The sequence below is a fragment of the Phodopus roborovskii genome, unplaced genomic scaffold, assembly GCF_943737965.1.
Source record: "Phodopus roborovskii unplaced genomic scaffold, PHOROB, whole genome shotgun sequence".
NCBI classification, from domain to species: Eukaryota; Metazoa; Chordata; class Mammalia; order Rodentia; family Cricetidae; genus Phodopus; species Phodopus roborovskii.
Window position 1 is genome coordinate 13,892,908 of NW_026126636.1, and position 70,891 is coordinate 13,963,798.

General features: G+C 45.5%; 4 protein-coding genes and 1 long non-coding RNA gene across 6 annotated transcripts in view; 1 reads left to right on the forward strand and 4 right to left on the reverse strand.

Annotated features, from left to right (window-relative positions):
- Positions 1-11,002: 11,002 nt before the first annotated feature.
- On the reverse strand, positions 11,003-23,083 carry Zfp28 (ZFP28 zinc finger protein). Its single transcript, XM_051207102.1, has 8 exons — positions 23,075-23,083; positions 22,359-22,899; positions 21,715-21,806; positions 17,246-17,372; positions 16,988-17,080; positions 16,228-16,379; positions 14,788-14,902; positions 11,003-13,204 (listed from the first exon to the last, which is right to left on the reverse strand). The coding sequence occupies exons 1-8, from the start codon at positions 23,081-23,083 to the stop codon at positions 11,508-11,510; spliced, it is 2,826 nt and encodes a 941-aa protein (XP_051063059.1). The 3' UTR covers positions 11,003-11,507.
- Positions 23,084-25,444: 2,361 nt separating this feature from the next.
- Positions 25,445-32,072, reverse strand: LOC127239009 (zinc finger protein 471). The gene is made up of 4 exons (XM_051207805.1): positions 31,790-32,072; positions 30,600-30,726; positions 28,960-29,055; positions 25,445-27,123 (listed from the first exon to the last, which is right to left on the reverse strand). Exons 1-4 carry the CDS (start codon positions 31,820-31,822, stop codon positions 25,496-25,498), a joined length of 1,884 nt encoding a protein of 627 aa, XP_051063762.1. The 5' UTR covers positions 31,823-32,072; the 3' UTR covers positions 25,445-25,495.
- Positions 32,073-36,863: 4,791 nt separating this feature from the next.
- On the reverse strand, positions 36,864-44,013 carry Znf582 (zinc finger protein 582). The gene is made up of 3 exons (XM_051207103.1): positions 42,928-44,013; positions 37,303-37,444; positions 36,864-37,108 (listed from the first exon to the last, which is right to left on the reverse strand). Exons 1-3 carry the CDS (start codon positions 43,888-43,890, stop codon positions 36,864-36,866), a joined length of 1,350 nt encoding a protein of 449 aa, XP_051063060.1. The 5' UTR covers positions 43,891-44,013.
- A 2,913-nt stretch (positions 44,014-46,926) lies between these two features.
- Positions 46,927-49,255, reverse strand: LOC127239018 (uncharacterized). Its single transcript, XR_007835948.1, has 3 exons — positions 49,179-49,255; positions 48,661-48,745; positions 46,927-47,059 (listed from the first exon to the last, which is right to left on the reverse strand). It is a non-coding gene; the product is annotated as an uncharacterized LOC127239018 (long non-coding RNA).
- Positions 49,256-63,817: 14,562 nt separating this feature from the next.
- Positions 63,818-70,891, forward strand: part of Znf583 (zinc finger protein 583) — an 8,084-nt gene continuing 1,010 nt past the window's right edge. Inside the window, exons 1-3 of one of the 2 annotated variants that reach the window (XM_051207809.1) lie at positions 63,818-63,956; positions 64,587-64,682; positions 70,130-70,891. The exon at positions 70,130-70,891 is cut by the window's right edge and continues 1,010 nt beyond it. In XM_051207809.1, coding sequence (XP_051063766.1) covers positions 63,818-63,956; positions 64,587-64,682; positions 70,130-70,891 — 997 coding nt within the window. Of the gene's footprint in view, positions 63,957-64,583; positions 64,683-70,129 lie in introns of those variants that run through there. The other variant, XR_007835945.1, reaches the window with a different exon arrangement.

Consider the following 70,891-nt stretch of genomic DNA (forward strand, 5'->3'; position numbering starts at 1 on the left):
TTGTTCTGAAGGTTAAATGAGTTAGTACTCATTTCTCAGGCAGAGTGAGTGCTAACTTAGTAAAGCACTTCCAGGGACCAGCGAGATGGCTCAGTGGGAAAAGGAAATTGCTGCTAAACCCCAACTTCAATCCCCAGGACACACGGGAAAGATCCTTGACCTCCATACATGCACCATGGCACACGAACACACACGTGTGCGTGAACACACACACGTGCACGCACACACACACACACTCCCCCCTCTCTAAAGTAATTAACAAGTAAACAAGTTTCCATCAAATTATCACTATTTTAATTTGTTTCTTTGGGTATACGGTGTATGTATACCTGTGCAGGTGTGTAGGGAGGAGCCATGTAACATCACAATACTATTTATTTCGCTTATTTTACATTCTGGTTTCTCCTGAGACAAGGCCTCATCTAGCCTAAGTTGGCCTCGAAGGTGCTATAAAATAAAGGTGACCTTGAACCACCTTCCTGCCTTTACCTCCCAAGAGCTGGGAATTACTGCTGGGTGCCGCCATTTCTAACTTACCTAGCATTTTTATTTTAAATTAATTCATTTTCCTAAAAACCTTTTCAGAAGTGTGGTGACTTGTATAAGATTGGCCCCTATAGGCTTACATATTTGAATGCTTAGGGAGGGGCACTGGGAGGTGTGGCCTTGTCGGAGGAAGTGTGCCACTGGGGAGGGCTTTGAAGATTCAAATGCTCAAACCAGGCCCAGTCTCTCTGTCTGTCTCTCTGTCTCTGTGTGTGTGTGTGTATGTCTCTCTCTCTCTCTTTGCTGCCTTACAATCCAGATGCAGAACTCTTGGCTCCTTCTCTATCACCATATCTGCCTGTTCACCACCATGCTTCTTGCCATGTCCATAATGGACTAAACCTCTCAATCGGCAAGCCAGCCCCTCTTGAATGCTTACTTTATAACAGATGCTGAGTCATGGTATCTCTTCACAGCAATCGAAACTCTAGAATAAGAAGTTTATTTACTTGTTTATTTATATGCTTGCTCGCTTGCAGCTCTGGAAGCCTGAGATACAGACAGATGTGATGTGTTCAGGATACACAATACCAGTGGAGCAGAGAGGGCTGACAGGCAGGTGGGTTTTGATGTATACACACAAGGGATGAATCTAGGAAGGTCTGGGCTATGAGCTGGGTAGTGCATTCATGACATCAGGGTGTTCATTTTGTTTGCAGGGAAAACTCAAGAGTTTCCTTTGTGGCATGCATAAACATTGGATACCTGAACTTCTGTGGGTATGGCCCAGTCGACCTGGGAGGATACAAATATCCCCAACCAGAAACTCTAGGACTGGGTGGTTGGGAGAGTAGGCTCTGGATGGTGCTCAAAAGAAAGCTGTAAAAATGACCTCTGATGGTGGCAGTCCCCTTGGATCAGCCTGCAGTGCTAATCCAATGGAATATGCGCTGTCTGTTCTGCTGAACTATATGCAGGTGTCCCTGGTTCTAACACGTTGGGAAGGTGGGAGGGAAAAGCCAGCCTCCCACTGAACCATTACAGCAAAAGCTGGCCTCTGGTGTCTAACAAACTAAAATCCTTTGGAGGAGCTGTCCGCGGTTCTGTTCGCGAGCAGCCTCGTGGTCGCGGGGGGGGGGGGCTGCTGTCCGTGGTTCTGAACTACATACAGCGCCAGCTCAAATGGCTGCTGCTGGGATTTGTGCGCTGTCCGTGGTGCTGAACCACGGGACAGTGAGCGAGGAATTGAGCCTCTTGTTGCCTGCGCTGTCCGCGGTGCTGACTCATGGCGCCAGGAACTTTTAATCTCAATGGCATAGCCTGACTTTGGTGCTGATTTTATACAGTATTATAGAATGGTTTCCTTATCCGTCCATACAGAAACCTTAACTACTACCTGTACAGGAGAAACCCCTTCTGTTGCTTGGAAACACAGCTCACTGGCCACTGTGGAGAGTGTGGGGAGAAAGCTTTAAGCTTTACAGCTTTAAGAAGTGCCTTTAGTTCCTAGGACAGTAGGGCATTGCTACACCCTCCGTAATTTATTAACAGATTTCCCAAAATATTCTTAGAGAGGATTCAGAAAAGGAAATACCTAACCCATGTTGACACTGTTGATTGTCTTAATTGCAATGGTTTTGTTGTTGCTGCTGCTGTTTTTTGCTTTGTTTTGGGTTTTTTATTGTTTGTTTGTTTGTTGTGGGGTGGGATGAGGTCACAAGAAAGGTATGGTTTCTGGGAGCTAAGGCGGCAGCTCAATATGTAAAGAATTCACCATTCCCAGCACCCATGTGAATGCCCAGTGAGCATGGAAGCCTGCCTGAATTCCCAGTGGTGAGGGAAGACAAGACAGAGATCCCCTGCCAGACTGAAAAATGGTGAGCTCTGGGTTCTGCCAGAGACGCTGCCTTAATATACAAAGATGAAGAGTGCTTGAGAGAGACATCTGACATCATCTCTGGTCCTTCACACATTGTGCACCTTTACACATATATGCACCCATGCAGTCAAATATGCATACACACAAAACAGATCTATGTGTTCAAAAAAGAGACAAATGTGATGGTAAATTTATAGAGGTATATCATGACTACATATTACTATGAACATTTGAAATAATGAGCTTGAGTGGTATGTTTTAATGATAAGAAGGTTGGCAATTTAAAAATGTTTTAGGTAGCTATACTTTAAAATGTAACCAAAACTAATGTGTGTACCTTTGTTATCTTTTGTACTGCCGCTGATGAAGGACAGATCCACTATTTTCTGTCAGAACTAGTTTTGAGTTATGTGCATTTTGAATTGTGCAGGCTTTTTAAGAACAAGTAACTGCAATAAAATCCACCCACTCACTGAAAGCTGATGAATGAAGGAATGCATTCCTGAATGAACAAGGACTTGATCACCAGGAATGTCCTTGAGAAGTGGTTCATCAGCAAAGATATGAGGAATCTGTGTCCTAAATGCCCCCGAGACAGCAGAACCCACTTGTAATGCAGCACGGATGCTTTTAAATTAGTTTTCACTTATATTGTGGAGGTCAGAGTGCAGCCTGAGAGTTGGTTCTCTTCTTCCATTATGTGGGTCCCAGGAATTTAACTCAAGTCATCAAGATTGGCAGCAAGTGTCTTTACCTGCTGTGCCATCTCACCATCCCTTGAAGCATTTTCTTCTCCTGACTAACCCGTCAATCAAATGGCTGAGTGTCACTATCTTCTCATTTACAGAATAAGGAACTGGACAGACAGAAGGGTCAACCAGAACTTGCTCAGAGCTACTCAACTGGGCTCAGTATCTTCTTCCTCTTACTTCTTCTCCAACCAAATCTCTAATTTGCATGGCTTGTCATAACACCTTTGGCATGGCAATGGGGGCTCTGGTCATGAGTTTGTAAGTCCTCCTGCACCCCATACCGCCACACAGCTCACCTTGGTAGCTCTGTGCTCTGTAGAAGGAATGTGTGTCTTCCTCTTGCAAACTTTTAACAATTGCAGAAATTCTCCAAGTACTAACATGGTTAGGGGCACTTAATTAAGTCACAGATTCTCTGGGTCACACCACCAGGAACCACAGAATAATAGCAAGACCCTCAAGATGATAGGAGCTTCAGATAGCTGGACACATCACATTCACAGTCAAAAGCAGACAGGAATGACGGCCAGCATCCCTACTATCCAGCTCAATTTCTCCAAACTTAAGCAGGCTAGGACCCAAGCTCAGAAAGTGGTGTTGCCCACACACAGTGGCTAGGAATTTCCACACCAAGTAATGCAATCAAGCCCCCAGATACATACATTGGGTTGGCCTGTGTATGACAGCTCCTCATGGATAATGTCTTTCTAGGAGATTCAAGATTTTATCAAGTTGATAAAAGCTATCCCACCTACCTTTGTACACTTTGTGAAGACTTCTGATTTAAATGGATTATAACATAGTGGTAGATATAGCAAACATTTTTGAGATTCTTATTTTCCATAAGGTCACTAATGTTGCTGGAGATTGTCATACACCTACAATCCAACTTTAATTCCTTTGGGGGTATATACATCATCACTTTAAAGTACATTTCCTTGGTTACCGATGAATTATCATTTCCAGAAAATGATCCTGGAAAATTTCCACTAATTGGTTTTATTTCATACGCATTTCCGTACTTCCGTTTGCCAGTGTTGCTGCTAAGGCTAAGCTCGGAACCTTGCCCATCCTACACAAGTGCCCCTGCCTTTGAGCCTCATCCCCAGCCCTGAAATGTTACTTTGAATATCAAGGACTACACCCCTTTGTTGCATGTGTTGTCTTCAGACTCATCTTTGTTTATCAGATATTTTTTGGTGATCATATCAATTTCAAAGAACCAATGTTGTCTTCTGGATTACCTGTAACGATTCTTTAACTCAAGTCACAGTTGTAGTACTGACAATTTTCCTTGTACTTCAACATTTAAGTCTTCAATAACTTAGACTTTTATTAGTGTGAAAACACAAATCTGTTTTCCTAGAGAGGGAAGTGTCCCAGTGATGTCTGGTCAGCCCATCTCTTCCCTACCACAATGGTAAAATCTGACACTAAGCACAGGAAAACTGGAAGCTCCTCCCACACCAAGTAACACTGCCCATACCACAGATGATTTGGGCTGGAGAGATGGCTCAACAGATAAAGATGTTTTAAGGCCTGACAAGCCTGAGGTAGATCCCTAGATCTCACAATGTGGCAGCAGACAAACAACCCATGAGAATTATCCTCTCACTCTCCAGACTGCTGTGTCTCACACACACACACACACACACACACACACACACACACATCTTCATGCATGCACATTCATTCATACATACACATATCACACACACACTCACACACTGAAAATGAAACTTACCCATCCTTGGATAACTGCCAGGACATGGTACTATTTAGATGAAAACATTCTTAAATTGACTGTAAAAATGGTTGCACGACTAAGAGCCATTGAATTGCATACATTTTTTAAAAAATGTTTTAAGATTTATTTAATGCATGAGTGCCCTATCTGTATGTACTCCTTTATGACAGAAGAGGGCATCGGATCCCATTACAGACGGCTGGGAGCCTCCATGTGGGTGCTGGGAATTGAACTCAGGACCTCTGGAAGAGCAGCCAGTGCTTTTAATCACTGGGCCATCTCCAGCCCCAAATTGCATACTTTTTTAAATGGAGCCCTGTACTCCCTTTTACATTTGATAGCAGCACAGAGTATATGATGAGAAGGGGCTTATATAAAATTGCATGGTATGTGAATCATACCTTAACAAAACATACACATAAAACAAAATCCAAAATCCCACCTTCAAGTTTTTTTTTTTTTTTTTTTTTTTTTGTTTTTTTGTTTTTCCAGACATGGTTTTCTCTGTGTAGCCCTGGCTCTCCTGAAACTTGCTCTGTAGATCAGGCTGGCCTCAAACAACTCACATAGATCCCCCTCCCTCTGCCTCCCAAGTGCTGGGATTAAAGGTGTGCACCACCACCGCCTAGCTTTCATATGATTCTTTTAAGTCCTTTGTGTTTGTGGCTTTACATATTTTCTCTTATTTGTCCTATTTGTATGTTTAACTCCTTTTCTTAAAGGCATGCATATTGAATTTCATTAGATCTACAAATTTCTAATCCATTTACTCCGACTTTGATCTCTGGAAATGCCAATGACTACTTAAACAACTTATTTTGGCTTGGATTAGATGCTTACTTACCCTGTTTTCCTATTGCTGTGATAAAAGACTCCAACCAAAAGCGACTGAGGAGAGAAAAGGATTTATTTCCACTTACACGTCCAGGTCACAGTCTATCACTGAGGGAAATCAGAACAAGAACCCAAGCAGGAACTGAAATAGGAGCTGTAGACTAACAGTGCCTCCTGACTCGCTCTCTGGCTCATGCTCAGCTAGCTTCCTCATACAGCTCGAACCCACCTGGTCAGAACCATGTAAACATCGGTGGGACAGAAGTTAACAAAACTTCATAAAGGTAAATGTGGTAGGTTACACCAGTGGAGAAGAAACTTCTACGACGGCCGACATCAATCCGGGACAGTCTGAGAGGAATTTCCCCACAAATAGCAAACAGAAGAAACTCTTGAGTGTTAACTTCTTCCCGCTCTAATTATTGTGCACTCACCTGGGCAAGGACCTTTGGACACCTCTCCTTTTATATCACCCATGGCGCCTTCTCTTGCTACAGTAACAGGACCACGTCTGGTTCAAAAATGCAAAGATCTGGATGACAGAGAGATTTGGGAAAGGGATATACTCCTGCAGAGTGATAGCCCCTTGGCAGTAGAGCTGTGTACTTTTTCTCCCCAACCCAAATCTCACTCTGGCAGGTGAAAATCTAAGTGCTGATGTCTTTGAACAGCAGGTAGAGCACGCAGCTGGTATTCACCCCGCTGGGAAACACGAAGACCTAGATGGCAAAGTCTGGGTTAAGTGAGTCTGGCACTCCTGAATTCAGCACCACACTATAAACCAAAGTGGCCCTCCAAATCTTTAGACTGGAATTTACCAGCACTACAGACCACCGGCAACCACATCACCCTCAAATCTCAACTCTCACTTTTTTGCCACACCAAAACCATTTTTCATTCTTACCTAAGTGGCGTCTTGTTTCAAGAAGAGTCCTGAGTTCTTCTGTCTCCTCCAGAAAAGTCAAGCAAGAAATGCTTGCACTGCTGGACACTGTGTCTGTCACCTGAGACCACGTATTTGATGGTGAGAAGGCATCCCCTTAACCACAAGTGTCCCACTCATCGCAGGACACACAGCCGCCACACGCGCGCGCGCACACACACACACACACTCACACACTCACACACACTCTCACACACTCTCACACACACAGAGACACACACAGAGACACAGGCACTCACACACACTCACTCACACACACAGACACAAACACAGAGACACAGACACACTCACACACACACAGACACACACACACACAGAGACACAGACACTCACACACACTCACTCACACACACAGACACACACACAGAGACACAGACACTCACACACACAGACACACACACTCACACACACTCTCACACACACAGACACACACACAGAGACACAGACACTCACACACACTCACACACACTCACTCACACACACAGACACACACACACAGACACAAACACAGAGACACAGACACTCACACACTCTCACACACACACAGACACACACACACAGAGACACACACACACTCACACACTCTCACACACACACAGACACACACACAGAGAGACACACACACTCACACACTCACACACACTCACTCACACACACAGACACACACACGCACAGAGACACAGACACACACACTCACTCACACACACAGACACACACACACAGAGACACACACACTCACACACACTCACTCACACACACAGACACACACACAGAGACACAGACACTCACACGCACTCACACACACACAGACACACAAACACAGAGACACAGACACTCACACAGACACATTCACACACACACACAGACACACACACACAGAGACACAGACACTCACACACACTCACACACTCACACACACTCTCACACACACACAGACACACACACGCACAGAGACACAGACACTCACACACACTCACACACACTCACACACACCGCTGGGACCAGCGAGCAAACGCGTGCCCCGCCCACCTCGCACCCGTTTCACATTTCCCCGGAGTCTCCTTCCGGCAGTCCCACCTTCCCACGCTCACACGCTGCGCTTGTGCCGGGCCCACGGATGTCAGGCCACCCTCCCACCGACCTGGACAACACCCCGGCAGCCTTCCCAGGTCAGGTCTAGCACTCACGCCAGGCTCACCAAGAATTCCACCGGAGAACCCGAGTTCTCAGGGTTAAAGCGTCACTGACTTCCGGTTTCTCCGCAATGGCACCTGGGATATGTAGTCCTCGCCCAGCCAGCGTAGGACGGGATGGTCCAGGAGGCTGACGGTGAGCCTCTGCAGACCAATGGGTCCCTGCTTTCTGCTCCCTAATGGTGTCCCCCCCGCCCCGATTCAGACTAGAGTCATCAGACGCCTCTCAGCATTGTATCCAGGTCCAGAAGTACAGGCGGGCTACACAGCACCCGCTCGAGCGAGACTACCAATTTGGGAAGATGTGGAGTGGACGGGGCCAGGATGGCTGGTCAGGCTTAAAGCCAAGGAGGCCACTGTGGCTTCTACAGTAGAAGATAGCTGTGGACACACAATGAATGAGATTTAGAAGGCATCGAGGACACAGACTAGAAGACAGGAGAAAAATACTTGGTTTTGTGACGTGTACTTGAGATGTCTGAGTCTGTGCAACCTATTCACGCTTTAGATGTTGCTCCCTGACATAACTCACCTTCATTCCCAGATTTACCTTCCCCTACAAGGCTGAATATTCCAGGACTACACGTCTGCACCCTGTTCAGGGCTTAATATTCAGTGGCAAAAAAAGAGTGACACATACCATCAGTGGCACAAATAACTGAGACAGATCTATATGTCCCTACACCCCACATATATGTGTTCAGCATAATGAAAGCATACTCTTAAAAAGTCACTAGCTGGGGCTGGAGAGATGGCTCAGTGGTTGAGCTCCCTCACTGGCTGCTCTTCCAGAGGTCCTGAATTCAATTCCCAGCAACTACACCATCTGTAGTGAGATCTGATGCCCTCTTCTGGCATAAAGGCAGAACAGTGAAGGCAAGGTAGTGGCACACGCCTTTATCCCAGGCAGATCTCTGCGAGTCTAAGGCCAGCCTGGTCTAGAGTGAATTCCAGGACAGCCAGGGCAATGTAAAGAGGCCCTGTCTCAAAAAAAGTCACTACTACTATCAATGCAAAATTGTTTAAATCCTTAAAAGCACTCCTGGTATTGCTCCTTTTCTTAACAGGCAGAGATGCTGGATGAGGCCATTTGAGCCTCTAAACGGTATTTATTTGACTCTCTCTCTTGCTGCCTGGCTACTTTAAGCAATAGGACTGTCATCCAAAACAGCCAAATAGACCACTTTTACATCAACACAGCCACCTTGAATACTTGTGGCATGCCTTGAGTGTGCAACGATGACAACTGATTCCTCCAGACCCTAAAGGTACAGACACAGCCATGGGTTCTTCCCAGCAGTCCATACCATAAGCCTCAGTGAACTCTGGATTCCAGATCCTTATGTTTTGGTTGTTTTTGGTTGTGAGCCTAGACTTTAACAGCTGAGCCATCTCTCCAGCCCTGGATCCCAGACTCTTGAACTGCATAACTGAATTACACACGTGAAAAGGCTGCAAACAACAAAAGGCTCCTGAATGCACAACAACCAAATGCTCAGAATCCAACATGCACCAAACATGAGGCCCTTTTTGGCAGCAATCTCTCATGCTGCATTATACGGCCCCACTGAAGCCTGAGCACTGAGCACTTGTGTACTTTGCTCTAGGATGTTTTCTTAACATGCAGTGCCAACAAAGGCTGTCTGAAGCACCTCGACTGAGATTTGCAACCAAGAAATCTGTTCATAAAGTAACAATATAAAGTAAGCCTTTCAATATTTCCCTCTGGTTGTTCCTCAGCATGCATCAAATTAGTGTGTCTTTGGACTGGGTTAGTATATTTGAATTTTTAAAATTCCTGTTTTGAGTTGCTCACTTGATGATCCAGAGCTCTCTTCTGGCCTCTGGGTACACGAACACATGTGGCACACACATACACACAAATAAAAAAGCCAAGTGTGGTGGTACTTGCCCTTAACCCCAGTACTTGGGAGGCACAGAGGCAGACAGATGTCTGTGAATTCGAAGACAGCCTGGTCTTGAACTCACAGAGATCCTCCTGCCTCTGCCTCCGGAGTACTGAGACTAAAGGTGTGAGCCATCACTGCCTGTCTAATAATAAACAATTTTTTTTAAAAAAATCCTTTATATTCTTGCCTAATTGTCCCTTGAAGTTGTCAACATATCCTCATGGGACTTGTTTTGGAAAGATAATTCATAAACATTTTAATAACATTTCCTGTAAATATATTTCTTTTATTCAGTTTTATATCATTTAATAATTTCATCTCTTCATAAATTGCTGTATATGCTGTTATCTTCAGCTATCCACTGTTCGTGTTTGGAGTGTACAGGAGATGGCACTAGTGTGGCGGTGTGACAGTCAGGGGGACAACTCTCATGAGCAAGTTCTCTCCTTCTACCACGAGTTCCAAGGATCAAACTCAGGTCATCGGCATTGGCAACAAGTACCTTTACCACCTGCTGAGTCCAATATTCTTGGGTTTGTTTTTGGTTCTTTGGTCAGGGTTTATTATTGCCATGATGTTAGAAACTTTTGTACATTCTCTACTCTTCAGCTGTAAATACTGTGACTTACTGTGGCCATACAGTCTCCAGGGCAGGCAGCTAATAACTCTGCCACTGAGGTAGGGGTGGGGGTGGGGGAAGACAGCCAAAGATCGTTGGTAAACCAGTGACCCTGGCTGTGGCTCAATAAAACTCTATTTTGGCTCTCTGAACCCTCTGTAGATGAAAGCACCACGAAATACCTAAGTGAACGTGTGGCTGTGTTGCCAATATGTCACCTACAGACACGAAAACGTAGGTCTCACATAATCACCAGGTTGAAAAGATTCCACTAATGCTTAAAACCACTCAACACGTTTTTAGAATTTAGATTATGACTGTGAGCCAGCTTGCTGCCCCGTATCAGTTTGCCCCACAGTTAATACTTCCTTGCTGTTTACCGAGAATACATTCTCAAATGGCAACTTTGCATAGATCAGAGCCTTCAGAGTTCTCCCGTTCTTATGCAAGTTTGTGCTTTTAACTACGAGCATATGAAACCTTGCATTTTCCCAATTGTTTTGGTTCATTTGTTTAGGGTGGCCTACACGCACTGTCTACCCTTTTACTGTCAAGTGTATGGTAGAGTTTCCTCACCAAAAGTTCTATTACTACCTTAATTGATTCAAATTCAAAGCCACAATGCAGTTCGCCAGTACTGGAGCAACTGTTTTGTTTTTATTTAGAGATAGGGTCTCATTAAGTTGCCCCAGCCGGCCTTGAATTCATGAATACTAGGATTACGGGTGAGCGCACCATACCCCTGGCTTAGAACCAAGTTTTCAAGGAAAAGAAGCAAGTCTCAGCAACAACTCAAGAGAACTCCCTTCCTGTTCTGAAATCTGGTTCCTCCTAGCCTCATTCTATTGCATCATTTTTATCAGGGCTGACTACAATAAAATTTCCATTTTCAAAAATAAACTTTTTAAATAAGAGCCAAGTTTGCTGAGTACTTGGTATGGATCAGGCACTGTGCTAAGCACATCGCAGGCATTAACCGGTGAGTATAAGTTTTCAATGAGCAAACTAATGACATTTTTCACTCCAAAAATAACCCAACCTGACTGCAACATGAAGAACAAACTTGTAAGGGACAAAAGTGGACAGAGGGACAGAGAGGTGGGTTGGTAAAAATACTGTAGTGGAAATGGCAGCGTGTTTGAGGTTATGATGATGAAAGTGAGGGTGGGTTCCAGACGAATTTGGGGAAGAGATCCACAGGACTGGCTGTGGCAGGCAAAGGGTGAGCGGGTGACTCTCCAGAATGGATCCGCTGATGGTGACCCAAGTGTGCAGCCTGCCTGAAGGCCTTTCTGCCCTTCTTGCAGTTATGCGTTCTCTCTCCAGTATGGACTCTCTTATGTTGGTTAAGGTGTCCAATTTGGATGAAGGTTTTCCTACATTCCTTACATTCATACGGTTTCTTCCCGGAATGAATTCTCTGATGGACACTAAGGGACTGACGGTGGCTAAAGGCTTTGCCACATGCACTACACTCGTAAGGTTTCTCTCCAGTGTGACATCGTCGATGGCAAATAAGCGATGACTTGGTCTTGAATGCCTTCCCACATTCCACGCACTCATAAGGCCTTTGGCCCGTGTGCAGTCTCTGATGTTGAGTACAGGATGAGTTATCACCAAAGGCTTTCCCACACTCCAGACATTTATAAGGCTTCTCTCCAGTATGAACCCTCTGATGCTGGATGAGGTGAGTGGTCTGGCTGAAGGCCTTGCCACATTCCTTACACTCATACGGTTTCTCTCCTGTATGAGTTTTCTGATGCTGTGCAAGATGAGCCTTCTGCGTAAACGCTTTATTACACACCTTACATTCATAAGGCTTCTCTCCTGTGTGAATTCTCTGGTGAGTGGCAAGCTGTGAGCTGATGCTGAAGGATTTCCCACACTCCCCACACTCAAAAGGCTTCTCCCCGGTGTGGATCCTCAGATGGCTAGCAAGGTGAATATTCTGCCTAAAAGCTTTCCCGCATTCTTTACATTTAAAGGGCTTTTCTCCAGAATGTACTCTTTGATGCTGAGTGAGTGAGGCATGGTGGCTGAAGGCTTTTCTGCAAATATCACACTCATACGGTTTTTCTCCAGTATGAATCCTTTGGTGCACAGTGAGGGATGAGCCGTACCTAAAGCATTTGTGACACACGTCACATTTGTAAGGTTTCTCTCCAGTGTGAATTCTCCTGTGCTGATTAAGCCCTATGTGGTCACTGAAGGCTTTCCCGCAATCGATGCAATCGAAGGGTTTCTCCCCGGTGTGATAGTATCTCCAGTGACGAACAAGGGAGGTGTTCTGTATGAAAGCTTTCCCACACTCGATGCACTCATACGGCTTCTTGCCGGTGTGGCACCTCTGGTGTCGTGAGAAAGAGGAGCCATCACTGAAGGCCTTCCCACACTCATCACATTTATAGGGTTTCTCTCCGGTATGAATTCTCTGGTGAACCGTGAGGGAGGAGCTCTGGGTGAAAGTTTTCTTACATTCATCACACTTGAAAAGTTTTTTTCCTGCATAGATTCCTGTTTCTTTTACGACCACTGGATCTGGGGAGAAACTTTTACCTGAGTCACAATTGTGACTTCTCTCTTCTGAATTGTTCAAATGAAACCATCTTCCAGGTTTGATATACACACACTCTCTCCTCTCTGAGAACGCTTTGTTCTGAGCAACTGTCTCTTGCTCGAACGGTGCATCTTGACCATCTCTTTCAAACACACTCTCAGAATCCCAATCTTCCCTGAAGGTAGAGCACTCAAGTTTGGTGCTCGAAGCTCTGCCTGTTAACCTTTCAGAATTTGAGTCTTGCTTTGGAAACAAATCCTGGGCCCCATGTACAGAACGCTGGCCTGAAATAGATGAAGAAAACATTATCTCCTTGCACTATGGCCTCTGCCTACCCTGTCCTGTGGGCACAAAGGAACCACTAGGAATAAATAACATTTTTGTTTCTCTGCAATACCTGAGTCAAGAATTTCAAGTTTTACTTCATACAAGTTATCCACATCAGGTCTTGGTCCTATCTTCTCCATTAGAGATGGATTAGAGGGATTCTTCAATGATTCACATGCATTTGCACGCGCGCCCACACACACACAACACACACACACAAACTTTCCCTTTCTCCAGTAATCTCCTGATGTCCAGCTGCTATGCAAAATGGAACAAATGGGCCGTTTAACCTTTAAAGACACCCAAGAAACTGAGAGGCTGACAAGCACCCAAGTGGGTAAGAATATAAAGTAAACTACAGGGAAATGAGTCACTAAAAGAAGGTGCAAAGGAAATCTACGAGTGTGATTTTTCTCTCCAGACTTGCGAGACTTGGCAGTTTCCAGTGTGTGGTGGTGAGATTTGCATCCTGATCAAAGCTACAGTGCCGTCACCATCTCCACACCCACCTGAGGACAAGCTGGTGCCAGCTCTCTCTGCACCACAGAGGGCTTCTTCCCTTGCCCCAGTAACGAGAAAAAAAAAAACAACTCTGCTTTAGAAACAGTGTCCTGAAAGTGCTTGCTTATACTTTTGTCTCTCTGAAACTGAGTAAGCTATTTCCTGACTCTGACAGAAAAAATTATTACTGCAGTGTAAATGGAGGCAGAGGTTTCCTGTCCCGACTGCCCAGTCCGAAACAAACACACAGAAGCTTGTATTAATTACAGAATGCTCAGTCAATAGCTCAGGCTTATTACTAACTAGCCCTTACATTTAAATTAACCCATTTCTATTAACCTATGTATTGCCATGGGGCTCATGGTTTTACCTGTCCTCTAACTCTTGCTTCTTGAGGGGCTCACTGGCGTCTACCCCCCTCTCCCCTTCTTCCTCCCAGTCCTCACCTTTATCCTGCCTTGCTATGGGCTAATCAGTTTTATTATTAATCAATGAGTAATACATATTCATAGCATACAGAAGGATCATCCCACAGCACCACAGGAAGAGCTAGAAAATCTGGGCATGCTTGCATGCGCACGTGTGTACGTGTGCGTGTGTGTGTACGTGTGCGTGTGTGTGTACGTGTGTGATCTATCAAGGACGGGACATCTCTTGCAGAGGAGTTTGGTTCCTAGCACTCATATCAGACACTACACAATCACCTCTAACTCCAGCTCCAGGGGATCTAATGGTCCCTTCTGACCTCCATAGGCAGCTTCTCTCTCTCTCTCTCTCTCTCACACACACACACACACACACACACACACACACACACACACACTTTAAAATAAACATTAAACAAACAGAGAGCAGGGCAGTAGCGACACAGGCCTTTAATCCCAGCACTCAGAAGGCAGAGGCAGGCCTGTGAGTCCGAAGGCTAGCCAGTACAAAGCAAGTTCTAGGACAGACAGGATTGTTACACAGAGAAATCCTGACTTGAAAAACAACAAACAAAAACCACGAAAAGCAAGTTCTCCTGAAGACAGATTCTCACCTACGGACAGCAGGCCACTACAGTTCTCCCACGCCACACTCGCACAGAGACGCTGCGGGGCTGACGCAAGCTGTGCAGAGCTGTCCCTAGCTGTTTCTGTGATGATCTTCAAGCCCTGGAAAGGCACAAACACATTCATGAACCTGGGGGGCCAGAGTAGGGTGAAACGTGTCCACACGCTGTAAACAGCACACTCTGGACCATATGTGTCACCTCAGTGCTGAGCTATAGAGGTTAGACAGTGAATCGCCTTCGTGTGGTGTGTGTGTGTGTGTGTGTGTGTGTGTGAGAGAGAGAGAGAGAGAGAGAGAGAGAGAGAGAGAGAGAGAGAGAGAGAGACTGACAAAAGGTGTTGTAGAGCAAGGTCCCCTGAGAAAAACAGCTGCCACCTTCATCAACCATGCCTCCCTGCAAGAGACCATCAAGAGCATGCTGTGGGGTGATGACACTCTCTCAGAGGATGAGAGTCACGGGACCCTCACTGCGGTTCCAGCCACGGCTCGCAGCACCTGATTGCAGTTCTGCCCTAGCACACAGGCCGGGGAGGCTGGATGAGAGGAGAGCCCATCTGTCTGCTCTGGAGAAGCCACTGCTCAGGACGGGTGAAGAGTTTCTAGTGTGGCCACTTTGGGGTCACCCACACGCCTCCTCCCAGCATCTCCTGACCCATACTCTGGAAGTAACTCCGGGACACACTAGTTCTCTGGAATGAATTTTGGTGAAACTGTACTTTGGTGCTGGCTAATTTTATGTCAAGTTTACACAGAAGAGAGAACTTCAATTAAGGAAATATTCCCACCAGACTGGCCTACGGGCAATCCTACAGGGTATTTTCTTAATTAGTGTTCGCTGTGGCAAAGCCCGCCCATTGTGAGTGGTGCCAACTCTGGACCCGGTCAAAGATTCAAAAAGACAGGCTGAACAAGCCATGGGCAGCAAGCCAGTAAGCAGCACCCTCCACGTCCTCGGCATCAGTTCCTGCCTCCGGGTTCCCTGCCCTGCTCGAGTGTCTGCCCTGACGTCCCCGATGATGGACTAAAAGCTGTTATATGACATAGCCCCCCCCCCCCAAGCTCCTTTTGATCATGGTGTTTTATCTCAGCACTAGGAACCTAACTGAGACATTTGGTCATTAGCACCTTATGAGGAGGGTGGATGTTCTCATCTTCTCAGGGAGGGTTCTCCCAGCCGAGGGGGACAGGAGGGACTACTGAGATTCTTCTCTAAATCAAACTTCAGTCACCTGAGGAGCTTGTTTGTGATTGCACCCACATCGTCACACACACACACACACACACACACTTTTACTGTGTGTTTCAAGATGATACAATTCTTTCCCACTGGGTCACAATCTGTCCCCAAGAAATAGTGTATGCCGATGGAAATTTCCACTGTCCAAGGGTTCCTACAGGGCTGGCTGCCTGAGGTAACCCCACTCACCCTCGGTGTTTGGAACACAGCGCCACCGCCACCTAACACGGAGCACGTGGGTCTACGGTGCAGGGGCTGCTTTCTTAGCAGTGCCTGGGACGGCTGTTCCTCACTAAAGTCCTCTGGAGGGAACTCCTTGGTCTCCAGCAAAGCCTTTACGTCTTAAAGAAATTAACAAAGCAAACAGCTCTTATTAAATGTTGCATGCTGGGTGGGGGGAGGCACACATGGTGCACAAGATGCAGGCAAAATACCACACACACAAACTAATTTTTAAAGCCAAAGTCAATGAGGCTGGAGAGACGGCTCAGTGGTTATGAGCACTGGCTGCTCTTCCAGAGGACCCAGGTTCAATTCCCAGCACGTGAATGGTGGTTCTCAACTGTAACTCCAGTTCCAGGAGAGCTACTGTCCTCTCTGCAGGCACCAGGCATGCATGGACACATGCACAGGCGAAACACCCACATATATAGATTACTTTTTAAAAAGACAGTTATGGAGGAAGACCTCTGACCTACAAATAAACACGCACACACACGTGTTCACCTAAACAGACATGTGCACACGCATAAACATATATTTAAAAAAAGATGCGTTCAGAAGACGAGAGAAAAGTAAATTGTCTGTACGGGGATGCCGCCATGCTGGAGAGCAGAGAGGGGCATGAAGACGCAAAGCCCGTGCTTACGGGGTCTGCTGAGGAGATTGTGGGTGGAGGGAATGAGCCGGAAGCAGCAGCAGCCACACCTGCCCTCCTCCTCGTGCTCACCTGGGCACCGGCCTGTCACCTTTCTTTTCGTCACCCAGGGATCTTGCCCTTCTTCCAATAAGGCCATCATATCTGGCTCAGAAGCACAAAGTCCTAGCGCCATAAGAAAAACAGGAAGGAGAGAGAAAAACAGGGTGTGGTCATGCTGGGCTCCACCTTGACTTGAAGCACAGCAGGGGTCAGGGAGAATGAATGAGAGACTGCAGGACCACAGGCTTGGGCGGGAAGAGTCAGGGGCAGGGGTGGGGATTCCCTCACCCAGGGATGCCAGGGTCCTGTAGTTGTCCAGCATCACCTTCCAGTACAGACTCCTCTGCTCAGAGTTGAGCCATTCCCACTCTTCCTGGGAGAAAACAACAGCTACATCCCCAAATGTCACCACGCCCTGAAATGACAAAAATGCACTGTTGCTCAGCCAGCGCCGATGGTTACCGGGGAGTTCTTAAATGAACCGTGTCCTCCCATCCCGTGTTCCAGTCCTCACCCTCATCCTTTAGGATAGAAAAGCACTTGGAGACTGACTTAGTCAGGGTTACTACTGCTGTGATAAAACACCATGACCAAAGCACCTCGGGGAGGAAAGGGTTTATTTGGCTTAAGTAGATACCTCCATTGTAGTGATGGAAGGAAGTCAGGCAGGGCAGGAACTCAGCGGCAGAAGCTGATGCAGACCATGGAAGGGGGGCTGCTTCCTGGCTTGTCCCTCATGGCTTGCTCAGTTTGTTTCCTTATAGAACACAGGACCACCAGCCCAGGGCTGTCCCCACCCACAATGAACTGGGCCCTCTGCCTGCCTACAGCCCATTCCTATAGTGACATTTATTGTGGCTCCCACCTCTCAGAAGATATAGCTTGTGCCAAGTTGACATAAAACTAGCCAGCACAGGCATATACTCACATAAAATATTTGTCACCAATTTCTAGCAATACCTAATGAAAGCCAAGTTGGTCTGAGTACCATAGGTTCTTAGAGCCTGTCTCAACCTTGTGACACATTCGTGGCCTGGAACAGCAGATGGACCAGGAAAGAAACCAGGAGAGGATTCTCAAAGATCCAGGCAATCCCCCAGCTGTGGCCTAACGGTTGCTATTGTCTATCATTTTCATTGAAAGTTCATTAAACACTAAAACATGATCTACATTTTTTTTCTAAAAAAAAAAAAAATGAAAGAAAGAAAGAAAAAAAAGAAAGTGAGTGTGTAAAAATGAAAACTACTATCAAGTCTTAAAATTAACTATCATGCCTTCAGGCACAGACATGGTACAGACCTGTAATTCCAGCAGTTGGGAGGCAGAAACTGAAGGACTCCAAGTTGAGAGGCTAATGTGGAATAAACACACATACACTCACACACACAGAGACACACACAGAGAGACACACACACACTCACACACACACACAGAGAGACACACACAGAGAGAGACACAGACATACAGAGAGACACAGACATACAGAGAGAGAGAGATGCAGCCTATTGGCTATGGTAGCGCATGCGGTTTATCTACCACTAGGGAGATGGAGGCAGGATTATCAGGGATTCAAGGCCGTCTCCAACTACATAGTTCATGGCCAGCCTGGACTGTGTGAGACTATGTCTCACAATATAAAATTTGGAATGGGATATGACAGAAGAGGAAGGAAAGAGATGGGAGAGAAAGGGGGAGGAGAGAGGAGGGGAGGGAAGGGAGAGGAGGGGAGGGGAGGGGAGGGGAGAGGAGGGGAGGGGAGCGGAGGGGAGGGAGAGGAGGGGAGGGGAGGGTTACCACAGTACAAGCTGTGGGATAAGAACAGGAAGGTTTGGTCACTATTGCTGTGATGAAATCCATGACCAAAGCACCTTAGGGAGGAAAGTGTTCATTTGGCTTAAGTGTCTACATTGTAGTCATGGAAGGAAGTCAGGACAGGAACTCAAACAGAGCCAGGATCCTGGAGGCAGGAGCTAATGCAGAGAGAGGCCATGGAGGCTTGCTCCTCATGGCTTGCTCAGCCTGCTGTGTTAGTTAGTTAGTTAGTTAGTTGGTTAGTTAGTTAGTTTGTTTGAGCCGTCCAGCCTAAAAGGAATGCTGCTCGGCCCTCAACTTTCTGCCTACTGCAGCATCCTTCCACATGGAGAGGGACTGACTGCCTTTTGGTAGGAGTCTTCATCTCAATAGGAAGGACCAGCACTGGTTTCCTGAGGTGACCAAAAGCTAAATACCTTTAATTCTCAAAACTCAGTAAGATTCGGCGGTAGAAACCTTCCAGTATACTAATGTCTGAACCTTTCAGTGCAAACACAGTACTTCAAAAAGACAGACTTAGTGGGCAGCAGTTAATACAAAGACATGAGTCTAAGTACTGAGAGTAAATGAATGTCGAGTGCTCAGCCCAGAATGGGACATCTGGATTAGTCCCATGCCCCTAAGGCTCGGGGGCATCACAGAAAGTGGGGGTGGAAATAATGTAAAGCTATAGGACAAGGAGCAGTGCTATGGCATGCTGTGCCGTGGACAATCGTTTTCTTCAGTGTGAACACGTATTACCGTCAGTGGTTAACAAAGAGTTGAAGTCGATAGCTAGGCAGCGTTTTCAGGGCGGAGGAAAGCCGGAAAGAAGATGCAGAAGAGAAGCCAGAAGCAGGCTAATAGAGGTGCTGCCATGTGCCAGAGCGTAGGGAAGAAATGCAAATACGGGTTAATCTAAAATGTAAGAGATAGCTAGTAACAGTCGAAGCTACCAGTCGAGCACTCGTAATTAATAATAAGTCTCTGTGCGGTTATTTGGGAACTGGCAGATGGGGACAGAAGAGCCCACCTACAACGCTGCCTTCTGGTATGGGAAGGCTGTTAGGCTCATGACCATTCAGTGTGGTCATCTGCACAAGATCAAACCAACAAGAGCAGGCAGCACCCTGGCAGCCTGCACTGGTTCACTGCGCATTCACAGAAAAAGGAAAAGACGGGGGTGGGGGGGGGTGGGGGGGTTCTGGTGCCCATGGTCGAGATATATATGCAAGATAAACAAAGAGTAAGTAAAAGATACTCTCTTTGGAAACAGTGAAAGCAAGCAAGACAAGGACTACATTCTCACACAGTCTCCCACAGGCTTTTATGGAGCCCAAGAGTTCCAACCTCAAGATTCCGGATGTTCAGTGTCACACTCATTTTTATTTTTCAGATTTTCAAATGTTTTTTATATACGCTTAACTAAATAAACCATTATCTCCCTATATTTTTTAAATATGTATGTAGACACTTTTGAATTTAAAAAATTATGCCTGTTTTTTTTTTTAAATATGAAAAACCACACTGTGTTTAGAGCAATGCAGTTTACATTAAGTGACACTACAATAGAATAGTTTTATAGAGATTTTTCATTTCGGTTTGGTTTTGGTTTTTCCAGATATGGTTTCTCTGATTAGCCCTGCCTGTCCTGGAACTCACTCTGTAGGCAAGACTGGCCTCAAACTCATAAATCTACCTACCTCTGCCTCCCGAGTGATGGGACTAAAGGTGCACACCACCACAATTTTATAGTTTTTAAACAGAAATTTAAAAAGGGAAAAATCTTCATATTACAAAACTCCTCCCCCTAAAACAATTTTAAAAAACAAAAAAAAAAAAAACAAACAAAAACACATTTTCTAAGTGCCCCAATGTAACAAAAAATATGTTGTGTCTAGTCACAGCTGCGTCCTACCTCACTCATGTCTATTCCCCAAGCATTTGTGACTACCTTGTCGCCACAAGGAGACTAGAATTCAGTGACTCAAAGGAAAAAGAGCACTCAACTGGCAATAAATAAATAAAAAATGGTCAAAATCTTGCCCTGATACCTTGGCTTATCTCAAATTTCTGGGCTCAAAATGCTGGCAGGGTTACAGCATCCTGAGTACCTAAGATAACAGAAGATGCCACCACCAGCAGCTCCTTCCATTTAGTCTCCTACATCGTCTCTTTCCTTCTTCCCTTCCTCCCTCCTTCCCTCCCTCTGTGTGTGTGTGTGTGTGTGTGTGTGTGTGTGTGTGTGTGTGTGTGGCACATGCCCAAGAGTGTCCAGCCCCTGCCATGACCAGCTTGCTGCACAGTTCCCTTTATTGCTTTGAGACAGGGTTTCTCACTAAATTACCAGTTCACCTTTTTTTGGCTAGGCTGACGGGCCAGAGAGCTCTGCCTGGAAATGATGAGGTCTGCCGGAACACACTTGCCTTTTTACACAGGTACTGCGGATTCAAAAATCAGGTCCTCATACTTACGAGAAATCTCGCTCTTACCCACTGAGCCCTTGCCTCGGCCCCCTAGGTGGGGGCTGAGTCATAATATGTTTCTCCCACGCTGTGGGCATCAAAGAAACCAGGTAGAAAGATGGCTACATTTCTGATCGTAAGAACCCTTCTGGAGCAGGGTTTGGCAGCACACACCTTTGATATCAGCACTCAGGAAAGAGAGGCAGGCGGAGCTCTGTGAGTTCAGGTTCTACGACAGTCTGGACTATGTAGATAGACCTTGTCTAAATAAATAAAGTCCTTCTGAGACGAGTTGAACGACAAAGAGGGTAGGTACATCACCTCTTCAACCAAGAAAGAGCAGTTGTAATAACTATCCCTGCAACCCATCACTCACCAGAGTATGAGGAAACGGCACCCTGGGCAGGCCTCCTAAACTGAAAACTTTTCAGAGAAAATAAACAGCATTAAGTGGTGAAGAAGCAAGACTATTTCAGGAAGCGGAGAGAAAATGCGACTCACCTGAGACTTGGCTTTAAGTTTAGTTCCTGTAGGGGCACCTTCCTGTTTGCGGCTAATCTCCTGGAGGAAGTTGGTATCTCTGGAAAGCAGCGCTGGGGAAAAGGAAGGACTAGACACCAAGTCCACACAAGACTACACCCTACAGGAGCAGGGTGGGACCATTTTGAAAAGATGAGACGAGATCGCATTTATTACCCTGTGCTGGGATAGGAAAAGGGTAGGATGGCGAGAAGGGGTTATCTCTTTAAGTTCGTTTCACGTGCATGTGTGTTGCTTGCGTGTTTACACGTGCACCACGTGCATGCCTTGTGCCCTTTTAGTTCAGAAAAGATTATATTATATCCCCTGCAACTGGAGTTAGGGATGGTTGTGAGCCACCATGCGCCACCTCTCCAGTCCCCGCTCCCCGGGAGTTTCATCGCCTTTAAGCATGGACAAGAGACGAGTTTAAACTAAGGTGACCCTGGAGACGTCCACGTCCCCGCTCAGTTCTGCTTGACTGCTCAAAGTTGAGCTTTCAAGGACTGATCCCCGTTTGACATCATCTCCATGACGAAGGCCTCCGGAACCCTCGGACCTCACCCTCCCTTCACACACAGAATAGATCCATGTCTGTCCCCTCAGCCTGGACACACGCCGCTCACCTCTGTGCGCAGGCCCTGAGGTCACCGCTCCACGCCCGCTCTGGGAGGCCAGGCCATTCCTGGAGCGCGGCCTTCCGCGGGAGGGGCGCCCACGAGCGGCTGGAGTCCGCACCGCAGGGTCTCCACCAGCCCTGGGCTTCGTGCAGAGGGCGCCGCGCCCCGCACTCGCCACCCCCCGCATGTCACCAGAGAGGGGCGCGCTCTCCTGGCCAGGCCGCAGACGCCCTCCAAGGCCCCGGCTCACGGACACACCCCCCGCCACACCCGCACCCTTCCAGGCCACGCCCGCCACGCCACGCCCAGGCCCGCCCTCTCCCTGCCTAACCCGGCCCTGAAGGTTCCGACCCTCAGGCAGTTCAGCCCGAACGCGCCGGAAGTGGACTTTGATTTGTGCACGAGGCCTGCTGGGAAGTGTAGTCCCCAGCCGGGAAACCAACCGGTGGCTGCGGGCGGGACTCGGTCTGCCCTCCCCAGAGGTTTCTGGGAGTCGAGGTGGCAGTCCCAGCACACGTGCGAGGTGGCAGGGCCACCAGCGCGTTGTCTGTGGGGAGTTGGGGGAATGTCGTGAATTAGGCTGGGGTGATGCGGGCCTTGACAAGTCCACTGTGTTCTGATTGGAGGCGCTGGTGGGTTTGGGATTTAGTTGCTGCGATCACCTCCTTCCATTCTCCCCAGACCACCTCAACTCTAATGCATGCTGTTCGAAAGCCCCTCACCCCCTGCATGCACTACCAGGCCCTAGGTCTGCAGTCTTCCCGGGATTTGCTTCTTGGATGCTCCAATAAAATGTCTAATCCTTGTCAGTTCCATATGTGTGTATACACCACGTCTTGATCCTGTCCAACGCGTCTGCTCTCCCAGATACACCCAATACTCACACATTCATGTCCTTCATATATAATACATATGAATATATAATATACATTCAACTGAATCTAGTTAGTGCTGCATGCACACGAGGGGGAAACCATGCACTTTATCATGGGCAAGCAAAATATTCATTACCCAAAATGTTTCAAACCAAAAGTGTTACGTTATTTTTCTTTCTAATTTAGGAATATGTGCATACCATAATGAAATATTCCATTTATGCTTCACAAACATATAACCTAGAGGTAACTTTATACCAAACTTCTTTTAACAATCTTGTAGCATTGGGAATCACCTGAAAGACTTATTTTTATGTGTATGGCTGTGACCTTTTGTTTCACTGTGTGATGATGGGAGATGTCATTCTGTATATATGTTTCTCATACTGGTTAATGAATAAAGCACTATTGGCCAATAGGGAAGGAAGACAGGAGGGACTAGGAGACAAGGAGAATGGGGGAAGTAGGAGGGAGGAGTCAACATGAAGAGTCTGGAGAGAGCAGGACGCAGGCTCTTGGTAAGATGAGACCACATGGAAATACATAGATTAATAGGAATGGGTTAATAATTAAGACAGAGCTAGCCGATAAGAAACTAGTAACGGGCCAACAGCATTGTATCAAATACAGAGTCTCTGTGTGTTAATTGGGGCTGGCGGCAGCAGGACAAGACCAGCTTGGGGGGGGGGGGGGAGCTTACTCCTTACAGTGTGACCCTGGCTGCCCTAGAACTCACTCTGTACACCAGGCTAGTCTTGAACTTAGAGATCCACCCACTTCTATGGTCAGAATGCTAGAATTAGATGTGTGTGCCAACAAACCCAGCCACAAGCCCCCTTTTAAACCTTTTGTTTACTTGTTTGTAAATGTATTCATATGTGCACGTTTGTGGATGTGACTGCCCATGTGTGCACTGTGGAGGGCTGAAGTCCACATGGGAGTCTATCACCTTCCACCTTATATTTTGAGATAGGTTCTCATGGTGAACCTGGAGCTCACTGTTTCAGCTAGAATGATATGCCAGAGGCTTGATAGCAAACATTAGAAACCCTTCCTTTTTTTTCCCTTGATTATACATTTGCACATATTTTCCCAAACAAATTCTAATCCTTTCATTCCAGTTATATTTAAAGTTCTATGCCCTTCCCAAAACAGGTTCTACATAGCAGACCATATTTAATTCCTTTGCACATAAGGAAAAATAGCCTTAGACTCATTAGAAAGCTTCTATATTATTAAACTTTAAACATAATACACTTGCTAATTGTCATCCACCTGAAGACACTTCCAGTTTCTAAATTGTTATGATCACCTGGGTCATATTCAAAATTCCAGAGTCTACAGTTTAGAAATAGTATTTCTGATCTAACACATTTTCTAAGCACTCACCATGGGTCCTATAACTATATGTTTTCTAGGTATCAATCTAATTAACGTTTTAACTTTCCCATGCTGGGCGCATCGGTCGGTCACCCTTGACACTTTCTAGCAGCACAAGGTCCACAGATGGCTCAAGCTGGTGCCAAGAGTAAGAACATGGAAGCATGTCTCCTGTCCAACTGGGCCCCCGCCCCTAAATGAACTGCTGCGGATGGCCTGGGCACACAAGCCACAATGATCATACATGGCATGATCTCCCGGAGGTCACGCCTCTTGTTTCAGGCAGGACCCTTGGTCCTAATAGAGGCATTGGCTCACAGATCCCCTCATGTTCCTCATGTGTGGCCTCTGGGGTCTGTGCTTATGCGTCTCCTAGTCATTGGAAGGATGTTACGCATCCAAATTTTATGTAGCCAAATAAGTAAGCATCTCATATTCACTAAATAGACATTTTTACAATGAGTTTTTAGAAGTTACATAAATAACATTTATATTTTTTAAAGATTCTGATTGTAAAATGAGTAATAAACTTGAAGGAAACAATACCAATTACAGACATTTGGAAAAGTCCAAGTGAAACAATTGTGTTTTGGAGCAGGGTAATAGGAACAGAAAAAAATGGAAATACTTAGCAAGTGTATACACAGGACTTGGTGACACAAAGGAATGCCTGAAATGACTCCGAATCAAGAACTCACCAATGATGGACATTTTAAGAACACTGCCTGACGATTTCTCCATGGTCCTTGCAATCCTAAGAGCTCTCTTACCTGTGTGAATTCCTTCACATAGAATAAACAATCCGGTTGAAAGTTAAATTCTCTGATAAACAGTAACTGCAGTAACTGTTTATCAGTGGCTAAAGGATTTGCCGAAGGGGATACAGTTTTAAGGTTTCTTTCCAGTATGACATCTTTGGTGACAATTAAGAGATGACTTTGTTCTGAATGTCTTTCCACACTGATCACATACATAGGGCCTCTGACCTGTGTGGAGTCTCTGATGCTGAGCACGGGATGAGCCATCACCAAACGCCTTTCCACATTCGGTACATTTGTAAGGTTTCTCTCCAGTATGGACTCTCTTATGTCTAATAAGGTAGGCAGTGTGAGTGAAGGTTTTCCCACATTCATTACACTCATGAGGTTTTTCTCCTGAATGGATTTTCTGATGTCTGGCAAGATAGGTACTTCTTTTGAAAAACTTACCACACTGCTTACATTCAAAAGGTTTTTCTCCTGTGTGATTTCTCTGATGAGTGGTCAGCTGTGAACTTTCTCTAAAAGCTCTCCCACATTCCTTACATTCATAGGGTTTTTCTCCAGTATGAATTCTCGAATGAACAACAAGATGTATACTCTGCCGAAAAGCTTTCCCACACTCTTTACATTTATAAGGTTTCTCTCCAGAATGAACTCTTTGATGGCCAGTGAGTGACATGCTATGGCTGAAGGCTTTCCCACAAACATTACATTTATAAGGCTTCTCACCAGTGTGAGTTCTGTGGTGTACAGTCAGGGATGACCCACTGCGGAAGGCTTTTCCACACACGTTACATTTGTAAGGTTTCTCTCCAGTGTGAATTCTCCTGTGCAAAGTCAGTCCTATGTGAACACTGAAGACTTTCCCACAATCAGTGCAATCAAATGGCTTCTCTCCAGTGTGATAATGCCTAAAGTGACGAGTAAGGGACATATTATACCTGAAGGCTTGACCACACTCAACACACTGAAAGGGCCGTTTGCCACTGTGACACCTCTGATGCTGTGCAAAGGTAGAACTATCCCTGAAGGCCTTCCCACATTCCGTACACTTGTAGGGTTTCTCCCCTGTGTGAATCCTCTGATGCTGGGCGAGATGTGCAGGCTGCCTGAAGGATTTTGTACACTCCTTACACTTATATGGTTTTTCTCCAGTATGAATTCTTTGATGCACAATGAGGTATGAGTTCTGGCTGAAGGCTTTCTTACATTCCTTACATTCAAAGAGTTTCTCATGGGTGTGAGTTGTATGATGCTGAGCAAGGTGATGGCCCTGCTTGAAGGCTTTTCCACACACTGTGCATTTATATGGTTTTTCACCCGTATGAATTCTCTGATGAACAGTAACAGATGAGCTATGGGTAAAGGTTTTCTCACATTCGTTACATTTGAAAATGTTCTTTCCTGCCCAGATTTTCTTGTATTTTCGTACCTTGGGATTTCTGGAGAAGCTTTTCTTATTTAACTTGTGACTGTAAATAGTCTCTTCTACGTTGTCCGAATGGAGAGCCTTTGAAGATTTGGAGTATTTGAAGCCTATTTCTTTAGTGTGAGTTTCTTTATGAGTGACTGTTTCTTTCATGTGAAATAATATGTCTTGATTCATCATTTGTCTTTCAAAAAGGTCTTGACATTTCCACCTTTTTCCAGTCGTGGGACCCTCAGGACAAAAACTTGTAATTTTCTCCACTGACACATTATCAAACACAAACTGCTTCAGAGACACTTCTTGTATCTTGTGTACAAATTCCCCATCTGAAAAGTGTAAAAAATAATGTGTTCTTTATCATATCATGTGCTATTAACAAAAGAATCATCTGAAGTGAAGTAATACAAAACTATTTAGTAATGTCCATACAATTACATACAAGTATATCAACTGGAAAATGTGCAAGGTTGTCCCTAAGAATAAGAGCTTGTCATGACTAATTTTGAGTGTCAACTCTACAGGATGAAAAACTGCATTGAGACCAGTAAAGCACGCCTCTGGGTATACGTGAGAGGCTGTCTCCAAAGCGGATTAACTAGGGAGTTAGTGCCTTCACTGAAGGTGATGCCACTAGTTGATACCTGGAAGCCTGGCATAAAGGAAACTCGGAAGGGAAGTCAGTGGCACGGGCAGGCTTCTTTCTGTCTGCCTTCTGGCTTTCCTGCACCACGCCCTTTCTCCATGCCTCTGCCAGCAGTCCCAAAGCCATGGAGCCAGCTCATCAAAGTTGGAAACCTCTGAAACCATAGGCCCAAGCCAAATCCTTCCTCTCTTAGGCTGACTACAGCAGGTATTTTGTCAGAATGACACACAGACAAATATGGCAGCAGGGAAGAGCCAGAAAGGAATGGGAACATGGGAAAATGAGCAGAAAACTAAGTATAAGATGAGGGCCAGGGAGAAGCAGTCCACAATGACAATGGTATTTGGGGACAGGCTACAAATTGAACTCACTTCTGTATTGTCTTCTACCTTTAAAGACACATATATATTTATTTACTTACTGATTCAATATGTGTGGATGTTCTGTCTGTGTGCATGTCTACGCACCATGTGCATGCCTGGTGCCTGCGGAGGTCGGAGAGGCCGTCAGATCCCCTGAAGTGGAGCTACAGGCACTTGTGAATTACCGTGTGGGTGCTGGGAATGGAACTCGGGTCTTAGCAACTGAGCCACTGTTCTAGCCCCCGTCTCCTACTTTTAATTGATTAGAACATGCAGTTAGTTTTGTTTAACTACCAATATATTTACTTACTGGTGCTTCTCAGAACTCTCTAGAGATGCCCAGCAACCACACACACTATGCTTTCTGACCTCCCATTGGGATTTAAAGGCAACTGCATGGCTATAATTTTGTAACCAGAGAACGGTGCTCCTAAGGTCTGTCCTTTATATGTCTGTGCTTCAGTGCAAACTCTGCATATCCCATGCAATTCAGGCTTCATAGCAAGGAATTTCTTCATTTTCTTTCAACAACTTAGGAGAAGTGGCACGTTTTAGGCCAGTTAATGTAGGGTTTTGTTGTTATCGGTGATGGTTAGGGAAAGGTGTCTCAGTGAGGGACTGACTGTCACTCAGATAAGACTGGCTTGTGAGCATGGCTGTGGGGGATCGCCTTGGCTTGCCGACCCAGCATGCATGTAGGCAGCACCATGCTCAGCCCTGGGGCCCTGGACTGTGTATGAGTAGAGAAAGCTAGCTGAGTGACAGGCATTCATGCTTCATTCTCTCTGCTGTGACCAGCGGTTGCATGGTCATGTCGCTATGAATTCCCCACAATGATGGACCAGTGTGGACTTGCAGGCTAAAATAAACACGTCCCCCTAAAGCTGCTCTTGTCAGGGAGCTTCATCAAAGCAACAGAAAGGGGACGAGGACACTCTCCTTGGTAGAAACAACTTCCTACAGAGACAAGAGGGCAATGGAAGAGGGGGGAGTGAAACAGAAGGGAGCTCGAGCTAAGCAAGGAGACTTCAGTTCACACCCAGCACCGTAAGGCTTGGGAAGGGTCCCTGGGAAGCCCCGGCGGGGAGGGAAGGACCTTTGAGGATGGCTGAGCCATTCCCCATGGAGGTTTTTCCACGTGCTTCTGGCATTCTCACCTTGTGATGCGCTTCTCGTCGACTCGCCCTTCACCTCCCAAGGCGCCTTCCCGTGCTCCAGTAACAAGATTAGATGTGGCTTGGAAATACAAGCTCCTGCATTAACAACAGCAACGACAACAGAAAGACAAAAGTGGTCACGTTTGGGTTGTTTTGGCACATAAGTCTCTGGAATAGTCAACCCTCCAGGAATTAAACTACTATAACGGTATGGGTCAATACCCCTTTGGGGGTCGCATATCAGATATTTACACTACAGTCCGTAACAGTAGTAGAATTATAGTTATAAAGTAGCAACAACAATGATTTCATGGTTGGGGATCACCACAACATGAGGAACTGTATTAAAGGGTCAGGACATCAGGAAGGATGAGAGCCACTGGCCTAAAGAAGCTAAAGAGGATTGGGACAAGGAACTTGTGGAGAACAGCAAGCTCATCCAGAAACATGTATGGACTCCAGGCTTAGAAGGATCCTTTTTAGTCTCTCCAATAGCAAGCAAGCGTCAGAAGAGAGTTTAAGACATTGGGTTTCACCGATGTATCGTAAGTTAATTAAGAAGGTAAGTATTTGGGGGTTACTGAGATGGCTCAGTGAGTAAAGGCACTTGCTACCAACCTGATGACCTCAGCTGGTCCAATCCTATAAGCCACCCTCACTCCAACTTGCATGTGGCATACATGTGTCCCCGTGTAAAATCAATGTCTCTCCATAAAAATTAATGTAATAAAAATTTTGCAAGCGTATTTGAAAAGTTATATTCTGCAGGTATAGTGTTGTGGGGTATTAACCAGAGAAGACTACTTGGACAAGGGTTTAATCCAATAGAAAGTCTTTACTAGCCAGCCGGCGACTACACTGGGTGTTTGGGATCCCAGTGTAGCACTGAGTCTTTCTCAGGGTGAGCTTTTAAGCGCAAATAACACGTTCTGGGTTCCCATACTTCAGTTAATAAGAACAGTTAGCCAGAAGCGGAACTAAAGAACCCAAAAAGCAAGTTTAGTGCATTTAGAGACTTTCCCAGAACTATATGGTCTTTGGTGGATTAGGTCTTAGTTTCATTTGAGCTGGTGATGGTGCTGTCCTCTTGCTGAGGTTTACAGCCTGAATGGTGCTTCTATCAGGGAGTCTGTGCTAGGTCCGAGTCCCTGTTGCAATAGTAACCAGGCCGTATTCTTCCCCAGCCCTGTTACCACCTACTGGTGAGATTAACAGAACTGTAACAGAGAGGCAACAAAAAGCAGACAGACCTGCTGCCATTCCCACCAAGTCTGGGCTTCTAGGTGCCTAAAGATATAACCATGAGTATCTGACAAAACATCAAACTCACGGACTACCTCTGAAATTCTCATCTAGCCCCAACACAATAAGCAAAGCTTTAGTAATAGAAATGTCAAAGGTGGGAGCTGGAGAAATAGCTCGGTGAGACTTAAGAGCACCGACTGCTCTTCGAGAGAACCTGGGTTTGAACCCAGCACCCACATGGCAGCTCACAACTGTAACTTCAGGATCTGACACCCTCACACAGACATACATGCAGGCAAAACACCAATGCACATAAAATAATTTTTAAAATTTTTTTTTTAATGTGAAAGGTGTGTAAGGGTAGATTCTGGATTATCCGCAGGGAGGATGCTTACCCACTGAGACCAAGTTCCGGTAGTTCTCCAGCACCACAGTCCTGTACAAACTCCTCTGAGCCGGGTTCAGCTGCTCCCATTCCTCCTGGGAGAAGTCTACCTCAACATCTTTGAATGTCACTGAGTCCTGAGATGACACAAATACATTTACAAAGTTTTGTTACATCTTCATTATTCTGCTTGGAGTAGAGGTAGCTGTTCACCTTGCAAGTCAGTTACTAAATAAAAGACAAAAAAGACTGCATCTTGTGTCATTCCACTTAAATGAAATGTTTGGGAAATCAGAATATGGAGACAGAAAACAGAGATTGAGTACGCTGCTTGGGAGGTGAAGACGCCTGTGTCCAGGAGCTCAAGGCCCCTTCTCATCTTAAAACAAAAAGAAAAAAGAAAAGAATGAAATGATGCATGACCCAACTCTCCTTTTCTCCTACACCCTCAAAACTCCCTTGATCTCTGATGATCAAAGTATGTGGGGCTCTGCCTGCCTGCATCCAGTCGCCCCTGCTGTGGGCAGCGGGTGGCAATGCTCAGTCCAATCTAGTCCTGAACCACATGCCCCAGACAGGGTCACATGTCACAAGACTTCCTTAAATTCAGATGCCAATTACGAACTCCATGTTATCATTTTAGGGACAGAGGCAGACAGAAATTCTACAGGGTACATGAAAGGGGCTTCACATGTCCATCTAACCTGAAACCCAGTTCTCAGTAGCACGGAGACGCTTGTCTCATGTAAAAGCGAACAAGCCTTTTTGACAAGAGCCCAAACTGGTTAAAAAATGTACACTCAGAGCACGGTGGTACACACCTATAAACCTACTACTCAGGAGCAGGAGGCAGGGGGATTGCTGTGAGTTTGAAGCCAACCTGAGCTCCATAGTTACATTCTGTCTCCCATCCAGGAACTAATCGGGCCCAAACCATGAACTTTCAAGGTGCCTGCCATGAACTAGGGAGATTCTGTGTCATAAAGCAGTGTATGTAAGTAGGGAAATGAAGCATTCCAGAACGGGCCCTGTGCCTCATCATTTGTATTGTTCACCTACTAGGCACTTAAAGGGTGATAGCCTGTGGGAGAAGCAGTGGCCAGGTCCTGGGAAAGACTAGTAACAGAATTTCCGGAGTAGCGTTAGTTAGTGCCAACCATCAGGGCCCCGTCTCGTGACGGGGAAGAGGCACGAACTAACCTGTAACGTGGCTTCCATTACTTCAACGGTCATTTCTTGCCTTCTCCTCCCGGTTTCTCCCGTGGAGAACAACTGTGTCCTGGGAAGTCCAGACTAGAGGAAGAGAGGGCAGGAAAAGCCAAAGTCTGCATGTTCTCCCAGCTTCCTTCGCCAGTGTAAGCTGCTCCTTCTCTCTCTTTCCTCCCAGCTTCGGCTGGCCTGAATCCACATAGATGGCTGAGAGCAGGGAGGATGCTTGAACGTCACTGTCCACTTGACCCCATCTAAAACCACCTACGACACCAGGCTGTGAAGCAGATCTGCGTCTTGCTCGGTCATTATCCAAGAAGCTTCCTCCTGCGGGAGATGGGGACTACCACAAAGACGGGCTTACTGGACAGTGTGCAGAGCGTGAGAGACCTTGGAGCACTCAGTCCTAAATGGGATGTCTTCCTCAAACCTATCCCTCCAGGGACCAGGGAACCATGGGGGGGGGGGGCAAGTCGGGATGGAGGACGCCAAGGAAACTGTGTCTTCTAGACACAACAGCACTGACACTCACTGTCAACGCATAGAGACCTCGGCAGCATACACAGAGCCTGGACGGGTCCAAGCCAGACGGGACCCCAGCACTGAGAAGGCAAGTGGACTTGAACCCTCATTCCTAACCCAGAAGCTATCTCCAATTGTCAACTGCTCACAGAGGAAAAATTAGCTTTTCCCACTGGGTACACACACCACACTCACGGTCAGGCTTCATGCCCAAGAGTAGATGGCTAACACAAAATGAACTCAATGGCGTTTGGGGGGAGTTTTTTTCTCTTACACTTTGTTGTCTGGGCATCTTTTTTTTTTTTTAAACTTTAGTGGTCTGTTGTTTACATATTATTATGGTTTCTGATTTTGTGTTTTTATGGGCTGGTCACAAGTATCTGTAACTCCAGTTCCGAGGCACCCAATACCCTATTCTGTCCTCCACAGGCACCAGGAAAGCATGTGGTATATAGATATACATTTAGGCAAAACACTCACACACATAAAAATAAATAAATCTTTAGAGAGAGAGAGAGAGAATCTAATGTTAACGAGACACAGTAGTGCATACCTGAAATCCCAACAATCAGGAGTCTGAGGCAGGATACTTTCCAGAAATTCAAGACTAAAAAAATTAAAATAAAATAATAAGAGAAAAAAGGAAAAAGAAAATCTCCCAGAAAGATGGCTCAGAGAATAAAGTACCTGTGGATCTAGGTTTGATCCCTAGGACTCACTTGTTGAAAGGAGAAAACCAACTCCTAAAAGTTGCCCTCTAACACACACACACACACACACACACACACACACACACACACTATACTATGTCTTGTATGTATCCCCACAACTAAACTAATAAACAGAAACTTAAAATATAATAGTGTTTTTATGTTTTATAAGTCTAATTCTAACAATCTTCAAGTAGTCACTCCATACGCACCAGGCCATAATCACAGCATACAAAGTGCCATTGCAAATACCAACACAAGAGCTCACATGCTTTCTAATCTCATGGAAGACACATCACAGGTACCCGAGAGAAAGCACAACACTGACAACCACACAGGGCATGATCTCCAAGAGGCCTGGGCGCACACGTGCGCACGCACACACACACACACACATATACGCGCGCGTGCACACACACGCACACACACACACACACACACACCTTCACAGCCACTCCAATCCTACAATCTTACTCTCTCTCTCTCTCACCCACAGGATCACAGCCTCTTACCTATTTCTCTCACATGCACAGGCTACAACAGCAACCACCCTACATTCGGAAAGCCTCTCAGGCACCACACCATGGCTCAGAGCATCTTTCTCATCCAACCTGGTTGCACACACAGCTGCTCACCCTTCTCTCCCATGCTCACCCACAAGAACGTGATGTTTTCTGAGCGTAGAGGCATGCCACTTTAACCCCAGCATTTGGGAGGCGGTGTCAGGAAGAAATGAGCAAGAGGTCACACCTACTCCAACAAGGCTACACCTTCTGATCCTTCCCAAGTAGTGCCCTGATGGCAATGCACTCAATCCAACTTCAAAAGTCCCCATGGCCTAACCACAGTCTCAACACTGTTTACAAAGTCCAAAGTTCAAAATATCTTCTGTATTAACTGTAGCCCCCATAAAATCAAAATTAAAAAGCAGATCACATACTTCCAACATACAATCCAATGGGATACACACTATTAACATCCCAGATGGGAGGAAAAGGAGCGTAGTGCAGAAATATTGAAGCGAAACAACACCCAAACCATCAGGGCAAACTCCAAACTCTGCATCTCCAGGTCTGGTGTCAAAGCTCTTCAGATCTCCAGCTCCTTTCAGCTTTGCCGACTGCAGCACACTTCTTTCTCCCTGGCTGGTTCTGCACTCAATCTGCACCTATTCTTGGTAGGTACCCCGCGACTCTGGCATCGCCAACATCTTGGGGTCTCCAACACAATCAGGCTTCACATTCCCGGTGCCATGCAATGACCTCTCGGGGCTTTCATGCTGGGACACCCCTGACTCATGCCTGGCCTCGGCAGCTTTCCTTAGGCATGGGAGGAGATTGCATAACCCCTTTCTTCTACCCTTGACTCTACATCTAGAATTACACAGCCAAAGCAGTCAAAGTCTGCTGCTTTCTGGGGCTGGAACATGGCCCCTTTGTTTAGTTACATCTTCATCGGTTTTCTGGTTTTGATAGTTTCCTTCAATGCTTAAGTTTTTCTTTAATTCCTTTTCACAAGACGAAAGCTTAGCTGGGAGGGGTCTTGCCTTTAGGTCAACATTCCCTTTATTCCATTTAGCATCAGGCTTTCCTTTAAACCCTTCTTTCCATCTCCTTGAGCAGTGGAGTTAGCTCTATTACAGCTCCCTTTCTCCTCAAACTGTATATTTTAAATTTCCCTTTCGATCAGCTTGCTCCTTTTTTTTTTTAATAGATATGCATAAGAGTGACCACTAAGAACTACATAACACAGTCAATACTGGGCACCTCTGTCGATGTCATTAATCCAAAAGTCTTTGACTTAGCTTCAGGCTGATTTTTAGGTGGAGGGTAAAAAAAAAAAAAAAAAAAAAAAAAAAAAAGCAGCCACAGTCTTTGCCAAAATATCACAAGAATGGTTTCTAAGCCGCTTGCTAAAGTTCTTCTCCTCGGAAAGCTCTGGAGTCAGGCCATCATGCTCTAGGTTGCTCTTATTACCACTGTCTTCTCTCCTCCAACTAGAATGAGCCATCAAACTCCGCTTAAAGCATTCAACTTCTTTCCTAACCCAAAGTTCCAAAGTCCACACCCCACCAACCAGCAGCATGGCCAGGCCTGGCACAGCGATACACCACTCCCCAGTACCAATTTGTATTTGGTAACAGATTGCTGCCATGCACATCCTGCTTTATGACTTAGTGGGTCAGACAGCCCATCTCATAAAGGACAGCTCAGGTCACATCGCCATTACAAAAGGCCGAGCCGTCTCTATTATTGTTCTAAATTAGTCACTACGGCTGCAGGGTCCTGATACACTCTGTCCAACATGTCAATGGTATAATCATGAAAAACAGAAAGGAAAAAGCCATACAACATTTATACTAAGGCAAGATTCATATCCTCTATTTTTTCAAAATCGGTCTCTAACACACACACCACACACACACACACACACACACACACAACTTCGATGATAGAGAATACACAAACGCAGCTTCTCATCTTTGCAAAGCAAACACTTCTAAAGTCTTCCCAAATACATCCAGCAAACAGTTCTGCAGAAGACACGCTGGGTATCTTTCCATCGAATTCAGTTCTGGGACTATCATGTCAGACCCTACAGGTTGAAGGTTCAACCTCTGCAACTACGTCTTCGTTCTGATGCTGGACGCAAGTCCACCCGTGCTACTGAAGAAACGGCTATAAGTTTGCTATGAGCCCCTCATACTTCGATCAATCAATTCGCCTGAGTGGCTCCTAGGTGATTATAAAGAATATGTTTAAAGGTACTTGGAGAGATGGCTCAGCAGGTAAAGTTCTCATTCACGCTCCAGGACCAGAATTCAATTCCCAGAACCCACCCGAAAGGGTAAAGGAGAGAACCAACTCCACGAAGTCGTCCCACACGCCTGTTATCGTAACACTGGGGAGGCTGAGGCAAGAAGATCGGGGGTTCGAAGTCATCCTATACTTATACACTGAGTCTCAAAACAACAACGGGCCTTCGGCGATCGGTTTACGCTTCCGCCCCTCTCCTCTCCTGGTTGGTTGGGGTCTGGGACTTTAAGTCCTCATCCTCCAATCTCATTTGGCGTCTCCTGCGATGAGTCCGCCAGGCTCCAATCACGCGCACGGTCTCTCCAGGTGTTTATTTACCACTTTGGAGCGTCCAAGCATTTAAGTGCTGGGGTGCAGCACACCGGGAGACACACCTCACAGTCGTCTCACACCCGCCCTGCTTACTTCTCCCTGACTGTCTTCCTCTCTCAAGGCACTCGTACGCTGAGAACTCACAGCCCACTTAGTCTCTCACACACGCACACTCACACACACACACACTGACACACACACACGCATGCACACATGCACGCACACTCACACACGCGCCCCGACACACTCACACACGCACTCACTCACTCTCACGCGCACACGTGTACACACACACGCACTCGCGCGCGCGCGCGCCCCGGCCTGGCACACCCACACCCAAGCTCGCACTTGGATCCGGCCCCGCGGCCGTCCGAGCCCGCGCTCCGGCCCGCCCACCTCCCCCAAGGACGCCGTGGGCCTGGGGGACGCGGGCTCGCTCGCTCTCCCCCTGCAACCGCCGCAGCCCAGCCGCCTGCAGCCTCACCCGCACGCTGTCACCCGAGGCACGCCGGGAGGCCGCAGGGTCCCCTGCGCAGGCGCAGCCTCGTCCGGCCGCCCGCCGAGAAGGCGCGGAGTCCCGGAAAGGCGGGGCTTAGCGTGGGGGCGTGTCCCCAGGAAGAAAGGCGGGACTTAGCGTGGGGGCGTGTCCCCCAGGAAGAAAGGCGGGCTGAGGTGGGGGCGTGTCCCCAGGAAGAAAGGCGTGGCTTAGCGTGGGGGCGTGTCCCCCAGGAAGAAAGGCGGGCTGAGGTGGGGGCGTGTCCGGCCCAGAGAAGTCCTAGGTGAGAGGCGGGTCTCGGGGAGCAAGAGCTGTTTCTGTGCAGGGTGAAAGCGAGGCTGCGTGGAGGCGAGGAGCGGGGGTTTATCCAGCAGGGCGGGGCTCTCTGCAGAGCGTGGAGGGGCGGGGCTTGCGGAGGGGCGGGACCTCGGTGCAGTCAATGGTGAGGGCGGCGCTAAACGGAGAGCGGGGCGTGATCTCAGGCAGAGGTGAGGGGCGGGGCTTGGAGAAGGGGCGGGCTCTCAGCGGAGCCTGAAGGGGCGGGGCTTGCTAGTCAATGGTGAGGGTGGCTCTAAACGACGGAGGGGCGGGATCTCCGCAGGCTGAGGTGAGGGGCGGGGTTATCCAGGAGGGGCGGGTTCTCAGTACAGTCCGAGGGGAGGGCGGGGCTTGAGGAAGGGGCGGTTCTCAGCCGTGTCTGAAGGGGCGGGGCTTGCGGGGAAAGGGTTCTCCGCAGCGTGAGGTGAGGGGCGTGGCTTAGAGAGTACTCCGTCGTGAGGGCGGCGCTGCACTGAGGAGAGAGCCGCAGTCTGAGGTAAGGGGCGGTGTTATCGAGGAGGGCGGCTCCTCAGCAGTGAGGGCGATGGGCGGGGCTTAGCTCGGGGGCGGGGCCTAGACCGGAGGGCGGGGCTTAGCCGGGGGCGAGTTCTCAGCAGTGAGGGAGGGGGGTGGGGCGGGGCTTAGCCGAGGGCGGGGCTTAGCCCGGGGGCCAGTTCTCAGCAGAGAGGGAGAGGGGTGGGCGGGGCCTAGCCCGGGGGCGGGGCTTAGCCAGGAGGGCGGGGCCTAGCCCGGAGGGCGGGTTCAGCGGAGGCGAGGCGCGCGGCTGGCGGAGACGCGCACTTTGCGCAGCAGGTGACGGAAAGGGCGGGAGCTGGGACGCGGCGTGACTGCGTGCGGGTGGCCCGGGGTTTCTGCGCGCGCCAGTCAGGGCGGCGCCCACACTGCCTAGAGACCGCAGGCGTCCCTAGTTACCAACCCCGCAGTCGCGCGAGCGCGCCTCCGTGACGCGCGCGTCCCCGTCACCTCCCCAAGCTCTGTCCTTGATGCGGGTTTGCGACTGTGAGTTTGTTTAGGGGAGGGAGGAGACGCCAGGTGGCCTCCGAATGGCTGTGTAACCAGCGTCCTTGGCACCCGCCTCCCAAATGTTGGGGTTAGAGGCGTGTGAACCGCCTCGACCCCGGGCTTGCAAGTCTGGCCTTTGCGGGCGCAGCTTTGCCACTGTTTTGCATCGGTTCGCCTCCTCCTCCTTCCCGCTCAACGTTGATCACCTCTGTGCCCAGCAGTGTCAGTGCTGGGAGCAATGAATACGACAACGCTATGGGAACCCGAATACACAGGCTGCTTCTGCCCTTTGCCAACGTGGAAATCATCCCTGCCTTTGAAGGACCAAGAAATCGATACTTACAAATGAGGCCACTTGGATGAAGAGAGAGAAAGAAAGAAAAAGAAAAAAAAAAAAAGACAATTCCCTGGCTTCCTAGTTCTTACCTCCCACAGATGGAGACGCCTGACAAATGATGGGGGAGGGGGAAAAAGCTATAAAGAAATATAAAGCAGGAAGTGTGTATCGTGTTTTTCCTGTTTTCTTCAGATAACATTTCAACATCTTTGGGAAACTTTCATAAAAGATGTCGATCTGCTAGTTGCCATCAACTATCTTGACACTACCTGGAGACTGAAGGCTAGGCCCCACTGTTAGTGATGGAAGCCCCAAATTCTGGTTATTTTGCCTGTGTTTCTAACTCTAATGCCGCCCTCACTTCTTGAGTTCTTTTAATTTGCTAGAGTGAGAGACATCAAGGAAACATGTGTTTTTTCTTGTGGTCTAATTTAGGAGACTTTAAAGGACACAATCGTAAGTCCACAAGGACCATGAGAATTGAACTTTCTAACCCCACAGAATTGAAGTGTGTCGCTCTCCCACACATTGCTATCTCCTTGGTCTTTCTGGAAGCCTTGAAGTATTTGTTGTTGTTTTTGCTGGGGGGGCAGGTGGAGGGGACTAAGGCTTCATTAGGTAGGCTTGATTGATGAAATCATCTGCTACTGTTAATCCTTTCTCTCCCCACCCCATAGAGCTGTGACTTGCAGCTGTCATAGCACTTGGTTGGTTCCTCTGGGAACTAGCTAGCTCCCTATGGTCACATAAAGACCTTAACAGATCCCTGGGTGATCTCGCTGGCTGCAGTGGCTCATTCTTGTGATCTCAGAAGTTGGGGAGCTGAGGCATGAGAATTGAACTTGTGTTCAAGGCCAGCTTTGGTTTCATAGTGGGCTCTAGGCCAGCCTAGGCTAGAATGATGATCCCGTTTCAAAACACTTTTAGCTCCCAGGACCTGGAAAAGCAGAAGTGAAGGAAAATAAATTTCCAAAACAAAACTTCTAATCGCCTCATTTGAAGAAACTCATACATGATTGAAAATTGTTATAAATAACAAAAGACTATCTTTCCACTTCTAGAAATGTTGAAAGACTAGACACGCAGGTTACAGAAGGGTAAGGAATATATGATAGATGAGTAGACAAATATACATAGATTAATGATAAATGGGAAGGGATAATAGATGGATAAACAGACAGAAGCCTCCTCAGTCTCAGCATCTAGACATCTTCTCTTGTGACTTTCTCCACCTTTTCATGCTCCTAGACAGAGGACAGGATGGTCTAATCCTGCAACTGAGGAAAGGGACAGGTATACTAAGCTCATTGGATTTGTGTTTCTACATTGGGGAAGGGGATGCCAGAATTCAACTGGCACACAAGCCATGTTGTAGGGAAGGAAGCTAAATTGCACAGAGTTCTATTGAAGTCTCTTGAAGATGCAGACATGTTTTAAGCAGCTCAGTGCTAAAACATGATAGTGGTGAGGTCATCAATTGTATCAAGGGAATTAAACCATAAAAAAAAGGGGGGGGGAACCTGGGAAGGTGCTTACCTTTAAATCCAGACTCCAGCTTCATAGTGAGACCCTGTCTCAACAAAACAGTGTCTAGCGAAATTTATTCTATTTCTGTCCTGTAAAGCTGTCCACAGAAGATATTAGAAGTTAATGACCCAAGCAGGAGTTAAAACTAGAATAGATGAAAGGGTTTTTAATAATCTTTTGATAGTGAGGGACATTTCACAGTACTACAGTGCCACCTGCTGGGCAGATGTGTAACCCTGGCTGCCCTGGAACTCAGCCAGTACACCAGGCTGGCCTCGGACTAAAGAGAGTTGCCTACCTCTGCTGGGATTAAAGGCATGCACTATCATGACAGATCTGTTTGTTTGTTTTTTAAAGACAGAATATTGTTGCTCAAACCGGCCTGGAAATTCTGGGATCCAATGATGCTCCTACCTCAATCTTCCAAGTAACTACTCCACACCACCACACCCAGCCAACCTGTTTCTGAAGTGTGGACTAGTTTGGGGTCTACTACTGAGATGTTGCTCTCATAAGCCAAACCTTTCTTCATAAGCCAAACCTTTCTTCCCATGCTTCCCCAGGCCAGACATATACATTCTGGAACAATTAATCCCAGACTCAGTCAATGCCTTGCAAAGAAGGAATTCCTTTTGTTTGTTTAAGATTTATTATGTATACAGTGTTCTGCCTGCATGTGTCCCTGCAGGTCAGAAGAGGGACCAGATCTCATCGTAGATGGTTGTGAACCACTATGTGGTTGCTGGGAATTGAACTCAGGACCTCTGGGAGAGCAGCCAATGCTCTTAACTTTTAAGCCATCTCTCCAGCCAAAGAAGGAATTTCTTGATCCATTGATAACAGTGTGTGCACATACTAAGTAGGTGTGGTTTCCAGACCAATTCTAATTTCACTGGAAGGGATGATGGGAAACATCTTTCTCCATGGACTCCTAGAATGCCACGAGCTCAGTGGGATTTTGATTTCCAGAGGTCTCCCTAAGAACCTGGGTCCAATTCGCTGATGTTCTGACTGACAGCCGGTGACAGTTGGATGATAGCATTTGCCCAGACTCAACAACAGTTCTCAAGTTGGGCTGCAGTGAGTGAAGCTGCACCAGGTTTCCAGTGTCAGATCTCTAGACTGGAGATCATATTGTGGATGTATCCTCCACTAACCACCACCACCACCACCAAAAAAAACAGTAAAACAAAACGTAACAAAAAAACACATGGAATATGCTCATCAGAGAATTTCAAATGACCAGAAACTCAGAAGCAACCTGAATATTCAGCAACAGGGAAATGGAGAGGCAACCATCACTGATTTTCACAAGGCGCTTACACTGAGGGAACGACAAACATCAGCTTATGTGTCAGCACACAAAAATCATTATTTAAAAAAATCATGAAGATACAAGTCAGAAAATACTGCCAAATGCGATTCCCTTGTTAAAAGAAAATTAGGCATGTCTTTCGGGATTGTGATACTGCAGCAAAACAGCAAGGAAGAGCCTAGGAATGTGGCACAACTCCACACACTAGCTATTCAAGGTACACAGGGTGTGCCTAGGCTAGACTGCCCCATGTCCCCCGCTTCCCCACACAAACCCTCAGTCCTTTTTGTTGTTTGTTTTTCAAGTCGGGGTTTCTTTGTGTGGCCCTAGCTGTCCTGGAACTCACCCTGTACACCAGGGCTGCAAAAGGTTGTCAACTATGCCTGTGATATTTTTTTAAAATTTATTGAATGGATGTTTGGTAGTTTCATTGTTGTTGGAGTTTTTTGTTGTTATTGTTTTGTTTTGTTGGTTTTTTGAGACAGGGTTTCTCTGTGGCTTTGGAAGCTGTCCTGGAACTAGATGACTAGGCCGATCTCGAAATCACAGAGATCTGCCTGCCTCTGCCTCCCAAGTGCTGGTACTAAAGGCATGTGCCACCATCACTGGACAGTTTCATTGTTTTGTTTTGTTTTGTTTAAGACAGTGTGTTACCATGCAGCCCAGTCTGGCCTTGAACTTGAGGCAATTCTCCTGCCTCAGCTTCTCAAGAGCTAGGATTATAAGCATATACCATCATGACTGGCTGTTTGGTAGTTCTGAATCCTGTATTTAGTGTGTTTAAGTACTCATTAAGATTTGCATGTATTTGAGAATGTATTCAAAGCCTGTAAACCATTCCTCTGAGATTAAAAGTGTTTGTGTGTGTGTGTGTGTGTGTGTGTGTGTGTGTGTGTGTTGAATTATGAAAAGGGCCAGTGAGATTGCTCAGAGGGTAAGCTGGTGATCTAAGCTTAACCTGTGGAACCCACATAAAGGATAGAAAGGAGTGAGCCCACAAAGTTACCCTCTGATCACTACACATGCACTGAAGTATTTGCATGCATATGTGTGTATACACACACAGAAGTTTTTATAAAATTCTTTTAATTCTCATGGATATAGCTTTTGGAGCTGGGGTTATTGCTGTATAGCAGGGTCTCACTGTGTAGCCAGCTAGCCTGGAACTCCCTATCTCCCAAGTGCTAGGATTCAAGTCGTGTGTCACCACACCCTGGAAATATATATGGCTTCCTTTCTTAGCATGTAAAAGTATCAGTTCATTCTTTTTATCATCACTCATAGAATCTGCAGGACTTACTTCAGTCTTAACCCATTGGCTTCCTCTTCCCTTTAATATATTAGCTTTCAGAGGGCAGAGGCAGTCAGATTTCTATGAGATCAAGGCCAGCCTGGTTTACATAGCAAATTCTAGGCCAGCCAAGGCTCCATAAAGAGACCATGTCTCAAAACAAAACAAAACAAAAAAAAAAAAAAAAAAAAAAAACTCCACCAAAATCCCATGACTATATTCTGGAATATGTTGGGAGACAAAACTTATTTTGTCTTTATTTATTTTTTGTTTAAACAACTCTAAACAGAGGCATCACATTTGTTGTACATTTAGCTTCCCTTTTTCCAAGAGGCACAAGCTGTGATTACCCTAAGCCAGTGGGTTCTTTGCATTACTTCCGTTCATGTGGTTGCTTGCTAGCACCAATTTCCTGATGATTAATAGTGGGTAAGTGCCAAGGGATGTCTTTTCTATATTTACCATGTTCATACGTGTTCCTCTATTGCGCAGTCTCTGATCGTGATTTATGCTCCTCCCACGTCCCTTATACTCGAAGGGCCTTTCCTTCGAATGGATCACCTGATGTCGAATCAGTTGTGAGCAATGACTAAAGGCCTTCCCACACACCTTACATGCATGTGTCCTTTTATCTGTATGAGTTTTATAATGTACTGTGAGATGTGAGACCCGCTTGAAGGCCCTACTGCAAACCTTACACTGGTAGGGTTTCTCTCCAGTGTGGATTCTCTGATGTTGCTTGAGCTGTGAGTTCACTCTAAAGGTCTTGCCGCATGCCCTGCACTCATAAGGTTTCTCTCCGGTATGAATTCTCAGATGTCGGCTAAGAGTGGATCCTTGATTAAAAGCCTTCCCACAGTCTTTACACTCATAGAGTTTCTTGCCAGTATGAACAGTCTGATGCTGAATCAACTGAGACCTGTGACTGAAGGTCTTCCCACACTGCTTACACACATAGGGCTTCTCCCCAGTATGAATTCTGTGATGCACTTTAAGATGTGAAATCCGATTGAAGGCCTTGCCACAGTCCGTACATTGATAGGGTTTCTCCCCGGTATGGATTCGCTGATGCTCAATCAGCTGCGAGCTTCGACTGAAGGCCTTAGCACAGTCTTTACATTCATAAGGTTTTTCACCTGTATGAACTCGCTGGTGTTGTATGAAATTTGAGCCAGAATTGAAAGCCTTCCCACATTCTTTACATTCATAAGGCTTCTTGCCAGAGTGAATATTCTCATGCTGGACTAGTCGAGAACCATATTTAAAGGCCTTCCCACATTCCCTACATTTGTAGGGCTTCTCATTAGTAGGAATTCCTTGATTACTAAGGAATTCCTCTTGCCAGAAGTCTTTTTTACGTTTATTGTATCTACAGGACTTTGTCTGGTAGAAAGTAAAGGATGCTTGCTGATTTAAAGTGGGCATTCCTTCATGACTGATTAACACAGGACTGGCAGTTCTGTCTGGATTTCCCGGTTGTCTGTCAAATAGGCCGTGGCCTTCCCAGTCGTCTTGGAAACTGGAGCTCTCTAAACTGGAGCTTGTAAGGCTTCCTGTCATCCCCCACTGTGGTGACTCCACTTTATGAGTGTATTGATCTGAGCATATTATTTTGGTACTGTACCCAGATTCCAAAGCTGAAAAAGAAGAGGAACAGAAAATGGATTTTTTTCTTTTTTCCAGAAAAAGAAATAGACTTAAAGCTGGCAGGTTCTCAGGAGGGTCACTGATGAGAAACACATGCCTCTGCTTCTCCTCCTCCCTACTAATGCTCGGCATCTTGTCAGGATTCCTAACTTGGTGGTGTCTGTCATACACAAGTGTCCCATGATGATAGCTGGAAAGGCAGGAGCCTTTTGATCCTCTTTCCCATTGTCTAGCCAATCAGTCTTTGGGGTGAGGGGAGCATGAAGTCATTTCTGTGTTTGTGGGTGACTTGGCTGATCAAAACATAGCTGTTTGTAAGATTCTAACTTGTGTTGGTGGCTCAGGACCTATAATTACCTGTTCAAGACTTTTATATGGCTTTTATTCACTGTGACTAATGACTTTTTTGAGACAAGGTTTCTTTGTGTAGTCTTGGCACTCACTGTATAGACCAGGCTGGCCTTGAACTCACAGAGATCCACTTGCCTCTGCCTCCTAAGTGCAAGGATTAAAGGCCTACACCAGCACTGCCTGGCCACTAATGCCCTTTCTAATAAATCCTTGCCAGACTTTAAAAAGGCACTGGGAGGTTCAACACCTGTATACTCTTGTATATGGTTAAGCAATTTGAAATCAGGCAAACAGAAAGGTAGAGGAGACAACAGTGTTATAATAGTTATTCTAGTTACGTGAATTCTAAAACATCAGTGTAGCCCTGAGCCACGATAGAAAAACACTAGGAGATTCTACAAAAACGGAAATATAACCAGGAGTGACTTCTGCAAAGGGACAGCTTCCTGGTAGGGCTTCAGGGTGGTACAGAAGGGGTACAAGGCACTGTCCACTTGATTTGGTAACACAGGAGTACAAAGCTGCCAGTCTCCATCAACATAGCACTTAAAAGGTGTGTGTTTCATCAAATGTTAATTATACTCTGCAAATATCAATTCTGTGGCACATGCTCTTAAACCCAGCACTCAAGAGTCAGAGGCAAGGGGATAATTATGAGTTTGAGGCCAGTCTGGTCTACAGAGCTAGTTCCAGGACAGCCAGGGCTGTTACACAGAGAAACCCTGTCTCAAAATAACAAAAAAAAGTTTAAGATAGTAGCTTTGTTATGAATATTTTCTCCTAACTTTAAAAAGAAGTGACAGGAGGGTGTGTGACTGGATCCTTGACCTGCCTTACCATGTAAGAGCATGTGTGGGAGGAAAAAAAAAGCCAAAGGGCACAGCAACACATCTGTCTTCTAGGACATGGTAACAATACAGCAACTCTGGAGCTTTTCCATTATTTAAAGGGAATGTTGGAGAAAGAATGACCTTCTGTCTTGTTTGGAGCTCAGTTTCCTAGGGGGATGAGATCCTTCTACAGCATCATGTTTTGACCTTATTAGGATTATAAGAAAAAAACTGCACCAGAGCAGGGACGATGGCTCAGTGGAGTATAAAGTGCTTATAGAGTGGAAGGTAAGGATTGCTGTCAAAGAGGCGTCAGGTTCTGTGAGGAAGATGCTGGCTGCTTCCACCTAAAAATAAAATGTATGCTATAAACATAATCAATCCCTATGATGCTGAAGGATAAAGCAACTTAAAAAGGTAAAAAAGTGTGTACATGTGTGTGTGTGTGTGTGTGTGTGTATGATTCTTATATATGATTTATATATGATCATATATATATATATATACATATATATACATATATATGTATATATATATATATATATGATTTTTCCCCCAAACACCATTTGGTTGTTCAACAGGAAAGTGATAGGTGTCTACTACGATCTAACCAGCTACAGAGAGACTCCAAATATTAGGTTTCCCACTTACATGCTGACCCACTCAAAGATCAGGACAGCTGGCTATCATCTTACAAAGGAAAGAAGATAAGGGTATAGCTGGCCAAGGATATTTGGTTTTTGCTTGATTGGTTTTGTTTGTTTTTCGAGACGGTTTCCCTGTAAAACAGTCCTGGCTGTCCTGGAACTCACAGAGATCCACCTGCCTCTGCCTTCTGAGTGCTGGATTAAAGGAGTGGGCCACCACTACCTGGCATGGCCAAGGATATTAATGAACTACCTTAATGAGAAGAAGACTTTTCGAACAACCAGGGACACAGCTGCAGAAACTACAGTGACAATATAATGCTTGTTCTCTTCTGGCCATGTAGGAAAAACACTTTGGCTACTTCGTTAGAAATTCCTTTGAAAGTATTCCTTTCTCCAAAATGCCATTTTCTCTACTGTATCTACCAGCATGATTGGGTTTTGTGGGTTTACTCCAGAGGTACTTTTCCTCTCTTCTAAGAAAGGCCATCCCTAATTTTGTATTGTATAAAACTATCTGAAGAGCGCTGTACTGGTGATTTCTAGTCCTGCCTAACTGGTCAAGCAGCAAAAATGGCAACAATACTGAGTTTCTAGTTCCTGACAAGGTCTGTCACTCACCTGAAAACAGGCCTCCTGTTGTGCCCCCTTCCTCTATCCAGGGCTCCTTCCCTTGCTCTAGGATGGATATCACATCAGGTTTGGATATGGTAAGACCTGGAGAAGAGAAGGAGAAACACCCCGTGTGGTCACACTGAGAGGCCTTGCAAGTCAGATCCAGAGCTGTCACTGAGTGGGGGGACAACTACAGAAAGGGCCAAAAGAAAATGCAATAGTGACCTAAGAGTAGTGGAAGGCATGAATTCAAGCAAATGGCTGCCTTTTGTACGCTCAAAATTGACCAGTCATGGAACTGAAAGGTAACTGCCAAGTAACTGCCGAGGAAGGGGCATTCCCAGGGAGATCCAAACTAACAGACCAGACCACTTTACCCAGCGAAACCAGATGACTGTAGTTCTCCAGCATCACATCTCTGTACAGATCCCTCTGAACAGGCTCCAGGTACTCCCATTCCTCTCTGGAGAAAAGTATGGCCACATCCCCGAACAGATCTGAGTCCTGAAACAAGATATGTGAACAATGCGTGAAGATTTCATTCAAGGGGGTGTTTCCCGGCAGGATGAGAGGAGATGGAGGAGGTCTCTGTGGAAAGGGGATGTTCTACTGAAGGAAACAGCTGAGCTGGCTGCCAAAAGAAAATAAGCACAAGGAAGGCACCGAGTTACAGTATTTTCACATACGCCTTTTTGCTGCAGACCAACACTTCTGTGTATACGTCGGGGATGAAAATTAAAAGGTTAAATGGAGTTTTCATAAATTCTCAATCCAGGTTAGAAGTATCTACTTCTTATGACAAAGATACTTGATGATCTTTTCCCAAAATTATTTTAAGAAAATATTGTACAAAACATTTTACAGCCACCATGGTACCACCACTCAAGAAGCTGAAGCAGGTGGGTCACTGTGAGTCTGAGGCCAGCCTGATCTACATACTGAGTTCCAGGCCAGCTAGTGCTATACAGCAAGTCCTGTCTGAAAAGAAAATGTTGTATATCGTAGAGGGAGGAGCTTCACTAAAGCCAACAGTTTGTTGCTAAACTCAGTTCGCCATTATGTCAGAACACAGCGCAAGTATTTTCTTCAGGAGACAAATGAGGAATGAAGAATACTTTTATTGACTGTACAGTTTCTTAAGTGAAAAGAATGACTAAGGTGGCTGGAGAGATGGCTCAAAGTTTAAGAGCCCCAGAGGTCTTGAGTTCAATTCCCAGCAACCACATGGTGGCTCACGACCATCTGTAATGAGATCTGGTGCCCTCTTCTGGCCTGCAGGCAGACATGCAGATGGAACGCTACATACATGATAAATAATCTTTTTAAAAAATGACTAAAACATCTTCATCTTTTGGAACCAGAGCACAGATCTGACCTTGAAAGCACTTCCAAGCTCCAAGAACCCACCCACAACCCATCAGGTTGACTCTCACTTGCTATTCCCATGATCCTCAGCTCTGTATTTTCTTGTGCTTAAGGTGAAGAAGCTAATGAAGAAAGACCCAAATGCTTGGTGTAACCTCAAATCAGATCATACTCTGGTATATAATCTCTGGATTCCCAGCTAGGCTTCCATTACATCCAAATGTCAATTTCTTCCAAGGCAGGACAATAAACCACAGGCTGAAATGGTGACTAAAACTACCTCCCCACTTTCCTGTGTGATCACTTTCTTCTTTCAAAGCTTAGTGCCCACAAGGATGCTCCTATCTCATGGAGGGAAATGGAGATCTGCTCAGAAAATTTCACTACACAATGGATCACCATTACTACAAAATGGCATTTGTCAGAGAAGACAGATCAACAAGAAAGGGCATAGCTTGGGCCTTGCAGTGGTGGCACATGTATTTAGTCCCAGCACTAGGGAGGTGGAGGGAGGTGGATCTCTGTGAGTTCAAGGCCAGGCTGGTCTACAAAGCAAGTTCCAGGACATCCAGGGCTACACAAAGAAACCCTGTCTCAATAAAGCAAAACAGGGCCTAGCCTATCATCCTACCATCCATCTCTTTTACTCCCTAAAGCAGACATCGGGGGACCAGATTAACTGCAGGGATCTGGGTGGGAAGTTCCATGTTAGCACATATTTACAAGCTTTTGAAACTCACAAGAGGCATGACTTCCAGTTCAAGGCAGATGGTTCTTCCTCCAGATTTCTGTCTTGGGGAAGGACAGAGTCCTTACATGTCAGAGCTGAGGGAGGAAAGAGCAAACATGGAGGCCTTGGCTTGCCTTGAAGCTCCCTGAATGCCAGGGTTATGTCCACACCTGTTTCTAACTGCTAGAGTAAACTGTCACCCAACACCAGGCAGCCTACTTCAGCTGCTGTCAAAGAGGTACAGCGTGAGCGGCCCTTTCTCCCCCACTTCCCTCAAATACAGCAGGTGGTGCAAAACTCAGGGGTCCTCAGACCTGTTACAGTGATGGAGACTCATATAGTATTCAAAGGACAGGGAAAGCTCTCCTCACCCAGGGAGTAATGTACACAGCCCTAGACCCAAAATGAAGCATTCAAAAGACTCAACCATTTAATCTCCCATTCATCAAATAAAACCATTTAAGTCGACCTGGCTGTTTCTCCAACTTTCAAATTCACAAAGAACTCCACAACCCAAACTTGGCCTACCTCAAGTCAAGAAATAGGGAGAAACTGCAGAGGCTAATCAGACAATTAGATGGAGAGGCTCAGTACTCCATCATCAGTATATAAATGAACCCTTCCAGAGATATAGCAGTGTGTGAGGCTGCATGCACAACCATATCTGTTGAAGAAAAACACACAAAATTAGAACATGAATAGGTTACGTTCACAAGTAGGTAAGCATGGAATCACTGTGGTATAATAATAGAATTTGACACCAATAATCAAATTTGAGTTTGATGGCTCAGTGGTTAAGAGTACTTGCTGCTCTTGCAGAGAACTTGGGTTCAGTTCCCAGCACCCTCATCAGGCAATTCACAACTGCCTATAACACCAGCTCCAGGAGATCCCATACCCCTTTCTGGACTCCTCAAGTAACTGCACACACACACACACACACACACACACACACACACACTTTTTGAAAAGTAAATCTTTAAAAATAAAATGATATTGAGGGCTGAGCATAATGACACACATCTTTAATCCCAGCACTCAGGAAGCAGAGACAGGTGAATCTCTGTGAGTTCCAGGCCAGTCAGGGCTACATAGAGACTTTCCCTCTTTAAAAAAAATTTTTTTTAATTAAAAGAATTAAAAGCATCAAGTATTGCCAAGTGATGGTGCACACCTTTAATCCCAGCTCTCAGAAGAAAGAGGAGGATTATCTCTGAGTTTGAAGCCAGCCTGGTACAAAGCTAGTTCCAGGATAGCCAGGGCTACACAGAGAAACCCTATCTTGTTTAAAAAAAAAAAAAAAAAAAAGCCAAACACACCATCAGTTAATCAGTTATCAATAAAAGTTATTCACAACTAGATCTAGATAATTTTACAATTACATGCACATTTAGCAAAAAGCAATCAAACCACTAATGGTACATGGGTTCAAACCAAAACGAAGCACTAGAAGAAAAAAATCCTAGGTGGGTAATGCAATGGTTCAGTGGACAAAGGCATTAAAGACATTTGCTATAAAGCATGACAATCTTAATTTGATTCCCATAACCCACATGGTGGAAGGAGAGAACCCACTCCTATGATTTGCCCTTTGACCTCCACTCGGGTATTCATGGCACAAAATACACCCCCACCCCACCCCACCACACACACACACACAAAATTCAAGGTTTTGTAGTGTTGTCGTCTAACCACTTCCTGAGTTCATTAAACAAATACTACCTTGCATAAAGGAATAATTTTGAAAGTTACTTAGCACGATGTAATGGGAAGTGCACCCTTATTACAAGCACTTTTATGAGCACCATTTTATTACTGTTACAACATCCTATTGTACAGGGCTGCAAACTTAAAACAAGATAATTTAGATGGTCCTAAATGTTGCTTCTAAACTAATGGTTCTATGATTCTAAATGTTTTGGGGGTCCTGCAATATCTGCAATATATATAATAACATAAAACAAGACCTCCCTTAAAAAGGCTATACTCACTCTTGGGCACTGCATGCAAGCAAGCAAAAACATCCACACACATTCAAATAAATCCTTTTTTTTTTTTTTTAACTGGGGCTGGAGAGATCGCTCGGAGGTTAAGAGCACTGGCTGCTTTTCCTGAGTTCAATCCCCAGCTCACAGCCATCTGTAATGAGATCTAGTGCCCTCTTCTGGCAAGCAGGCATACATGCAGACAGTACACTGTACATAATAAATAAATCTTAAACATTAAAAAATTACTTTACTGTAAATGTACTTCAATCAACTCCAGACCTGCTTTAATGATAACAAAAAATAATAATAATAAAACAATACTTCGTCTAAGAATAAACAAAGGCAAACATACTGCTAAATGCAAATTAGCATTTATCTAATTTCATAAAGTGGAGGACCATTCCTAAGCTGCATTAGGTCTACCAGGTTGCCTGAGAAATTGAGCATAAGAAGCGGACACTAACTGAGCACTAGCCGCTGGGAACGACGGGAAATGTAGTCCAGGACCGAGAAGCCTATGAAAACCGGTGGGACCAGGCATCGCGATTAGTCTGAAGGCTGAGACTCTTGGTCCTCAGCGCCCGCTCCCATACTCACCGAAGGACAGCTTCGGATCCTCCCCTGGTTTTCTCCTTGGTCTGGCTGCCTTCTGCCTACAATCCTGATTACCTACTTAATAGCAGTGCATTCACTGCCCTAAAGCCTGAAGATGGCGCAAGCGCAGAAACGCCGCTGGTGGCGCTCGAGAGCGAGCTAACGATGCAGTCCTTTCTGGGAAATGTAGTCTCGAAGATGCCAGAAGCCTGAGCAAGTGTAGCGATGTTTTGTGAACCACGAGGGGCCTGTGTGCTGAGATGTGGGTGTTCGAATCCTGTAATCTTCGTATGAAAGTCTTTGGCTATGAGTGCGTGGCCGCGTGGCCATGGCCGTGCATGAAGTAACTCTTGTGACCATGTTTGGTGTTTGATTTTAATCTTGTATGGATAGGTGAGTATGCAACTGGGATCAGTTAAACGTGGATGCACACTGGTGACAATGTGACTGAAAGTTTTCCATTTATGAAAGAGCTACAGCTAACATTTCACTTAATGGGGAAAAAACAAAACAACAACACAACCTCAGATGATATGATTAGCCATGCTGTATCTTCACAGCAATATAGCACTTCCTAAAACAGTTTGTGTGTGTGTGTGTGTGTGTGTGTGTGTGTGTGTGCGCGCTCGAGAGTCTGGGTGTGTGTACATACACTCTATGCATGCAGTGCCAACAGAGACAAGAAAGGGAACAGACCCCCTGGAATTGGACTTACAGGCAGTCGTGAGCCACCTTGTTTGAGATATCAATGACAATTCTGACCAGAGATAAGAGTTAGTAGTTGGGTAGTGGTGGCACACACCTTTAATCCCATTTCTTGGGAGGCAGAGGCAGGAAGATCTCTGTGAGTTCCAGGCCAGCCTGTCTACAGAGTGAGTTCCAGAACAGCTACACAGAGAAACCCTGTCTCAAAAAGCAAAAACAAGCAAACAAACAAAAAGTTAGTAAATTACTTTCAGAGAAAAGTCGAATATATGTAGAAGAGTATGAAGAACCAGCCTCCCTCCATCTCAGGCTTAAAAGCCGTCTTATAGAAAAGAAAAACTAGGTCTCCTCCTGTTTATGAGTAAGCCTGTTTCTCAAGGATTGGGCTATGCCTCGCCTATAAGCTTAACTACAAATGGCAATCGCATCTTTGTTTAAAAAGTTGTTTATAACCGTCTTGCAAAACTGCCCTTGTTTCAAAAGTTCATACGACCACCTATGACTACCGTGTATTGACTGCCTGCTGTCATGGCTTTGTTTCAGGAGGGACTAACTTGTTATGCTTATGTTCTTGTCCTGTAACCCCACCCTGCACTCATTTTATCTGCCAAATTTCCCATTTCGAAAATCCCCGTTCTTGAGCTAGAAAAGCCTTGTCTCAATTACATCCAAAGCTGACCTCTTGAACTGGGCCTTAGGGGGAGACAGGTTGTTTACATGAATAAAAAGGCTTGCTTTAATTAGTTTGGCCATAATGATTTGGGCCAATGGTCTTTCTCCTCCCATCTTTAAGATTAACAGGTATAACTAAGCAGTCAGTTATGTAAGGTAGTGAGAGCATTCAAATTCCAGCCTCAATGCTCTCTCAGGGTCCAGGCTAGGGGCTAGAGAGCAGGCCGGTAGGGTTTTCCTAAAAGGAGTCTGAGGGTTAGAGGGAAATAAACCGGCTCACATATGCTTTCCTCTCAAAGCTCTTTATTCTTCAAAAACGGAGGCTTCTAGTTGTTGTACCCAATATAGATAAAATTAACAATCCTGACAATAGGAAGGATATGGGCATGCATATCCCCCAAAATCAGGAAGGCGGATAAAATCTTGGAATAAGGCAAGTGTCGATTCACATCTCAGACTCGATAAGCATCCCTGCAAAACTCAAGAGGTGGGGGAAAGGTTACATGGAGTGAGGGGCCCATCGCTAAGAAGGGAGCAGTGTTAATGCATAAAGTTACGTACGTGTGGTTAGTAAACCTAGAAGTTTATAACTGATAAATGTAAAACAAGGAGGAAATACTAGAAGTTTATAATTAATAAATGTAAGAAAAGGAAGATACACTAGATGCCTTGGGTTTTGCTATTGCTTCCACTGTAGCTGAAAACAGCGTCTCGGTGGCTATGGCAACCAGCACACGCTGTGGAAGAAAAATGGACCCTTAATCCGTATTAGCATTTTCGCCAGCTGGCTACTGAATTATTTCAACCCTAGATCAAAAGGAAAACCGCAAGGTGAGATGCGGTTCCAGCTGAGCCGCTGGCTAGCCAGCTGCACTCTGCTGAGTTGGCTGCGGCCGCCCAGTCCTGCTTGTCAGTGGGGGCAGACAGACGTCGGTGTCTCCTGTCTTTTGGAGCTCTGAATGCGCTCTATTTGCAAGCCCCCTCCTCTTGCCAGTGTCCTGCCATAAGAGATAATTTCGGGGAGCTACCTTCTAAGTTATGTAGATTTGACTGTGAGGACGAAAGATTTCCTTGACTGTGTAAATACTTCCACACCAGGGCCCCAAGGTTTTCCAACTTAGCAGTACAAGAGGGAGTTGTGTCCAATAATTGATGGATACACTGCTGTGATTTGGGGGAACGAATCCCACTGTAGCAAAGGGGAAGCGCTACGGATTCACAAGGACTTCACAGGAATGACAGTGACTACCAAAAGGCAGGTAATCCCAAGGCTTTGCAAATGGGGTATCTCTCCCGTGAAATGCGTTGACGGTGATCCGGGAGAGTTAGCCTGGCGAATGTTCACTGGGATCTTACTGTGTGATCTTTGGACCGCAGCAGTAAGGTGTAGAGTAAATACCTGGACCCTGGAAGCCCCAACAGCCTGCGCTCACTTTCCTCAATACGCCAATTAAAGAGATAATACTGAAGTACAGAGAAAGGGGGTTTATTAAACGTGGCCATGCTGGGCGGTGGTGGCACAGGCCTTTAAACAGGTGGGTCTCTGTGAGTTCGAGGCCATCCTGGTCTACAGAGTGACAGAGAAACCCAGTCCCCAAAAAAACAAAAACAAAAAACCCCACAAAAACAAACAAACAAAAAACTAGAAAAAAAAAAAAAGAGAAGTAACACAGAGAGAAATCAAACAAGTAAGGAAGCCAGCAACGTGGGACCTGCCATCGTCTTGCTGGCTCTGGCCCGCACCGCCGCCGGTCAGGACTGCACATGCGTGATCGAGCATCCCACCACCGCCACTCCTCGCTTGAGCGGCCAAGCAAGCTGCGCGTGCGCAGCCCGAGAGCGAGTTTGGCTTCTGCAACCCTGAGGGAAAGGGACTGAGTCCTAACCGAGACTCTTGGCCCCCGAAAACCGCGCCCTAGAGGGCGTTCCCAGCATGCTCCGCGCCGCTCCGGTCGAAGGCTGGACTCCACCTCCCACAGGCCCCTGCGCCGAGCCGCTCCGCAGCCGCGCCTTTGTGGGCTGTGTCGGCGCCACGAGATCGAACCCCGGGCCCTGCCCGACCTGCCTCGGCGCCGAGCGAGGGGGAGCCGGTTGCCGTGTGGGAAAGCGTGCGTCAGGACCCGAGTGTCCCGCGAGGCCACGCCTCCGCGTGTGAGGGGACATGTGACTGTAAGCCCGCGGCTGCCTGAGACTGAGGAGGTAACGATGCGCGTGGCAGTACGAGGCGGCACCCCGTGGATCGGGGACACCGTGACCGAGACTGAATGAAGCGCGAAACACTAGAGAGTCGCATGCATGCCCGTGCGTGATAGCCCGGGGTGGGGTGGGGTGGGTGTGTGTGGCGACACCTGAGTGACAGTGTGACCGCGCCCCCTCGCATGAAGTACCTGTGACCGAACTGCACTTGGTGTGAGGCTGAGGTGGTGATAACGTGTGTGACAGCAGGAGACCACGCCACTGTGCTTGAGGGGACCTGTGACTGAACCGTGTGAGACCGAAAGGCTGTGACCGTGTGCGCGTGTGTGTGCGTGCGTGTGTGTGCGTGTGTGCGTGTGTGTGCGTCTGTGTGTGTGTGTGTGCGTATGTGTGTGCGTCTGTGTGTGTGTGCGTGCGTGCGTGCGTGTGTGTGCGTCTGTGTGCGTGTGTGTGTGTGCGTCTGTGTGTGTGTGTATGTGCGTGTGTGCGCGTGTGTGTGCGTCTGTGTGCGTGTGTGTGTGCGTGCGTCTGTGTGCGTGTGTGTATGTGTGTGTGCGGGTGTGTGCGTGCGTGCGTGCGTGTGCGCGTGCGTGTGTGTATGTGTGTGCGTGCGGGTGTGTGTGCGTGTGCGTGTGTGTGTGCGTGTGCGTGTGTGTGCGTCTGTGTGTGCGTGTGTGTGTATGTGTGTGTGTGCGTGTGTGCGTGTGTGTGCGTCTGTGTGTGTGTGTGCGCGCGTGTGTGTGTGTGTGCGTGCGTCTGTGTGTGTGTGTGCGCGTCTGTGTGTGTGCGTGCGTGTGTATGTGTGTGTGTGCGTGCGTGTGTGTGCGTGCGTGTGTGTGCGTGTGTGTGCGTGCGTGTGCGTGCGTGTGTGCGTGCGTGCGTGTGTGTGTGTGTGTGTGTCAGCACAAGGGGTGCGGTAGGAGACTGAGTGACAAGTGTGTATGAGGGCCCGTGACTCTAAGGCTGAGTTCTGTGTGAGACTGAGAAGTTGTGACAATGGCTTTGACAGTACGCGACAGCACACGGGGACCGTGTGGGAGACCCCTGTGACAGGGTCGAGGCCAAGCCACTTGGTTGAGGAGGCCTGGGATTGAATACTTTTTCTGAGCCTGTGAGACGGCTCTGAGTGTGTGTGTGACCAGACGTGACTGTTCCTATAGTGTTGCGAGGGCCTGTGACGGTTTGTGAGACTAAATACTGGCTATGACCTAGATAGAGGCTGTGTGGCGGTGTGAGACCGTGTCACAGTGTTGAAGGGTCTGTGAGACTGTGAGAGGCCATGCTGATGTGTGAGACGACGGGGATAGTCAGTGTATGGAAGAAAGTGTGTGGATAATGAGGTCATGAGAGGCTTTGAGAATGTATGCCAGGCTGAATGGAGCTGTATGAGACAGACTCTGAGGGCCACATTCAGCCATGCCACCCAGCAGACCTGTGAGAGTGAGGCTGTTTGGGACCGTGTGACACCATTGCAGTGAAGTGTTTACTACCAGGCGTGATGGAGTCTGTGACAATATATGGCCTGAGTGACAGGATTGAGTCTGAGACACCGTCACTGTTTGAGGCAGACCGTTCTGGAGAATGTGTGACAGCATGAGGTGTGTCATGAGGAAGGCTGTGAGACTGTAATCGTGTGAACAGACGTAGTGTATGGAGTGTTTGAATGAAATGAATTCACTCAATTAAATGGTATATAGACATAGGACTAATATAGGATCTAATGTACAGATATAGGACTTCCTCACACTGAGTTATAGTGGCTTAAATGATTTTTTAGGACTTAAAAGAATAATTTATTTTTATTTTACGTGCATTGGTGTTCGGCCTGCATGTCTGTGTGAGGGAGTTAGTTAGATCCACTGGAACTTGAGTTACAGATAGTTGTGAGCTGCCGTGTGCATGCTGAGAATTGAACCCTGGTTCTCTGGAAGAACAGCCAATGAATTTACAATTAAAACGATGAGTGGATATATTTCCCCTCCCTTCCCTTTCTGAGGAAGTTGCTTTCAGTTTGGTCCCTCTGATGCCCAGTGTGTAAAGTAGCTTCATTTGGCAGCCTATTTCACATCCTTGTAGAAAGGTAGGGACATACTTCTGTTAACATCATCATCTGTACACTATAAATTCAAGTCTAGATTCCAGTTTGACCCAATTATTTGCTCAACTTCTGCCTTGGGTATCTTTAATAATGAAAAACCTTCTTGTGCAAAAGGAAGATTCCTATTTGATAACGCCATTCTGTATTTGCTGTTAGTATTTATAACTAAGTGAAAGAGATGACGTGGACATAAAGTACATGTTGAGTTCCGGTGTTATAAAGTACAGGGAAAAATAATTATAAATTTAAAGATATCTCAACTGTGTGTCTGTGATGGAAGAAGGAATAAAAAGGGATGGAAGGCTTTTAGGTTAGTGATGCTGGGGCTGCAGGGTGCACCTGGAACTTACAGTTGTTTTTTTCTGTACAGCTCTGCTTTCTCAGGACATCACCCCCCCCCCCAAGAAACACAGTCATATATTCCTGAAGTTTTAACGCCATGTTCAAGGTAAGAAGCAATTCTTATTCCCTGAAATGCCACCTTATTTTTTAGTCAGGCTAAAGGGGCATTTTGACTTTCGAAATTCAGAAGCCCGACAAAAATCTCTATCCAGTGACTTGGTCTTGTTCTCCACTGCAACACAAAAGAGATTCCCCAAAGCCTAAGAGCATCCCTTATCCCCCAGCCAGCATTTGCTTCTTTATTCAAGGCTTCAGTGCTCTTAGAAACTCTAATGAGGAAAAAAAATACACTCTTGGGTGATGTCTTAGTCAGGGTTTCGATTGCTGTAAAGTGACACCTTGACCACAGCAACTCTTCATATATTTATTTACTTATTTATTTATTGTGTATACAGAGTTCTGCCTGCATGTATCCCTGCAGGCCAGAAGAGGGCACCAGATCTCAGTGCAAAGGGTTGTGAGCCACCATGTGGTTGCTGGGAATTGAACTCAGGACCTCTGGAAGAGCAGCGAGTGCTCCTAACCTCTGAGCCATCTCTCCAGCCCCACAGCATCTCTTATAGAGAAAGACATTTAATTGGGTGGCTTACAGTTTCAGAAGTTTGGTGTATTACTATGGTGGGACATGGTGGGACATGGTGGCGTGCAGGCAGACATGGTGCTGGAGAGGGAGCTGAGAGCCCTCCATCTTGCAGGCAACAGGAAATGGACTGAGTATTGGACTGAGTGAAGCTTGAGCAGAAGAGACCTCAAAGCCCGTTTCCACAGTGATATAAAAGGCCTCACCTGCTACAACAAAGCCACACCTCCTAATAGTGCCACTTCATTTGTGGGCCACTTTCTTTCAAACCACCACAGGTGGGATTATGTTACAGTCAGTTTTCCCACCAGCCTAGTCCCACAGCTACGCCAGCCCCTAATAACACACAGAGACGCTATATTAGATATTAAGCTGTTGGCCTGTTATTAGCCTTTCTTATTGGTTAGCTCTGTCTTAAATATTAACTCATTTCTATCAATCTAAGTATTTCCACATGGTCTTATCTTACCGGAGAGGGAGTCTGGAGTTCTTCTCTCTCTACATCTTGAATCGCCTCTACTATATCTCCCAGAATTCTCCTTGTCTCCTAGTCCCACCTATCTTGCTTTCCTATTGGCCAACATTGCTTTATTCCTTAACCAATAAGAGAAACATATTCACAGAATGACATCTCCCATCACTCCATGACGAGTTTCTTTAATGTCCATCTTCCTTTCTAAAGGAGGTGGTGTTGCCAGGAGCAGTTATGTCTCACTGTCAAGAAAAACCCTAAACCATTTTAAATGCCAGATTCCGTAGATCTTTGATAGGTTTGAAGAATATTTATCTACCTCAAATACATCTCTTTATATATCTAGAAAACCTAACTCACCTAACTATAAGTTTTGATTATCATAGGTAACTAGCTATAATCTGTACTAAATTATACATTACATTTTTTAATGAGCTATATAAACACAATACCTAAACAAGAGGAGAAATATCACATATCACAAACTGACCTTAAATTGTATCAACAAATGAAAATCCATTCCAAAACAAAGTATTCATATCTATACCATAATCCCTTTTTTACCTTTAAAAAGAGATTGGTTGTGGTCATTAACCATTTATAACCAACCCCATTTAGATGAAAACAAACATTTATAGATAATATTTGGGAATTTTGGCATTGTTCTTTCCAAACTGCTTCCTACTGGTAGGGGATGATGTAATACCTAAAAAGATGCAGAAATCCTGGCTGTAGTCTCCAAGGCTGCCTTGTCCCAGCTGTTTTGAATGTTGGATCACCTAGGACCCTGCTTCAGAGGGTTTTGCTTGATCAGACCATGCTAGTCTGGAAGGAATTTACAGCTTTTCATTTTCTGTGGAAACAAAAATAGAAATTCTTTCTCCCAGTAACTTGTTCTTAGACTTAAATTGTAAAGTTAAAGCATTTTTAAAATATATAAATTGGATTATTCTAGCAGCGCTGATAATCAAGTATATTTTAGCAGTTATTCCTTTCTTAGCCATTGAGCAATTCAGAGACATCACAATAACATACAATATCCAGACTCTGTGTATTCCCCATCTTAAGGTGGATTTTCTATTACTCTATTTCTTTTACTTCTGTTTTTTTCATTTTTTGAGACAGGGTTTCTCTGTGTAACTTTTGCCTGTCCTGGAATTCACTCTGCATACCAGGCTGGCCTTGAAACAGGCTTGCCTCTGCCTCCCAAGTGCTGGAAATAAAAGGCATGTACCACCACTCCCCGGCTACTCTCTTTCTTAATCTCTCTCTCTCTTTTTAATTTCTTTTAAACCATTCTATCCTGTTTCTTTTTCTTTCCCAAGCCTATGTATATTTTTAAACACACCATAAAAACCTTTTAGGATTTACTTTATCTGAATCTGTCTTTACTGTGTATCTCTACCTTTTTTCTAGCCACAGGTTTTGTATCTGCTAAACAACATTGATAAAATTAAAACCTCAGTGATGGGAGATGTCATTCTGTATATGTTTCTCATACTGGTTAATAATAAAGCACTGTTGGCCAATAGGAAAGGAAGATAGGAGGGACTAGGAGACAAGGAAAAAATAGGAAGTAGGAAGGAGAGTCAAGATGGAGGGTCTGGAGAGAGCAGTATACAGCAGCCGGCTCCCAGTAAGAAGACCACGTGGAAATACATAGATTAACACAAATGGGTTAATACTTAAGAAAGAGCTAGCCGATAAGTATAATATCAAATACAGAGTCTTTGTACAATATTTGGCGGCGTGGCGCAGGACAATACCAGGCGGCGGGCGGAAAAACCATACTTCTTACACCTCAGCTGTTCTAGCCATCTGCTCATGCACACCATTCAGTTGTTAGCAGGGCCTCTTAAAAGTGCCCTGCAGTTTTTTCTGCTTATGCTGAATCAGGAAACCTCCCTTGAAGGAGCCTTGTGAGTCTCTGCTTGTCTCTAACAAAAGAGCCTGCCCGAGGAAAATGCTGATACCAAAAAGCCTTGATGCCTGTATTCTTTTGTTTCTAAAATCCCTTTTTAAGCTTTTGTCAAGTTTTAAGTGGAAGTTCTTAGTACCCACGTTGTAGTCGCCATTTTGTTACATGCACTTTCCCTCCAGCCTGGTCCCAGAGCCGCATCAGCCCCAAATAACACACAGAGACTCTAAATAAAGCTGCTGGCCTGTTACTAGCGTTTCTTATTGGCTAGCTCTGTCTTAAATATTAACCAATTTCTATCAATCTAAGTGCTTCACCGTGGTCTCATCTTACTGGAGAGAGGGTCCGGACCTCTTACTCCTCTTTGTCCTTCATGCTGACTCCTCTCTACGACATCCCAGAATCCTCCTTGTCTCCTAGTCCCACCTATCTTGCCTTCCTATTTGCCAACAGTGCTTTATTCATTAAGCAATGAGAGCAACATATTTACAGAATGACATCTCCCGTCACTTTCCAAGCAGTTCCTGTAACTGGAGATCAGGCATTCAAACATATGAACTTATGGGAGTCATTTCACTCAGACCATCACAGAATCATCTGGGAGAAGATGGCTTATCTTATGTTAGCTGAGGTAGGAAGACATATCCGGTATAGGAAGCAGTATTTATTCACTGAAGATGACCCTGGACCATAGACATCCTTAAGTGCCTTAGTCACTGTTCTATTGCTGTGAGGAGATGTCATGACCATGGCAATTCTTATAAGAGAAAGCATGTAATTGTGGACTGGCTTACAGTTTCAGAGGTTTAGCCCATTATCATCATGGCTGGGAGCATAGCATCACACAGGCAGATATGATGCTGGAGAAATTGAGTAGAGAGCTACTGGGCCTGGCTTGGGCTTTTGAAACCTCAAAACCCTCCCGCAGTGATAGACTTCCTCACACACTTCCTCTGACAAGGCCACACCCCCTAATCCTTCTCAAGTAGTACTACTCTCTGATGACTAAGATTCAAATGTATTAATTCATGGGGGGGACGGGCATTCCTTGTTTTGTTTGTTTGTTTTTGAGGCAGGGTTTTTCTCAGTATTGCTTTGGAGCCTGTCCTGGAATTGGATCTGTAGACCAGGCTGGCCTTGAACTCACAGATCAATCTACCTCTGCCTCCTGAGTGCTGGGATTAAAGGTATGTGCCACCAAAGCCCAGCTGTTTGTTTGTTTTTCAAGACAGGGTTTCTCTGTAGCCCTGGCTGTCCTGGAACCCGATCTGTGGACCATACTGGCCTCCAACTCAAAGATCCACCTGCCTCTGCCTCTGGAGTACTGAGACTGAAGGTGTGTGCCACCACCATTCTTTACTGCGGATGCAGCGTGACTGGGAGTCTCCAGTCCCTGCCCCAGTTGCTTCCTCCACAGTGATGGACCTTCCTGTAACCTTGAACTGTGAGCTCAAATAAATCCTTTCCCCCTTGAGTTATTTTTGTCAGGGCACTTTCTTTTCTCTCTTTAGATTTATTTTGTGCGTATGAATGTCTTACCTGCATGAATACCTGTGTACCATGTGCATGCCTGGCACACAAGGAGATCAGAGGAGGGAGGGGGTCAGATCCCCTGGAACTGGAGGTACAGACAGATTATTAGACACCATGTTGTGAGCATCCCATGCTGAGAACCAAATTGAGTCATGTCTTCAGCCTTTGTCAGATTGTCAGGACAGTTAAAACACCCAAATGAAGGCAGGCTGTGGTGGTACACACCTTTAATCCCAGCACTAGGGAAGGAGAGGCAGGTCTCTGTGAGTTCAAGGCCAGCCTGGTCTACAAATTGAGTTCCAGGACAGGCTCCAAAGCAATACTGAGAACCCCTATCTCAAAAAACAAATGAACAAAAAAAGGGTCTCAACATTATGAAGGTTGAGAACAACTGCGTGTGTGTGTGTGTGTGTGTGTGTGTGTGTGTATACACCAAAGGACCTGAGTTTGGTTCCAGCACCCAGAGCCATCTGTAATATCTGTAATGCCCGTTTCTGGCCTCCATGGGCACTAGGCACATACATTGTGAACAGACGTAGATGCAGGCAAAACACTCATACACATAAGTAAGTTCTTAAAAATAATCATTGTCAATAAAGATAACATTTTAAAGTGGGCCTGTCATTGACTATGAAAATAAAGCCTGGTAGTCTTTTAATTAGTACATTTTCCCTTAACATTATCACTTACACGTGTTTGTGTAAACCTAACATTGTCCTTACTTTCCTTTTATTTAATCTGCTCTTTGTTTACAACTTTATTTCTTCTTTTGCCTTGTTTGGATACATCTAATTAATTATATATCACTTTTGTAAATTCTTAAGTGTCTAAGGTAATACCAATCCCTTACTCATTACGCAATAACACTCCTATTTTCCTGCCCAGGTGTATCCTGTTTTCTCCAAATGGAATTCTTTGGCATTTACTATGAATCACCCATTGAGCACTGGGTTGGTTTTAATGTTATGGATCTGTATATGTATGGTGACTCTTCTGCAGAAGACAGATAGTTTCTCAGAAGTTACACACTCCTCATAAGGGAATACCAAAACCAAGCACAGTAATTATTTGACATGGATTTTTTAGAAAGTAAAGTGGTGGCTGTAAGTGTTACAGCTCTGAGGGGAAAGGTATCCTGGCAGTTGGGAGCCAAGGAATACCACAAAGTCATGCCCCACAACAAGCCTCACAAGAGATTTATTGGGAGAGACACAAGAAGATGTCTGCCTCTGCTCAGGAGAGAAGATGCCGGAGATCGAACAGGAGGCAGGCTTTATACTTTATATTACAGGATTTCTTAGGGGGAAGAGCTTTGCAGAGTGGCCTGTGATTGCTGGGATTTTGTGGCCTCATCTTGGAGCAAACCCAGGGATTGGTGATATTCTTTTCTCCTGATCTTGGGCTTTCTTTTTTCTTTTTCTTTTTTGTTGTGTAGGGCAGAGTTTGACCACCTGCATCTCCAGGGACTAGAAACTGCCTTTGTGGTCCTTAGAGTAGTTTGGGGGTGGGACCTGGTCACTTGTGCCTTGAAGGGCTTACAGTGGCCATACCTGTAAGTCCAGCACTTGGGGAGACTAAGGCAGAAGGCCAAGAGTTCAAGGCCGGCTTGAAGGGGATGGGGTAGGAGGTAAAGATACACAGGATGGTACACATAATCTTAGCACTTGGGAAACTGAGGCAGAGGGTTGTGAATTTGAGACAGCTCTGAGCCACATGCAGGACCTTGTCTCAAAAACAAACAACAACAAAAAGGCAAACCATATTTGCTCTTCCCAAAGTATAGCTAGTGCTAAGTCTTTTCTGTTGTGCTGTGTATTATTTTATTGTATTTGTTTGTGTGAGACAGGGTCTCACAATATAGCTTTGAACTCGCTTTGCAGCCCAGGCTGCCCTGGAACTCGGAATGCCATGTCTGCCTCCTGAGTGCTAGGATTACAGGAATGTGCTGCCATGTCCAACTTTAACTATTTAATGTCGGCCCAAGTGAGGACTTGAACCAGAGTATGTCTATGTCGTTTCAGGAGTTGGTGACATTTGGGGATGTATCTGTAAACTTCACTCAAGAGGAATGGAAATGGCTGAACGACGCTCAGAGAGACTTGTACAGGAAGGTGACATTGGAGAACTATAGGAGTCTAGTCTCGCTGGGTAAGGAGGGCTCTATCGAATTCCAGTTCTACACATGGGGCTGTGTTCTGCAAAATGTCTGAGATGCCTGAGTTGCTTCACTAAATTTTTTAAAGTTTTAAAATTGCGTATACTTGTGTGTTTGCATGCATGCTCATGCTGTGGGACACATGGGAATCAGAGGTCCGCTTTCAGGGGTTGGCCTCCCCTTGCATCATGTGTGTCCTGGGGATGGAACACACTTCATCAGGGGGCTTGGCAGGCAGTGAGTGCCTTTCCCAAATGGAGCCACCTCACTGGCCCCTTTTACTGTTTTATGTGTTCTTGCGTGCGTGCGTGTATAATATATACTATATTTTATGCAGTACATTATAAATACATATATGTGTGTATATATACATGTAGTGTGTATGTGTGTGTATATATGTATATATACATACTTTATATATTATATACACATGTGGGATTTTTTAGAACAGCTTCAGGCTGTGGTCCAGCCAGTCCAACAGTGGCTGTCTACTAACAGAAGTCCAAGACTCCAGTAGCTGTCTTATCCACCAGGCTCCCACCTGTAAGGTCTCACCTTCCTATGAACAGGGGTCTTGATTTGATCTCTGAGAGGGGCTAATTCCTCTTGTTTCTTGGAAGCAGGAATTCCTGTTTACAAGCCAGCTGTGATCTCATTACTGGAACAAGGAAAAGACCCCTGGATGGTGCAGGAGGAGGGATCAAGTGATGTGAGCCCTGGTGAGTGGGGACAAGCTAGGGATGTGGCTGCCCCGGTCAGGGAAGGTTCAGATGCTGGCAAAGGCCCAGCTCATCATTGGCGCTTCTGGAGTAGGTTTGTTAAAGCATGTGGTCCATGGAGAGGTCGACCCAACATGCTGGTTTAGCCTGAGTGGGTTTATTAGGTACTCAGTCTGCAGCAGTAGAAGAATAAACAGCAAGCTGCAGAGAGGCATTGGAGCATCAGGATGGTTAGATGCTCACACTGAGGAGGGAATCCTGGGAACCAGTCCCTTTTGATGGGCAGAGTGCTCCAGGCAGATCGCCTCCCCGAGTGAGACTTCCTGTTAGTGGTTCCCACCATCAGCCATTCCCACTACAGGTGTTTTTTGTTTTATAGGGTGGGCAGTAGCTGCTTCGGGAAGGTGCCTGGGAATGTCTTCCTCCTAGCTGTGCTCAAGGACACAGTGTTTTGTTTTGTTTCTAAAACAAAGTGTTTCTCAATCTGCAGGTCTCGACCCATGGGGGCTGTGGAACAACCCTTTCATAGGGCTTGCCTAAGACCACCAGAAACACACAGATATTTACATTATCATTCATAACAGTAGCAAAATTACATTGATGAAGTAGCAACGCAAATAGCTTTATTGTTGGGGGTCAGCACAGCATGAGGAACTGTGTTAAAGGGTCACATTATTAGGAAGGTTGAGAACCGATGCTCTAACACTTTACTCTCCTGTCCTCAAGGGCATGGTATTCCTTCTTTGTAAGATTTATTTTTATTTCGTGTGTATGAGTGTTTTGTTTGCATAGTATGTGGAGGCCAGAAGAGGTAATCAGATGCCTGGACCTGGATTATCTGACAGTTCTACACCACCATGTGGGTGCTGGGAACTGAACCTGGGGCCTTTGCAAGAGCAGCCAGTGTGCTTACCTGCTAAGCCATCTCTCTAGCACTGTGGACATGGTGTTTCTACTGGGGGCTATTGTATATTATAGTGTTATTTTCCCCCTTCTCACAGGGGTGGGTTGGGAGGGACAGGCCATCCCCACACAAGGACACTGTAAGACATGCATACCTGAGTCTGAAGTGGGTGAACTAATTCTACCTGACAATTAATTTTTTTAAAGATTTATTCATGCTAGGTACTGGCGGTGCATATCTTTAAACCTAGCACACAGGAGGCAGAGACAGGTGGATCTCTGTGAGTTCGAGGCTGCCTGGTCTACAGAGAGAGTTCCAGGACAGCCAGAACCAAACAGAGAAACCCTGTCTCTAGCCCTACCCCCAAAATTATTCATTCTTATTATATGTGTGTGGGTGTTTTGCCTGCATGTACGTCTGTGCATCACTTGTATGCCCACAGAAGCCAGAAGAGGATCAGATCCTCAGGAGCTGTAGTTACAGCTGGTTGTTAGACGCCATGTGGGTGCTTGGAACCAAGCCCAGTCCTCTGGAAGAGCAGCGTGTGCTCTTAAGTACTGAGCAGTCTCTCCTGTCCAGCATGAGACAATTTAAAGACTGAGTGTAATGTACATTCTAGCATTGAGGCCGAGGAAGAAACACAAGCATAATCCCCCAAATTATGTTTTCTGTACACGTTATCTCACAAGTTACTATTATCTCTGCTAACTCACTTCCCAGTTCTCTGCATCCACATGTCATGATGAGTCCTTGTCCGTTTGTCTTAGTTTTGCACTAGTTGATTTGTTGCACTAAAGAAACAAAAGAAAGATAAAGAAAAAAGACTCGTTGTTCCTTCCCAGTCACTCAATCCTCTTACACTGAAAGAATGGTGCTTTCATTTATTCATTCATTCACTTACTCCTTCACTGAGTTTGCTGCTTTGGGCACGGCATCCTGCTCAATGCTGTGGGTTATGTGGAAGTTTGTGAACCATCAGAGAGAAAAAGAAAGCACTCTTCCGAGTTTATTTTCAAATGTGGGTAATGCCAGGGTGATAACTCAAAATAGAAATAATCAGAAGAAAATGGGTTAGTAGGAGGAGAGATGAGTTTGACTAGAGGGATAAAGAATTCCAGGGCTTGGGGAAATAACTCCATTGGTAGAGCGCTTGCCCAGCTTTTGTAAAATCCTGGGTTGATCCCCAGCACCGCATAAACCTGCCCTGGTGGTGCACACCTCTAATCCCAGCACTGGGGAGGTGGAGGCAGGAGGGTCGGGAGTTAAAGGTCATCCTCAGCTACGTAGTGAACTCCCGGCCAGCCTGGGCTATACCGGAGATTCTGTCTGGGGGGGGGGAGAGAGGGAGAGCATGGGTGTAAAGTGCAGCCTGCAACCCCACTGAAAGAGACTTGAAAGGAAGTCTGGTTTAGAGACACTGAACGAATGGCTGAGAGGCGCCAGCCGGTGCTGGGGTCTCGGGGAAGTGGATGTTTGAAGCATTCTCAGCATCCTCTGTAGTAAATAGTCGCTATAGTTTAAGTTGTATGTGTTTGGGTAGTAATTTCCATTTATGTTATCAGTTTTATTTCCATGAACCTGAGCAATGTAATCTCATGACTTTCTCTTATGACTAGAATAATTTGCTATTTTAATTTCTTATCTTGTATTCTTACCACTTGGGAATAATGTATTAGGTTGCTATTCATAAATCAGTTCTACTTTTCAAGATCCAGCGTGTGTGTTTATCATGTGTTACCATTGTGTTTTTCAGTTCTCGGGTTTGGCTTTTTTATTTCCTCCCAATTTTCTCATTTATTGTATTCTCCATCTTTGCCTGCCGATCATTTCATTCTGTCTTATTTGGTGATAAATTATCAAGGGCTGTGAGACTTCCTCTGTGCATCTTCAGCGTCTCCTATAGATTCTGATAGTTCACACTTTTTCTTATTATTCTTTCCTATAGTTTGACATTTCCCATTCACTTGAGTTGTTTAGAAGATAATTTTCTTGTTCCGTTATATTTTGGTTAAATTTATTGTATTTGATCAGATAGTGGTTTTTTATGTAAGTTTTTTTTTTTTTTTTTGGAGAGAGAGTGTTTTGAAATAGTTTCTCTTTGTAGCCCGGCTGTCCTGGAATTTGGTTTGTAGACCAGGCTGGGCTTGAACTCACAGAGATTCACCTGCTTCTGCCTCCTGAGTGCTGAGATTAAAGGTGTCCACTACCAGCACCTGTCTCAGGTAGTGTCAATCATTCGATATGTTTAAAGACGGTAAACTGCATTCATATACATCATAGGATTTGAGGAGTTTGACACAGGTTACTTTATATTAAGCTTTAACACAGTGTAAAACCTTCTGTAAAATTGGCTTTGACTGTTTCAGAACCTTTACATTTCATGTCAATTTTAGAATGAAATTGAGAGTTTCTACTCAAAGAGTTTTACTTGGGACCGTGTTTATATATCAAGTGAGAGAGATCAGATCCCTTTCTAGTTTTAGTTTGCTAAAATTTTTCTACTTACCAGTTCAAATACTCATTCTACAACAGTTGATATGATTGATCATGCAGTTTGTTTATTTGTTTTACCATTAACATAGTGAATGGCACTGATGATTTTCTGATATTAAACCAACCTTGCATTCCTTGAATTAATTATTTTTGTCAAAAATTGTGCTTCTTATATTTTATTAATTTGATTTGCTATGGTTTTGGTAAACATTTGCATTTATGTCTAGACACTCCACTGGTCTGTGGTGAATCTAATTTCCTGTAATATCTTCATCTGGCTTTACTTTCAAGATAATGCTGGACTTGTAAGAACAAGTTCAGAGTCTTTTATCATCTTCTACTTTCTGAGAAGGTTTCACAGAATAGAATTCTTTTCCCCTTAAATCTTGGGAATTCACTAGTGAGGACGTATGTAGGGAACAGATCCAATGACTACAGGACTGTTTGGGTGATTTAACTCTTCTTGCGTCAGCTTTGTTAAGGCTTTATCTTTTAAGAGAATGTGCATTTCATATGGATTGTCCAGTCAGCACAAGTTAACAAAAGTATCTTTTTGGTTCTGTAGAACATGATGATTAACTCCTTTCAGCTCTGATGTTGGCAGTTTTTCCTTTTTTAACTTTTATAAATTTTTAAAATCATTTATTTACTTTGTGTGTCGTCTGTGTATCTGGAGGCCAAAGGACAATGTTCAGGAGTTGGCTCTTTCCTTCTACATGTGGGTTCTGGAGACCAGCTTCGGGTCATTGGGCTTAACGGCAGATGCCTTTACAACCTGAGCCATCTTACTAGCCCTCTTGTTTAGTTCTCTTTTCTATTTTTTATTGTTTTGTTTATTTGTTTTTTATTTATAGAGTTTCTCTGTGTAACAGCCCTGGCTGTTCTGGAACTCCCTCACAGAGATCCACCTGCCTCTGCCTCCTGAGTGCCAGGATTAAAGGCGTGCATCTGCCTGGCTCCTCCTGTTTTCTTAATCAGTGATCCTTATAAAGGAACATAGTTTTGACTTCACTTTCTCTGTTGATTCTACAGCGTTATTTTCTCACTTAGATCTTGTTTTTCTACTTCCTGAGGGTTTATGTTTTTCTTCTCTTCTGAGGTAGCACCTCAAAGATTTACAGTTTGTTGTGTAATTATAAGCACTTTAGAATTACAGCTGTTCCTTAATACTCTGGTAGTTAATACATGCCAGGCATCATTATGTCTTTTGAGGATAGAGAACATCTTTCTCTGATTTCAGTCAGCACTTTGGTAAGTACTGAGATATGGCTTATGACCCTTGAAAAGGCCTAACTTATTGAACAGACTGTGGATATCTATTGGACCAGTATTGGATGTGGTTATGTCAATATAGAGGACAATATAGTTAATTCTGATGAAACCCACTGTGCATTTGCTAATTTTTGCCAAGAGTTATCAATTTCTAAGACCCTGGTCTTGGTGACTAGGGGCCACTGAGATAGCTCATCAGGTAAAGGCACTTACCACCAAGCCTGCTGACCTGAGTCCTTAGGACACACACAGTGAAAAGACAGAGCCAGATCCCACAAGTTGTCCTCCGAACTCCACACAAATGTTAAAATATTCACTTATGTGCACACACTAAATAAATGTGGTTTTTAAAAGAGGTAATCTTATTTGGGACCAATAAGGAGAAGCCACATTAAAGCCTGTACTAAGTTAATAAAAGCAAGCAGTTTGGTAGGAAATTAAGTTTTCAAGAAGACAGGGTGGTTTCAGGAATCAACTGAAAATTTTATATTTAGAACTTAATTACAAAGAAAACTGTTTCAGAAACAGTTCCTAGAATGTAAAAATTAACTATGGAGTAGCTTTAACTGTCCTGGAAATCACTGTGTAGAGCAGGCTGACCTCAAAATCACAAAGAACCACCTGCTCTGCCTCCCAAGTACTGAAATTAAAGGTGTATGCTACTGGGCTCAGCTTAATCACTTTCCTTAACTTATTTTTTTAATCTTTCTCTCTTTGATCACTTTCTTTTCTTATAATGAATGAGTTTTAAAATATCTGTTTTCTTGGCGTCCTTTAGATTGGAATTATGCATTTAAAGGCATTGAATTTTCATCAAAGCAAGATATTTATGAAGAATCAGCCAAAGTCCTACCCATGGAAAGAAGCCATCTTAGTTATAGCCTTGACTGTCCCAATTTGGAGGAAGACCATGCAAGTGAAGACCGGGTTAGGAACAAGTTGGGAGCTCAGGAGGTGCACTCTAACCAGCTGCTCATCATTCATAGAGACATCCCTGAAGGCCAAAGTAGTGGGGGTAATCCATCTTGGCAATCGTTCCATCAGGACGCAAGACTAGATATACCCCAAAGTTTCTCCACCAAAGAAAGAACACATCGGTGTGAGCCACAAAAGAGAAGTTACCAGAAAAAGTCTGTTGAAATGAAACATAAGAAGGTCCATGTAGAAAAGAAAGTCCTCAAGTGTGATGAATGTGAAAAAGTCTTCAACCAGAGTTCATCCCTTACTCTCCATCAGAGAATCCATACTGGAGAGAAACCCTTCGCATGTATTGACTGTGGGAAGGCCTTCAGCCAGAGCGCAAACCTAGCTCAACATAAGAGAATCCATACTGGGGAGAAACCTTACGAATGTAAAGAATGTCGGAAGGCCTTCAGCCAGAATGCACACCTTGCTCAGCATCAAAGAGTTCACACCGGAGAAAAACCTTATCAGTGTAAGGAATGTAAAAAGGCCTTCAGCCAGATTGCACACTTGACTCAGCATCAAAGGATTCATACCGGAGAGAGACCTTTTGAATGTATGGAATGTGGGAAAGCCT

Coding starts and splice junctions, on each gene's coding strand:
- Zfp28 (XM_051207102.1), bottom strand. Junction 17,373..21,714: donor AACTTAAAGCCAAGTCTCAG/GTGAGTCGCATT, acceptor TTGTCATTTCAG/GGCGTGGTGACATTTGGGGA. Junction 17,081..17,245: donor CAGGACCCTGGCATCCCTGG/GTGAGGGAATCC, acceptor TTATGGCGCTAG/GACTTTGTGCTTCTGAGCCA.
- LOC127239009 (XM_051207805.1), bottom strand. CDS start 31,822: ATGACCGTTGAAGTAATGGAAGCCACGTTACAG. Junction 30,727..31,789: donor TAATGGAAGCCACGTTACAG/GTTAGTTCGTGC, acceptor GTGTCATCTCAG/GACTCAGTGACATTCAAAGA. Junction 27,124..28,959: donor GACGAGAAGCGCATCACAAG/GTGAGAATGCCA, acceptor TACACTTTTCAG/ATGGGGAATTTGTACACAAG.
- Znf582 (XM_051207103.1), bottom strand. CDS start 43,890: ATGCCCACTTTAAATCAGCAAGCATCCTTTACTTTCTACCAGACAAAG. Junction 37,445..42,927: donor GAGGAACACGTATGAACATG/GTAAATATAGAA, acceptor CTCTCTCCTCAG/TGCAGCGCCGCCCTCACGAC. Junction 37,109..37,302: donor CCCCGCCCTCCCCTCGGACT/GTACTGAGAACC, acceptor CTCTCCGTTTAG/CGCCGCCCTCACCATTGACT.